The sequence below is a fragment of the Mesocricetus auratus genome, unplaced genomic scaffold (assembly GCF_017639785.1).
Source record: "Mesocricetus auratus isolate SY011 unplaced genomic scaffold, BCM_Maur_2.0 Super-Scaffold_100054, whole genome shotgun sequence".
In the NCBI taxonomy this organism is placed as follows: Eukaryota; Metazoa; Chordata; class Mammalia; order Rodentia; family Cricetidae; genus Mesocricetus; species Mesocricetus auratus.
Window position 1 is genome coordinate 425988 of NW_024429231.1, and position 72089 is coordinate 498076.

The window sequence follows — 72089 nt, forward strand, 5'->3', positions numbered from 1 at the left end:
GCTTGAGTTTACCTCATCAGTGAAAACTGCAGAAGTGAGCACTTCAGACAGTGGAGGATGAGCCTCTCCATGGGATAGCCACTTTGTAATGACACTGGTTCCCCTGCAAGGTGAGGATGAAAGGTCCTCTCTGATGGTTCTTGGGACTACACCCAGAATTCTCCATGACACGTTGTCCTCATGTCATTGCCCATGCTGTGAACATACTTCTCAAACACTGAGAGTGATATTTTACACCACTCTAATGTGTGCTGGAGAAGCATCAATCTCCTCCCTGATTCTCAGGTTGTTCTGGATTTTTGGTGTACTAAACATACATTGTAGGCTTCCCAGCTTTCATGAGTAAGTGGTCAGTTCTTTGAATAACATACAATGTCCATTATCAAAACTAAGTGTGTGTGTGTTTATGTTTAGATGTGCATGTCTGTGTACAAACATTTATCAGTTTCTATAAATGTGTGTTTATGGCCGGGAGGCAGAGACAGGCGGTTCTCTGTGAGTTCAAGGCCGGTCTGGACCGATAGCCTCCAAAATAATACGTAGAAGCCCTGTCTTGTAAAAACAAAAAAACAAAAACAAAAAAAAAGGTTATGTTGGTATCTCATAATGTAATAACAAAAGGCTTAAGGAAAAGTGTGGGTAGATAGATACACTGTGGGTCTTTATGGACCTATATGTTTTTATTATTATTTATTTTTAAGTTTAAACTTAGATTAGAAACAAGGTTGCTTCACAAGTAAGTTCCAGGTCCCTCTCCGTTTCCATACACTCCTCACTTGCCCTCCTCCCTACCCCCCCAATATCCCCTCATTTCCCCAGGGAGGGTGAGGCCCTCCATGGAGGTGTGCATAGTCTGCCATTTCATACAGGGCAGGGCCTAGACCCTCCCCCAAGAGTTCAGGGTGAGAGTGCATCTCACATTGTTGGATGGGAGTCCAAAGTCCATGTGTATACTCAGAATGAATACTGATCTACTGCCCAAGGCTCAATAGATTATCTAGGCCTCCTCACTGACACCCCCATTCAGGGGGTCTTGATCAGTCCCATGCTGGATTCCCAGGCATCAGTCTGGGATTCAAGAGTTAACCCTTGTCAGGTCAGCTGTTTCTGGGGGTTAAACCAGCCCAGTCTTAATCCCTTTGGTCATCAGTCCTCCCTCTCTGTTCCTGGCTTTCTTGAGTTCAGCTCAGTGCTTAGCCATGGGAGTCTGCCTCTTATTATCAGCCACTGAATGAAGGTACTGTTTCCCAGACTCTCTGGCCATGGGATTGTATGGTGGCACTCCCCAGATCTATGTCAAAAATCTATAGATGAGAGAGTATATGCCATGTTTCTCTTTTTGTGACTGCGTTACTCAGAATGGTTTCTTCTAGTGTCATCCATTTGCCTGCAAATCTCAGGATTCCATTGTTTTTTTCTGCTGAATAGTACACCATTGTGTAAATGTACCACATTTTCTCTATCCACTCTTCGGGTGAGGGACATCTAGGTTGCTTCCAAGTTCTGGCTATTACAAATAAAGCTGCTATGAACATAGTGGAACAGACATCTTTGTTGTATGAAAGGGCATCTTTTGGATACATGCCTAAGAGTGGAGTTGCTGGGTCTTGTGGTAGGTTTATTCCCATTTTTCTGAGGAATCTCCATACTGATTTCCAAAGTGGGTGTACAAGTTGGCACTCCCACCAGCAATAGAGGAGTGTTCCCCTCTCTCCACATCCTCTCTAGCATAAATTGTTGTGGGTGTTTTTGATTTTAGCCATTCTGACAGGATTGAGATGGTATCTCAGAGTTGTTTTGATTTGCATTTCCCTGATGACTAAGGATGTTGAGCACGTTCTCAAGTTCCTCTCAGCCATTTTAGATTCCTCTATTGAAAATTCTCTATTTAGTTCTGCAGGCCACTTTTTTAATTGGATCCTTTGGTGTTTTGGAGACTTGCTTATTGAGTTAATTTTTAATTTTGGAGATCAACCCTCTGTCAGATGTGGGGTTAGTGAATATTTTTTCCCATTCTGTGGGCTGCCTTTTTGTCTTTCTGACTGTGTCCTTTGCCTTACAGAAGCTTCTCAGTTTCAGGAGGTCCCATTTATGAATTGTTGATCTCACTGCCTGTGCTACTGTTGTTATGTTCAAGAAGCTATCTCCTGTACCAATTCGATCAAGGGAACCACCCACTTTATCTTCTAAGAGGTTCAGTGTGGCGGGATTTATGTTGAGGTCTTTGATCCATTTGGACTTAAGTTTTGTGCATGGCGATAAACATGGATCTATCTCCATTCTTCTACATGCCAGCCTTCAGTTATGCCAGCACCATTTGTTGAAGATGCTTTCTTTATTCCATTGTATATTTTTAGCTTCTTTGTCAAAGATCAGATGTTCGTATGTGTGTGGGTTAGTATCCGGGTTTTCAATTCGATTCCATTGGTCTACCTGTCTATTTTTGTGCCAATACCAAGCTTTTTTCAGGACTATAGCTCTGTAATAGAGCTTGAGGTCAGGGATGGTGATGCCTCTGGACGTTGCCTTGTTGAACAGGGTTGTTTTGGATATCCTGGGTCTCTTGTTTTTCCATACAAAATTGATTATTGTTCCTTCAAGGTCTGTGAAGAATTGTGCTGGGATTTTAATGGGGATTGCATTGAATCTGTAGATTGCTTTTGGCAGGATTGCCATTTTTACTACATTGATTCTACCTATCCAAGAGCATGGGAGATCTTTCCATGTTCTGAGGGCTTCTTTAATTTCTTTCTTTAAAGATTCAAAGTTCTTGTGATACAGGTCTTTCACTTGTTTGGTTAGCATTACCCCTAGGTGTATTATGTTGTTTGTGGCAATTGTAAAGGGTGATGTTTCTCTGATTTCTCTTTCAGCCCTTTTATCATCTGTATATAGTAGGGCTACTGATTTTCTTGAGTTGATCTTGTAGCCTGCCACTTTGCTGAAGGTGTTAATCAGCTGTAAGAGTTCCCGGGTAGAGTTCTTTGGGTCATTGATGTAAACTATCATATCTTCTGCAAAGAGTGAAAGTTTGACCTCTTCCTACCCAATTTGTATCCCCTTCATACCCCTTTGTTGTCATATGGCAATGGCTAGAACTTCAAGTACCATGTTGAAAAGGTATGGAGAGAGTGGACAGCCTTGTTTTGTTCCTGATTTTAGAGGAATTGCATTGAGTTTCTGTCCATTTAGTTTGATGTTGGCTGTTGGTTTACTGTATATAGCTTTTATTATGTTTAACTATGTCCCTGCTATCCCAGATCTCTCCAAGACCTTTATCATGAAGGGGTGTTGGATTTTGTCAAAGGCTTTTTCAGCATCTAGTGAGATGATCATGTGATTTTTTTCAGCTTGTTTATATGGTGGATTACGTTGATGGATTTTTGTATGTTGAACCATCCCTGTATCCCTGGGATGAAACATACTTGATCGTGGTGAATGATTGTTTTGATGTGTTCTTGGATCCGATTTGCCAGTATTTTATTGAGTATTTTTGCATCAATGTTCATGAGGGATATTGGTCTGAAGTTCTCTTTCTTAGTTGTGTCTTTGTGTGGCTTGGGGATCAAGGTTATTGAAGCCTCATAGAAAGAGTTTGGCAAAGACCCTTCTGCTTCTATTGTGTGGAATACTTTGAGAAGAATTGGTATAAGCTGTTCTTTGAATTTCTGGTAGAATTCTGCACTGAGGCCATCTGGACCTGGACTTTTTTTGTTTGGGAGACTTTTGTTGACTGCTTCTATTTCCATAGGGGTTATAGGTCTTTTTAAATTGCTTATCTGTTCTTGATTTAGTTTTGGCAAGTGATAGCTATCCAGGAAGTTGTCCATTTCCTTTAAATTTTTTAATTTTGTGGAGTACAGGTTTTCAAAGTATGACCTGATGATTCTCTGGATTTCCTCAGAATCCATTGTTATGTCCCCCTTTTCATTTCTGATTTTGTTAATTTGCGTGTTCACTCTCTGCTGTTTGGTAAGTTTGGACAAAGGTTTGTCTATCTTGTTGATTTTCTCAGAGAACCAACTCTTCGTTGCATTGATTCTTTGTATTGTTTTCCTGGTTTCTACTTTATTGATTTCAGCCATCAATTTGATTATTTCCTGGTATCTACTCCTCCTGGGGGAGTCTGCCACTTTGTGTTCTAGATCTTTCAGCTCTGCTGTTAATTCTCTAGTATAACTATTCTCCAGTTTCTTCATGTGGGCACTTACTTAGTGCTATGAACTTCCCACGTAGCACTGCTTTCAAAGTGTCCCATAGGTTAGGGTATGTTATGTGTTCATTCTCATTGAATCCTAGGAGTCTTTAATTTCTTTTTTATTTCTTCTTTGACCCAGGAATGGTGAAGTTGTGCATTATTCAATTTCCATGAGCTTGTAGGATTTCTGCAATTTGTGTTGTTGTTGAATTCTAATTTTAAAGCACGTTGGTCTGATAAGATACATGGAGTTATTTCAATTTTTTGAAGCTGCTGAGTTATGATATGTTGCCAAGTATGTGGTCGATTTTTGAGAAGGTTCCATGTGGTGGTGAGAAAAAGGTATATTCTTTTTTAAGTGGATGAAATGTTCTATAGATGTCTGTTAGTCCCAGTTGGGTCATTACTTCTATTAGACCCTTTGCTTCTTTGTTGAGTTTCTGTCTGGCATTCCTGTCTAGTGGTGAGAGTGGTGTGTTGAAATCTCCCACTATAAGTGTGTGGGTTTTATATGTGATTTAAGTTTTAGTAATGTTTCTTTTACGAATGTGGATGCCTTAATATTTGGGGCATAGATGTTCAGGATAGACACTTCACCTTGGTGGGTTTCCCCTGTGATGAGTATGTAATGACCTCCTTCATCTCTTTTGATTGATTTTATTTTAAAGTCTAATTTTTTAGATATTAGGATTGGTACCCCTGCTTGTTACTTGGGTCCATTTGATTGGAAAGTTTTGTCCCAACCTTTGACTCTCAGGTAATGTCTGTCTTTGAGGGTGAGGTGTGTTTCTTGCATGCAGCAGAAGGATGGGTTCTGTCTTCGAATCCATTCTGCTAGCCTGTGTCTTTTTATGGGTGAGTTAAGGGCATTAATGTTGAGGGATATTAATGACCATTGATTGCTCATTCTTGTTTGATTTGCAATGATTGTTGTTGGTGGAATTATGTGTGGAATTTCACCCCCTTTTTTCTTTTGGCTGTTGGTAGAGAGGGATTCTCTAATGCCTATGTTTTTCTGGTTGTAGTTAATTTCCTTGGGTTGGAGTTTTCCTTCCAAAACTTTCTGTAGGGCTGGGTTATTGGATACATATTTCTTGAATCTAGTTTTGTCATGGAATATCTTGTTTTCTCCATCTATAGTGATTGAGAGCTTTGCCAGGTAAAGTAGTCTAGGCTGGCATCCATAGTCTCTTAGTGTTGGTAGAAAATCTATGCAGGACCTTCTGGCTTTCAGAGTTTCCATGGAGAAGTCAGGTATAATTCTGATAGGTTTGCATTTATATGTTACTTGGCCCTTTTCCTTAGCTGCTCTTAATATTCTTTCTTTATTCTGTATATTTGGGGTCTTGATTATTATGTGGCAAGGGAACTTTTTTTGTGATCCACTCTATTTGGTGTTCTGTAAGCTTCTTGTACCTTCATTGGCATGTCTTTCTTAAGGTTGGGAAAGTTTTTTTCTATGATTTTGTTGAATATGTTTTCTGCCCCCCTTGAGGTGGTTTTCTTCTCCTTCTTCTATACCTATTATTCTTAGGTTTGGTCTTTTCATGGTGTCCCATATTTCCTAGATGTTTTGTGCTAAGGATTTGTTGGACTTAAGATTTTCTTTGGTTGATGTATCCATGTCTCCTAGTGTATATTCAAAACCTGAGATTCTCTCTTCCATCTCTTGTATTCTGTTGGTAATGCTTGTATCGGTAGTACCTGACAGTTTGCCCAGCTTTTCTATTTTCTGCCTTTCTTCAGATTGTGTTTTTTTATTGTCTCTATTTCAGTTTTCAACCCTTGCACTGTTTGCATTGTTTCTTTCAATTTTTGGTTTATCTTTTAGTCCATTTGTTGCCTTTTATGAATTTTTTGGTTTGTTCTTTCTTCCATTTCTTGCATTTTTTTGGTTTGCTTTTTCTTCCAGTTCTTGTATTTTTTGGTTTGTTTTTTCTTCCATTTCTTGCATCTTTTGGCTTGTTTTTTCATCCATTTCTTTGAGGGATTTTCCTATATCCTCTTTTAGGGCCTCTATCATTTCCATGAAAGTGGTTTTAAGGTCATTCTCTTCTGCTTCATTTGCATTGGAATGTTGGAGTCTTGCTGATGTGAAGTCTCTAGAATCTGGTGGTGTATTATTTGTTTTTTCTGTTGCTGAGTGTGTTTTTGTATTTTCTCTTTCCAGTCTCTTCTTCTAGTGGATGCAGAAAGAGCCCCCTTACTGGTCTGGTGGTTAGAGGACCAGAGTTCCCTTTTGGTGGGTGCTAGCAAGTCCAATAATCTGGTAGTCCTTCTATTCCTCGTCCTTGTTCTGGTCCCGTGGGTGGAGAAGAAGACCAGGAATCTGGGGTGCTTAGCCTCCCACCTGGTCCCCTGGTCCCTTTGCTGGATCCACTGGTTTCCTGGTCTCGTTTTGGGAGAGAAGACCTGGAGTCTGGGGTGTTTGGCTCCCTCCAGGATTGGAAGCTCTGTGCAGTTCCCTGGCGATCCCCAGTCCCTGGAACACAGGCCCTGATGCAGGGCCTGTTGTACCTGGTTCCGCCGGAACAGCTGGTCCCCTGGACCTATGTCTTAACATCAGAATTTCTCTGCTACATTTGGTCTTCGGTGTCCTTGGGTTCCATGTGTAGATTTATTTAACGACTGACCACAAATACTTTAAACACTTTTGTCTGTACTGAACACATGTAAACCTGTTTTGTATCTGTTCTCCACACATGAAAATAACTAAAGAGCAGTGACGTTCAGTATTGTAAGTAATCTGGAGAGGATCTGTGTGTACAGAAGGATGTGCAGCAGCTGTGTGCAAACTCTTGGCCATTTTCTAGGAGACACTTGACTCAGATTCTGGTATCTAAACCTGCAGTTGTGTATTGTTAAATTGTTAGTAAATTTTAAAAATCGCATCTCAGGGGTTCTTCAGTGTGCCATCACTATCTGTTTTATATATTGAAAACCGTCTCAGGCAACTACTAGTATAAAAGGTTTATATTTGTGTGTTCATGACTCTTCCAGAATACCAGTTTCTTTAAATGTGTTTTTCTACCACACCCCAAACATGCAAGCAGACAGATTTGTTCCTGGTATGTCAGTAACTTGAACTAAGGTAGGAAGGCTTCCCTGATGCCCATTGGGAGCTTGCTAGCCCTTTGTACTAGTGTTACATTAGTTGTGGTTTTGAAAGTTGTGGCCAGTTTAACCCACTTCCTAGCAAGCATTTCTCATGAAGTCATTCAGAAGTGAAGAAACAGGAGTACTCATCCCTGATAGTAAAAAATCACAGTCATCCTATCATAACCCTGTACCTAACACGGCTCAGAGTGCAAATATAAGGATGGATATATACTTAAAGGTTATAAAGGTGAATAAGAAAAGATAATAGGAGGAAGGATAGAGAGTGCTGGGAAAGATCACATGAGCCATTGCAGGATATTAAGCTGTTTTTCTAGTTTTAACCCTGTCTTGAATCCCCACCCCTACAATCTCTCTCTCTCTCTCTCTCTCTCTCTCTCTCTCTCACACACACACACACACACACACACACACTGGATAAATGTATAAAATGTAATTGATAGTACACATATAAAATGTAAAGCAAAACTCCACAGCTTCAGATTGGCTGTTGTAACTGTATAGAATTTCATTGAAATATATGAACTTTAGATCTGAGTAAGTGCTTGCTTGTGTGGCTGCATTAATCTAGCTAGCTCCCTGGTATATTTAATGATTTAGAACTAGTACCCTTGCCTCCCACATAAGTCACCCCACATCCCTCTTGCCTAGGCTGCTTTTAGGTTTTCAAAGAAGACTGCTGAACTGGGGGATGGGAGGGAGATCTCTTTAGTCCCAGTATGCTGTGGTTTAGTAGTGGCTAACACTTGTCATTCAGATGTCTCTCTAAATACATGGAAAGAGAAAACCACGTTTTTCATGTCTACACATGAAAGAAGTTAGATGAAATTATGTTATTACAAGAGGGAGTAGGGCCAGTATACAAGCCCAGGTATCCTTTGGCATGAACATGAACATGGAGATCAATAGGACCATGTATAAGAAAAGTTTGTTTTCTGCTTCTCCCATGTCAGTATCAAGCTTGGAGACAAGCACTTTTTCCTACTGAGCCATCTTGCATGCCCTGAAGTTTTGTTTATTAACAAACACCAAAAAAAACTGATGTATACTAGACTTTTCCATGAAGTCATTCTGTGACTAAGAATGCCCCTTCCTTCCTTCCTAAGTACAATAGGGTTTCGCCATCAAGATCAGGGTAACCAAGAGCAGTGGCAATTACCTATAATATTGAGAGGTCTATGGGACCCAACTGGCAAACAGTTCAAAATGGGTTTTTAATTGCTGTCATGAGGTATCTAGTGGTCTTTATTGTTGAGGTGTTGTCTCTCCCATCCTGTTATTGGATGAGTCCATTTGAACTCTTATACGTGTGCTTATTCCACAGTGTTAGGTTTCCATGTAACTTCTTCAAGAGGCCTTTAGTGTTAGTTACCCCTCCACAATTCCCCTCTTTATCCTACTTTCCACTCCTACACCATTTAATTCTTCTTGTCCCATCATTTCCTATTTTCTCTTTATACCACCTGTGTTCTGTCTCCCTGATCTTTTTTTTTGAACTTACAGGAAGTTTTATTAGGGGAAGGTCCTCTAGTCCTTGATGCATACACAGTGCCAGTGGGGATCACATATAAGAATTATTCATAATTTCATAGCAATTTTCAACTTTGGACCACAACAAGAAAAGGAGAAAGCATACAATATACATTCAAAATAATAATAAATAAATGCAGGAAATAAATTTCAGGTACAAAAATATACAATTATTAAACAAAATGGCTATAACAATATAGATGACAGAATATTTATATTTTCTCCATGTTTTGTATATGCCAAGTTGAAAACACATCTATAAATAAAAGGAAATATTAATCAATCTCAAACAAAAATGTTGTTAAGGGCTGTCTCCCTGATCTTAAAGCATCCTCCACTCCCATGACCCTTTACTACTTTCCTGACCTCTATGGGCATTGAAATTTCAACACACTTGTGTAATAACTTAAAACTAGAATCCACATATTAGAGTATTCAGCGTTTGTCTTTCTGGGTCTAGGTTACCTCTGTCAAACTGATTCCAGGTGCATCTATTTACCTGAAAATTGTGTAATTTTATTTTTCTTATTAGAAAAATATTACTAATGATAACTCACTATAAAATATAGTGCTTTATTGGGTCTTGAACATCTAGATTGTTTATATTTCCTGGCTATTGTGAATAAAGCCTCAGTGAGCACGGATAATCAGATATCTACATAGTAGTTTTAGAGTCCTTTGGACTTGTATGGGGGTAGAAAGAGAGACAGAGTGTATAGCTGGATTGGGTGGTAGATCTCTCTAGCTTTTTGAGGAACCTCCACACTGATTTCCATAGTGGCTACACTGGTTTGCACTCCCACCAACAGTGACCGTTCCCATTTCCCATATTCAAACCAACACCTATTGTCATTTGTTCTTTTGGTCTTAGCTACTCTTACCAGGGTAAAGAGAAATTTCAAATCAATTTTAATTTGTATTTCCTTTATGGACAAGGGGGTTGAACATTTGAAAAAATATTTCTCCGTGTTTTGTATTTCATTTGTTGAAAATTCTAATTAGTTCCAAACCCCACTTTTAAATTGGGTTCCTTTGTTGACATTTAGGGTTTTTTTTTCTTTTTTTAGTTCTTTGCATATTTTGGAAATCAATCTCCTTTTAGTTGTACAGCTGGTATTTTTTCCCCATTTATAGGTTGCATTTTCTCCTGCATTAGAATGTACTTTGTGGTACAGGAGTTCTTTAGCTTGTGAGATCTCATTTATCAGTTGTTGGTCTTGAAGCCTGTATTACTAGAGTACTGTTAGAGTGTCTTTTTCTAGTCCTGTAAGTCGAAGAATATCCCCTATTTTCTCCTCTCACAGATTCAGGGTATCAATTCTTATGTCCAGGTCCTTGATCTCATTGAAGTTGAGTTCTATGCAAGGTGTGAGATAAGTATCTAATTTCACTCTGCAGATATCTAAACAGGTCAACCAGCACCATTTGTTGAGGATGCTGTCTTTTTTCCAATGTATAGTTTTGGCCTGTTTATCAAAAATCAGGTGGCTATATGAGTGTGGGCTTCTATATGGGTGTCCAGTTCTATTCTATTGATTGTTGTATCTGTTTTTATGCCAGTACCATGCTGGTTTTGTTACTAGGGCACTGTAATATGACTTGAAATCTGGGATGGTGATACCTCTAACAGTGTTTTCACATTTCAGGGTCCTTTGGGGTTTTTGAGTCTTTTGTGTTTTCATATTAATTTTAAGGTTCCTTTTTGAATTTCTGGTTCCTCAATATGGTGTGGTTCCCCCAGAGTGGAGCTGGGGTGAGAACTTACCCTATTCAGGTATTGGCCAGTCAACTTCTTTATTAAACCAATCACAGTGACATGTTCACAGTGTCAAGGATTATGCTACAGACTCCTGTGAAATGTGCCTTGGTTAAGGGGTTACCTCCATGATCTCCACTAGCCTAACAACTTTTCATCAAGGATCCAAGGCTTGCTGAAGTAGGGCTACTCATGAACCTGAAAATGCTACAAAGTTGAATTTCAGGTGTTATTGTGCAGACAGAAGTCATCTTTGCAAACCTCCTTAAAGTGAAAAATGTGAGTGATTTTTTTCTTTTTTATTCTAGAAATGTATGGTTTTTTGGAACTGGGCATTTCCCTACTTCTGGGTTCTATTCAGAAGGTTCATAGTTCGAAATCTATAAGCTAGCCATCTGACTTATACCAACCCCTCAGCTGCTGGTGAAGATGCAGCTTCTTGCTCCATGTGACCAACACCAGGATGACAGTAGCTGAATCTGAAAGATAAATGACTGGAACCTTAGTTAACTACCCAGAAAAATTCTCTACTAACTAAACTTAAAATAGCCGTATAATGAATTTAAACTTCAAATCAAACAAAATGTAAACTACAGTTGACATCTGCAATTTGGATTTGGTAATTACATGCAGTTAAACACCCACAGGACAGTGATGATATAGAAGCTTCCTTAAATTCAAAGTTTCTGCATAGCAATTTGCTTTTGGTCTCTCCCTGAGCCTTGACCTCAGTCATGGATCTACAGTTTTTAATTTGCGCAAATATTATCACAGCATATGCAGCCTACCCATTTGGTTTCTTCGTTTACCAGTTTTAGCACAGTTTTGAGGCCTTTCCTACAGTGATGCATGTGTACTAAACAGATTATTTCTTTTTGCAGCAGTGACTGTCTATATTTTACTCATCTATTCGACAATGAAGGAATAACTGTTTCCTGTTCAGAACTATGTCGACATAGGACTCTGATGTTAGCCCATGAAAATATGACTTCCCAGGGCCAGGTAATTATTGAGAAGTGGGACTGAGCATTGTGTAAGAATATTTAGCTTTATGGGATATCCCCATCTTGATTTACTGGCTCTCATGTTCTCTTGGGCCTCTCATTGTGTGGTGCTTTCTGCCATGTCATGACACAGGAAGATGGTCCTCAGTTAGTAGAGACTTTCCAGCCTCCAGGAATGAAGGAAATTAATCTCTTTGCATTGTGGATTAAGCAGTCTATGACAGTCTTTAATAGCAGTACAAAGAGACTAAGAAAAAGGGGGAACTGACATCAAATATCTATTTACTGAAGCTACTTCATAGAGCTGATGTAATCTGTGTCATTATTAAAGGCAGGTGGTCTTTGAGACCCCAGCCATTTAATTACTCTGTTTTCTATTTTTCCTTGTGATCTCTGGATTGGTTGGATTTTTCTTCAAGTTTTAAGTTTCCTGCTTCAAACTTAGTGTCTCACAGCAACAAGTGTTTACTCAGTTCAAAGTTCTGCAAGCAAATAGTTTGGAATTGGCCCTGCTGGCCTGTTTCTCTACTCTCATCTGGCATGGGAAGGTGTTGGTTGAGACATGATATTTCTGCTACCTGTGGTCTTATCACCCCTGCTCCAGAAGTCTAGCTTCAACTGATTTACATGGTGTTTGGACAAAAAGTAGTCTAGACATTTTCAAGCCTTAGCTCCAATTGATACACCATCATTTCTGCTCAATTGTGCACATCCACTGAACCAAATCATACATCTGATTTGTTTTTGCTTTTGATGGGAAGATCTGCATAGTTACAGTTGCCAGCATATGACTGTAGGGAGAAGGGAGGGTCATGGCTGGCCACCTTATACTATCCCATGTTTACTTTCCTTTCACTAAGAGTCTGAAGGATGTTCCTTGTAGTTTTGAGTCATACAATTTCTGAGACCACCATTAACTAGGATCCTAATTTGGGCTTAGGAGTCCTTCAAGCATCTCAACCTCACAGCTTTTCAGGTCTCACCAGAGCTCTTCTTTGTGCACCCTATTGGCACTTGCTGCTTCACCATTCCCCTGACTCTGTCCGCCATGTTGAGCATTGACCTAGGAAACAGTAGACGCAGACATTCTGTAGTCCTCCCTAATCTCAGTCGTTCTTGTCTAATTGCCTCATTATTAGGGACTCCCGTTTTTCAGTGTCACTCATCTTTAGGTTGATTGCTCCTGCTTCCTATTCATGGTTTGCTGCTTATTTCCAGCCTGTATTGCTTATGGATGCCGTCATTTGAATCATTCTCCTGACTCTATCCCCAACAGTTTTCAAAACAAAGTATCTATAATTTTATATTTCAGGCCATATTCCTTAAAGAGTAGCACTTCCCATCCCCCAGCACACAAGTCTACATTGAATCTCTTGGTGCCTGGGATGGATTAGACAAAATCAAATGGGAAGATTAAACACTTTTGCTGCCAAGATTCCATACCGAACCATGGCCATTACCAAGCCTAGTTCCTGGCAGAGCATTGGAGATGAGCTGAGGCTGCAGAGCTTCCATTGAGGTGGGCTGCACAGGTGGAGCCCTGACTGGCTGTGCTCTTGTCATCTGAGCCCCTCTGCCTCAGAGGTTGCTATTGTTTTTTATTTAAATTAGAAACAAGCTTGCTTCACGTGTCAATGCCAGATACCTCTCCCTCCCCTCCTCCACAGCCCCGCACCCAATCCCTACTCCATTCCCCAGAGAGTGTGAGGCCCTCCATAGGGAGTCTCCAGAGTCTGTCATTTCATTCAGGGCAGGGCCCAGGCCCTCCCCCAAGAGTCCAGGCATAGAGAGCATCCCTCATTGTGGGATGGGCACCCAAAGTCCATTTGTGTGCCAGGGATAAATTCTGATCTACTGCCCAAGGCCACATAGATTGCCTAGGCCTCCTCACTGACATCAGTCTGGGGTCTATGAGCTCCCCCTTGTTCAGGTCAGCTGTTTCTATGGGTTAATCCAGCCCAGTCTTGACATCTTAGCTCATTAGTCCTCGCTCTCTGTCACTGGATTCCAGGAGTTCAGTTCAGTGTTTAGCTGTAGGTGTCTGGGTCTGCTTCCATCACATCCTGGATGAAGGTTCTGTTTCCCAGACTCTCTGGCAGTGGGATTGTAGGCTGGCATTCCCCTGATCCTTGTCTAAAATTTATATATGAGTGAGTACATACCATGTTTGTCTTTTTGTGACTGAGTTACCTCCCTCAGGATGGTTTCTTCTAGTGCCATCCATTTGCCTGCAAATTTCAAGCTTCCATTTTTTTTTTCTGCTGAGTACTACTCCATTGTGTAAATGTACCACATTTTCTCTATCAACTTTTCAGATGAGGGGCATCTAGCTTGCTTCCAGGTTCTGGCTATTACAAATAGTGCTGCTATGAATAAAATGGAACAGATATCTTTGTTGAATGAATGTGCATCTTTTGGGTATATGCCTCAGAGTGGAATTGCAGGGTCTTGTGGGAGGCTGATTCCCATTTTCCTGAGGAATCTCTATACTGATTTCCAAAGTGGGTGTACAAGTTGGCACTCCCACCAGCAGTATAGGAGTGTTCCCCTTTCTCCACAACCTATCCAGCATAAACTGTCATTGGTGTTTTTCATTTTAGCCATTCTGACAGGACTAAGATGGTATCTCAGAGTTGTTTTGATTTTCATTTCCCTGATTGTTAAGGTTGTTGAGCACTTTCTTAAGTGCTTCTTGGCCATTTTAGACTCATCTATTGAGAATTCTCTATTTAGTTCTGTACCCAACTTTTTAATTGGATCGTTTGCTGTTTTGGAGACTTGCTTCTTGCGTTTTTGTAAATTTTGGAGATCAGCCCTCTGTCAGATGTGGGGTTAGTGAATATTTTTTCCCATTATGTGGGCTGCCTTTTTGTCTTGCTGACTGTGTCCTTTGCATTACAGAAGCTTCTCAGTTTCAGGAGATCCCATTTATTAATTATTAATCTCAGTGTCTGTGTTACTGGAATTATATTCAGGAAGCAGTCTCCTGTACCAATTCATTCAAGGGTACCTCCCACTTCCTCTTCTAAGAGGTTCAGTGTGGCTGGTTTTATGTTGAGGTCTTTGATCCATTTGGACTTAAGTTTTGTGCATGGCAATACATATGTATCTATCTGCAGTCTTCTACTTACCAGGATCCAGCTCTGCCAGCACCATTTGTTGAAGATGCTTTCTTTTTTTCATTGCATACTTTTAGCTTCTTTGTCAAAGATCAGGTGTTCATACGTGTATGTGTTAATATTGGGGTGTTAAATTCAATTCCATTGGTCTACCAGTCTACTTTTTACACTAATACCAAGCTGTGTTCAGAACTATAGCTCTGTAATAGAGGTTGAAGTCAGGGATGTTGATGCCTCAAGACATTGCTTGTTGAATAGGGTTGTTTTGGCTATACGGGGTCTTTCGTTTTTCTATATAAAGTTGAATATTGTTCTTTCAAGGTCTGTGAAGAATAGTGCTGGGATTTGGGATTTTAATGGGGATTGCATTGAATCTGTAGATTGCTTTTGGCAAGACTGCCATTTTCACTATGTTGATACTACCTATCCAAGAGCATGGGAGATCTTTCCTTCTCCTGGTGTCATCTTTAATTTCTTTCTTTAAAGATTCAAAGTTCTTGAGATACAGGTCTTTCACTTGCTTGGTTAGCATTACCCCAAGGTATTTTATGTTGTTTGTGGCAATTGTAAAGGGTAATGTTTCTCTGCCTTTTTTCTCAGCCCTACTGCCGTCTGTATGTAGTAGGGCTACTGATTTTCTTGAGTTGACCTTGTATTCTGCCACTTTGCTGAAGGTATTTATCAGCTGTAGGAGTTCTCTGGTAGAATTTTTTGGATCACTTATGTAAACTATCATATCATCTGCAAACAGTGAAAGTTTGACTTCTTCCTTTCCAATTTGTAACCGCTTGATCTCCATTTGTTGTCTTATTGCTCTAGCTAGAATTTCACGTACAATATAGAAGAGATATGAAGAGAGTGGACAGCCTTGTCTTACTCCTAATTTTAGAGGAATCGCCTTGAGTTTCTGTCTATTTAGTTTGATGTCAGCTGTTGGTTTGATGTATATAGCTTTTATTATGTTTAGGTATGATCCTGTTATTCTGAATCTCTCCAAGACCTTTATCATGAAGGGGTGTTGGATTTTGTCAAAGGCTTTTTCATGTGATTTTTGTTTCTCATCTTGTTTATATGGTGGATTACATTGATGGTTTTTCGTATGTTGAACCATCCCTGCATCCCTGGGATGAAACCTACTTGATCATGGTGGATGGGTTTTCTGATGTGTTCTTGGATCTGATTTGCAAGTATTTTATTGAGTATTTTTGCATCAACGTTCATGAGGGATATTGGTCTGAAGTTCTCTTTCTTAGTTGTGTCTTTGTGTGGCTTGGGTATCAAGGCTATTGAAGTCTCGTAAAAAGAGTTTGAAAAGACCCTTCTGTGTCTATTGCATGGAATACTTTGAGGAGAATTGGTATAAGCTGTTCTTTGAATTTCTGGTAGAATTCTGCACCGAGGGCATCTGGACCTGAACTTTTTTTGGTTGGGAGACTTTTGATGACAGCTTCTATTTCCATAGGGGTTATAGGTCTATTTAAATTGCTTATCTGTTCTTGATTTAATTTTGGCAAGTTATAGGTATCCAGGAAGTCGTCCATTTCCTTTAAATTTTTTAATTTTGTGGAGTACAGGTTTTCAAAGTATGACCTGATGATTCTCTGGATTTCCTCAGTGTCTGTTGTTATGTCCCCTTTTCATTTCTGATTTTGTTAATTTGCATGTTCACACTCTGTCGTTTGGTAAGTTTGGATAAAGGTTTGTCTATCTTGTTGATTTTCTCAGAGAACCAACTCTTCGTTGCATTGATTCTTTGTATTGTTTTCCTAGTTTCTACTTTATTGATTTCATCCCTCAATTTGATTATTTCCTGGGGTCTACTCCTCCTAGGTGAGTTTGCTTCTTTGTGTTCTATAGCTTTCAGTTGTGCTGTTAATTCTCTAGTGTAACTATTCTCCACTTTCTTAATGATATGAACTTTCCTCTTAACACTGCTTTCAAAGTGTCCCATAAGTTTGGGTATGTTGTGTCTTCATTCTCAATTCTAGGAAGTCTTTAATTTCTGTTTTTATTTCTTCTTTGACCTAGGAATGGTGCAATTACGCATTATTAAATTTTCCATGAGTTTGTAGGGTTTCTGCAATTTGTGTTGTTGTTTAATTCTAATTTTAACACATGGTGATCTGATAAGATACATGGAGTTATTCCAATTTTTTGTACCTGTTGAAGTTTGATATGTTGCTGAGTATGTTCCTGAGTATGTGGTCGATTTTTGAGAAGGTTACATGTGGCGCTGAGAAAAAGGTATATTCTTTTGTGTTTGGATGGAATGTTCTATAGATGTCTCTTAAACCCAATTGGGTCATAACTTCTATTAGTTACTTTGTTTCTTTGTTAAGTTTCTGTCTGATGGTCCTGTCTTGTGGTAAGAGTGGAGTCTTGAAGTCTCCCACTATAAGTGTGTTAGGTTTTATGTGTGATTTGAGTTTTAGTAATGTTTCTTTTACGAACGTGGATGCCTTTGTATTTGGGGAATAGATGTTCAGAATCGAGACTTCATCTTGGTGGATTTCTCCTGTGATGAGTATGAAATGACCTTCTTCATCTGTTTTGACTGATTTGAGTTTAAAAGGCTAGTTTTTTAGATATTAGGATTGCTACCCCCGCTTGTTTCTTGGGTCCATTTGATTGGAAAATCATTTCCCAACCCTTAACTCTGAGGTAATTTCTGTCTTTGAAGCTGAGGTGTGTTTCTTGTATGCAGCAGAAGGATGGATTCTGTCTTTGAATCCATCCTGTTAGCCTGTGTCTTTTTATGTATGAATTAAGACCATTAATATTGAGGGATATTAATGCCCATTGATTGCTCATTTTTGTTTGTTCTGGAGTTGTTGATAGTCGTGGAATTGTGTGTGGATTTTTGCCCCTTTTTATTTTGGCTGTTGGTAAAGTGGAATTATCTATTGCCTATGTTTTTCTGGTTGAAGTTAACTTCCTTGGGTTGGAGTTTTTCTTCCAGAACTTCCTATAGGGCTGGATTAGTGGATACGTATTGTTTGAATCTGTTTTTGTCATGGAATGACTTATTTTCTCCATCTATATTGATTGACAGCTTTGCTGGGTATGGTAATATGGGCTGACATCCGTGGCCTCTTAGTGTTGGTAGAATATCTATGCAGGACCTTCTGGCTTTCAGAGTTTCCATGGAGAAGTCATGTGTGATTTTGATAGGTTTGCTTTTGTGTGTTACTTGACCTTTTTCCTTAGCTGCTCTTAATATTATTTCTGTATTCTGTATGTTTGGGATCTTGATTATTATGTGACAAGGAGCTTTTTTGTGGTCCACTCTATTTGGTGCTCTGTAAGCTTCTTGTACCTTCATTAGCATGTCTTTCTTTAGGTTGGGAAAGTTTTCTTCTATGATTTTGTTGAATATGTTTTTTGCCCCTTTGAGGTGGTTTTCTTCACCTTCTTCTTCTTCTATACCTTTTATTCTTAGGTTTGGCCTTTTCACAGTGTCCCATATTTGCTGGATATTTTGTGTTAGGGATTTGTTGGACTTAAGATTTTCTTTGGTTGATGAATCTATTTCCCCTAGTGTATTTTCAACACCTGAGATTCTCTCTTCCATCTCTTGTATTCTATTGGTTATGCTTGCATCTGTACTACCTGACTGTTTGCCCAGATTTTCTATTTCCAGCATTCCTTGAGACTGTGTTTTTTTATTGTCTATATTTCAGCTTTCAACCCTTTCATGGTTTGAATTGTTTCTTGCAATTTTTTGCTTTGCCTTTTCCTCCCTTTGTTGCATTTGTTGGATTTTTTTATTTGTTCTTTCTTCCATTTCTTGCATTTTTTGGTTTGTTTTTTTTTCCATTTCTTGGCTTTTTGTGGTTTGTTTTTTCTTCCATTTTTTAAGCGATTTCCTCATAACCTCTTTGAGGGTCTCTATCGTTTTCATGAAGTTGTTTTAAAGGTCTTTCTCATCTGCTCCATCTGCATTGGAGTGTTCATGTCTTGCTGCTGTAGAGTCTCTAGACTCTGGTGGTGTCATAATGGTTTTTCTGTTGCTGAGTGTGTTTTCAATTTGTCTCCTTCATGTCTTCCAGTGGGTGCAGAAAGAGTCTCTTCCTTTCCTTGTGGGTACATGATCACTGTTCCTTTCCAGTGGCTGCAAGCAGGTCCAATACTCTGGTGGCTCTCCTCTTGGTGGATGGAAGCGGTCCTAGTACCAGGGCCTTGAGAGTCTTTGGGTAGGCTGGATCCTGTCAGGATGGGATCCACAGTGCACAGTTCCCAGGTCTCCCATGGTTCTGCACCAGAAAGCAGGCCAGAAACAGGCCCACACTTACCTCACCTGTCCTGTGGATGGAGAAAGGGACCAGGATCCTGGCAGTCTTTGGGTGGGTTGGCTCCTGCCATGATGGGAGCTACAGTGTGCAGTCCCCTGGCCTCAGCCAGTTGTGCACATAGCACTGGAAGGAGGGCCAGAGGTTGCTATTGTTTAAGGACTATGGAGCCCTTACAAGTGCTCTTTATTTATTGTGGTATTCTAGCTCAGGCTAGGACATTAGTAGCAAAGCTAGGAAAGGCTAAACATACTTACAAAGGGAATACTTTTTAAAGGAACTTTTAAAATTAGTTTTCACAAATCAACTTGAAACTATTCTAAGAAAATTTGAGAGTTACCACTTCACCCTCCCTTCTAAGCCCCTGCCATATTGTTCACATTTCACCTATCTGAAATGGGCTAGGAGATCAAGGGAAATCCTTAACATAGCTCTTTTGCCAACAGCCACATTCAGCTTCTTAGAGACATGAACAATATGCTAACAAGCCATAAGAAGCTATAAGCATGAGTGCATTTCCTTTCATTGAGTCCAGGTTGTAAAGTTCATCAATTGTCTAGAGGGACATAATAAATATCCATATTATGTTAGTTCAGTCATAACTGAGTGTGTTGACATCTTCCTACTGGTAAAACTATCTAATTTTATACTTGTAAAACCCTGTAGGGAACACTCTTCTTTGTTCCCTTTCTGATCATGCTACTTTGGAAAACAAGTTTGCTGTGTCCTTTATCATAAAGTTCATAATTTTAATATTTCTATGAATAAACCAATCTCCTAAAATACAGGAGAACTATCAGCTGGCAAATGTGAGTCCTGTGTGGGTCACAGAACTAATAAACTCTGTTCACAATCTGAACTCAAACCGTCCAGCTCCTTCTTCACTGTCTTCTCTCCCTTCCAGCACAGTGATCAGTTAGCGGAAGGATTTCTTCAGAACCTGGACTCCTTGCCTCCAACCCATTGTCTTTATATTCTGATAGTTCTGAGACACAGGTTCAAAAGAGACACTAAGATGGAAGGTGGTGGGTAAGAAGTTTATTAAACCTTATTCATGCCACAGACCAGCCCAAAGGCAGTGGAATGGTGGCAGCTGTGAGGAGAGTTTAGGCACCTGCACCAAAGATACATAGCATAATAGGATTCTAAAGAGAGGAAATCAGCGCCACACTGCGCTGTGTGGGGGCCTCATCCTCTATCGTTCTGAGGATGGGGGAGATTTGAAAGCACAAGCTTGCAGTCAGACTCTCTAAGGTGATTCCCAGGCAGGAGGCAGAGGAAGGGGTAAGGACCAGTATGTATGGCCACCAACATCCCATTTGATGTAAACTCACTTTTCCAGGTGAGACATTCTGGCACTCTGAAGTTCATGAGCCACAGATGCACAGGCAGTGTCTCGGTAGGGTGCCTGCTGGTATCTGAGGGAGGGGCTGCAGGTACCATGTCCTGAGCAGCAGCTGAGTTCTAACCCCCTCACACTCCTTTAAAAACATGGTTGTGTTCAGTCATGGGAAGGTGATTCTTTTGTGCTCAATTATTATCTCTGTTGGAATATGAAGAAAGAGCACAGTGCACTGCTGCATAACTAGGAGGTCAGCAAGTCAAGAGTATGGCAGGAAGATGACTTGTGTCTCAGGGTACAGTTCCGGTCACTTGAGAGTGAAAAGAATATTAATCCAAATACGCTTATCAAGTATTCACCTAATGACTCCAAACCCGGATTTTTGTCATGCCATACTACATCCAAAAACCCATTTCAGAAATTATTTTATATCTAAATGTAGACTATATGTGCATATTGGAGCAAAAATTAAGCCTAGTACTTTGATTAAAAATAATAAATGGGCCGGGCGGTGGTGGCGCACGCCTTTAATCCCAGCACTCGGGAGGCAGAGGCAGGCGGATCTCTGTGAGTTCGAGGCCAGGCTGGACCGACAGCCTCCAAAACAATACAGAGAAACCCTGTCTCGTAAAAACCAAATAATAATAATAATAATAATAAATGGAAACCAGGCCGTGGTGCCACACACCTTTAATCCCAGCACTCGGGAGGCAGAGGCAGGTGGATCTCTGTGAGTTCGAGGCCAAACTTTTCTGCAGAGCGAGTTCCAGGACAGCCTCCAAAACAATACAGAGAAAACCTGTCTCAAAAAACCCAAAATAATAATAATAATAATAATAATAATAATAATAATAATAATAATAATAATAAATGGAAACATGGACACAGTTTTCCTCACTTTGACCACTGAGGTTTGATTTATGATAGGTGGATCCCAAGAGAAAAAACCATAGTTGTAAATGGAACAAGCTCAAGGGCCAGTTCCCAAATAAGGTGATGGAAGGTAGGAAGCTGAGAGGCAGACAGTGTCCCAGTTATGCAGACCTCCAAAATGCTAGGTGATATATGTAACAGTCCAGGTTTGGGTAAGTTTTGGAAAGTTTGGAAACCTGACAGGATAGACCAATGGTTGGTATGTATGCAGTGCCCATTATTATACTGCTTTTTCAAGATTTAATGATATTGAAGTTGCTATTTGATGTCACTTAAAATGTTAAAATGTGCCAAAGCCAATATATTCTCTCTCTCTCTCTCTCTCTCTCTCTCTCTCTCTCTCTCTCTCTCTCTCTCTCTCTCTCTCTCTCTCTCTCTCTCTCTCTCTCTCTCTCTGTCTCTCTCTCTCCTTCTCTCCCTCCCTCCTTCCCTCCCTTCTCTCTTCCTCTTTCTGTCCTTCTCTACCTCCTGCCTTCCTTACTCTGTTCTTACGTTCTTAATTTTAAAATCCTTAAAGTGGATTAAGGTGGAATACTGGATCTTAGTTGGCTTGAATCATCACTTGGCTTCTACTCCCACCAAGCGTCAAGACGTAATCATGCCTCTAAGGGAAACAAATGACCACCACTGAAGCACATATTCATGGAAGAGTTGTTTGTGATGAGTTTTATAGTTTTTGAACAAAGAAGCCTCACACCAAATATCACTCATTCATACTCTTTGTAGGACCTGGGACTAGTATAGATATTGTGTACCTGTAGTATTAGAGAGACAGTTTAAGGTCAGCTAGCTTTTACATATGTTCCTACTTTAATTTTGAACAGTATTTCAGGAGGGCTGAGGGGACACCAACCACATTGCCCTTTGTCAATACCCTGCATCCCACTGTTGGAACTGTCAGGGCCTAGTGTTGAATTAAATAGGGTTTACCATGAAGCTCCAGATTTGGAACCCAGGAGACATTAATGTGGTGTTAGCACTTGTAGGCTTTGAATTCTAAGATATCTTGAAGAAATGTTTCTGTCCTGTAACACAAATACCATGACACCTTCATCAGAATTGTTTCTTCAGACTCGGAAGGCAGAGGCAGGCGGATCTCTGTGAGTTCGAGGCCAGCCTGGTCTACAAAGTGAGTTCCAGGACAGCCTCCAAAACCACAGAGAAACCCTGTCTCGAAAAACCAAAAAAAAAAAAAAAAAAAAAAAAAAAAAAGAATTGTTTCTTCAGTTCTCCACACAGAAAAGTACCTCCCTTCTTTGACAATTGTGCTCCTGCTCAATACCAGATTCAAAAATTCCCTCTCACCTCTTTTTAAAAGCATGTATTTATACATCCACACTTAGATTATCTTTAGTGCATTTGTCCCACAGTGTATTTCCTACTTGACCACATGTGTCAGCTTGGTCATGTCCACAAGGTTCTTACTATCTAGATGACAGTTTTCTTCTGTTTGTGTTCTGTTCTCTCAGATTATATTGACTTGGAATTATCTGAAAATTAAATGAATCAGAACTAAAAGAATAGTTTTAGAAATATTTTTGGCAATTACCATAATATTTTTATTACATTTTACAAAAGTGAATAATCAATCATTATGACTAGTATGGAAAACACTAAATTATCTAAGCTATGTTTGGTGGCACCTGTCTCTAATCCCAACACTAGGTAAGCTGATGAAGAAACATGTATTCATACCATACCAACCTTCATATAGGATCATGTCCCCATCCATCCACCAAATATTTATGTTATACTGAAGACAGTAAATAAATATGAAGACAGTGTAGAAATATTTGAGTGTAGAAAACAAGTTTTGTGAAACAATATTAGAAATGTCCCATGATTCAAGGAATTATGTGGGTAGGCTTGTAGAGAAGACTTATAGAATCACAACAGTCATGTCTGGGAAAGAATCTCTCTCCTTTTATAATCAAAAGAGCCCACCCCAGACAACACTTTTTCTTTTTGAAGCAAGGTTTCCACATGGAGCTCTGGCTGACCTGGACCTCATTATGTAGGCCAGACTGGATGTGACCTTGAACTCACAAAAGATCTACGTGTCTGTGTCTCCTGCTCAGTGCAGGGATTAAAGGTGTACTACCACACCTGACCACACAGTAAATAAAACTTTAATGTCTTTCACTATGGTGAAAATGCCAAGAATATAGAACCCAAAGCACCTTAGAGAGAAGTTTCAAGTGAGAAGTACTGGCTCTCATGCTTCCATCCATCCCTGTAGCAGACCACTTGCAGGACCTGTCTTCCCTGTCTGCCTTCATTCCCTTGAGACTGTGCAGATCTTCTTAGCAGACCTAGGCCTCCTCCCTCATCTCATCCCTTGGTGTCAGCACGAATACCTGGAAGCTCTCTCTCTGCTTGGGAAACTCCTGGCCACACCAACTGGATCATCAGGTAAGCAATCTTATCTCTCCCTCTCATCCTCCATTTCCAGTTCCCCAGTCTCATCCCCCAGCCCCAAAGGAGACCATCTGTAGAAGCCTGTCTCCTCTTGTGACTTCCACTTCCTGGGGACTCCATAGATCCTCATGGTAGGACCAGCTTTCCTCCCTCCCGTGGACCATCTTATCTCCCCCAACCTATACTCGTTCATTTTTGTTAGCCCCAATGCCTAGAAAGATATTCTACACAGCAACTCCAGTGATTATTCCTGGCAGGAACTCAGACACACTTCTTACTACACAAACCACAGCCACCACATACTGCTAAGGTTCAAAGAGTGCAGCAGAAACCGAGAAATGGGGCACCCACCCAACAAAGTCAAGGCCAGAAAATAATCACCTAAAATTACAACTATCCCAAACCCAGATGCTTGGATACCAGTGCAAAATCACAATCAGATATAGACAGATATTTCTCCACTGAAACCCATCAACTCTACTACAGTAGAGAAATGCAATGTAGCTGAAGCACAAGACAAAGTCTTCAAATAGCTAGTATGAATAAGTTCAAGTCCTTAATACAGAGGATATGAGAACACAAACAAATGAAAAAAAGAATGTTCAAGATATGGAAGTAGAAATAGAACCACTAAAGAAAACTCAAACTGAGGTAAAACTCTCAGGAAGTTTAATAAAATCCTCAGAGGTAAGCCTCACCAACAGAGTAAAAAAGATGGAAGAGAGTCTCAGGCATTGAAGGCAAGATTGGAAAAGTGGATACCCCAAAGAAAATGTTAGATTAAAAAAATCACTCAGGCACAAAACATCAAGGAAATCTGGGACACTGTAAAAAGACAAAATCTGAGAATAATGGGAATAGAGGAAGGAGGAAAAACTGGGGGTAAACTCATGGAAAACACTTCTAACAAAACCACTGAAGAAATTTCCATAACCTAATAAGGAAGTGCCTATCAAGATATACAGAACACCAAATAGACTGTACTAAAAAAGAAATTCCCCACAACAATTAATAATGAAAATACTAAGTCTACCAAACAATGTATATTAAAGTCTGTAAGGGAAAACAACCAAATAAAATAGAAAGGCAGACCTACTGTAATAACACCTCAGTGGAGCTGCTAAAAGCCAGAAGGGCCTGGATGGATACTCTATAAACTCTGAGACTATAGTTGCCAGCCCAGACTAGTGTACCCAACAAAATTTCAATCACAATAGATGTAGAAAGACATTCTACAATAGAACCAAATTTCAACACTATTTAGCTACAAACCCAGGTTTACAGAAGGTATTAAAAGAAAAATATCAACCTGAACTGGTGTTCCACACCCAAAAAATACAAAGAATAAATAATCTCAAATCACCAAATCAAAGGAAGGGAAGAAAAAAATCCCACACCAGCACAAAATAAAGGGAATCAACATTGGTCATTTATAACTTTCAACATCAGTGGTCATTATTCCCCACTCCATGGTCAGCAGTAGAGGCCCCACAGCCCCATGCTCAGCAGTAGATGGCCAACAAAAAGTGAACTAAATGGTATTTTGGAGTGCTTTTGTCTCATTATGCTTTATATGGTCTTTATTTTTATCCTTCCAATGTTTTGCTTATATATCATGGTTTTCAATTTTGTGTGTTATTGGGTTTCTCTGTGTGTTGATTCTGTCTCCCTGGCTGTATTTGTTTCTTGTGCTTTATCTTTGACCTGTTTTTTGCTGTGCTGGTTTGCATGTTTCATTTCATCTTGTTGTTATTCCTATTATATTGTCATTATATCTCTTTTTCCAGTGAGAGAGAGTGTTGATTTGGGTGGGTGAGGTGGTGCAGAGTATGTGGTAGTAGTAGAGGGATCCATAATCAGAATATATTGTATAGTTTAATACTCCATTTTTAACAGGAAGGGTGGGGCTCCTTCTTTCTACAAAGACACCTCATATAAACAGCATGACCTTACAGTGAAAACCTCAAGACAAAATTTTAGAAAGACGAATTCAACCCCATGAAACAAAGAAACTGCTAAGTAAGATAATTACTGCAGGGAGTAAAGATATCCTTTAAATTTGAAGAAAAACCTTGCAAGGTAAGTAAGGCCAAGCAAGCGCACGAGACCCACACTGCACATGTGCACTGAGACCATTTTCTACAGGGGCTGTGACCCACGATGAAAAATGGGCATGCTTGTTTTTCCAGTGTTGCTTAGCAACGATTGTTTACTAGCAATCCTGGAGTTGCTTCTTGGACCTGGTGTTTGGTCTGTAGATTATGTTCATGATCATGAAAATGAACTATATTTAAACAGTTTATCCTCCTGATAGGTGAACAAAGAGATGTTGTCCACCTTAAGGACTCTCTCATGTGTTAATAATGATTATCAAAGAAATGCCCTGGGGCTTTCGGAGTGCAGAAAGAATGAGCAAAACAACTCCTCTTGTTTTAGGCACCCAACTGATGAGGAGAGACAGAAAGCACTATGTGCCCCCATAAAAATTGCATACAGCTGTACGTGAACAGAATATGAGTGCCGTATTACGACTCCCTGGCAAGAAGAAGTTAAAGACCAGAAGTTAAGGATGGGGGTTGGGGAATGAAGAATTGGATGATGGGACATGGAGAAACCTACCTTTCCTGGATCCATTGAATACAATAGGAGTGGGAGAGCCCAGCTATGCTTTCTACACCACAGGCTTCTAGGTTTCTGAGATCTTCAAGGGGCCCAGTGTCCAGGTCATATTCTTGAGCATAAGTACAAGACCAAAGCTCCAGCAGGTTTCCTGTCACCATGTAATCCTCACATAGTCATTTTATTGTCTATATTACCGTGTTACCTAAGAACAGGTAAAGAAATGGAAATTCACTATAATGTATGCAATAATTAGTTGAAAACATGTAGAAAGTGCAGAGTCCAAGCACAATTTCTTATACTATATCATCTCACAAATTAAAATTATTCATATGTAATTTAATATGTATACATAGATCTCCTGAAGAATCATGCAAAGAATCTGAACTTGAGAGATAGCTGTGTGCTCCTCCTCTCCCTTCACTTTCTTACTATTTCTTACTAGTGTCCTAGGATGTCTTTCTCGAGTCTTCATAGATTTCTCATTTCCCTTAAGTACCTTCCCTCGTTACTTCATGTCATTCTGAAGGGTTAACTTCAGTACTGGCTTAGTCAGCCAGTTTTCATAGCACCATTTTCTGACAAGCTCCAGGTTATCTGCAAGTTATTTCTGACAACTTTAGTTATTCTTGGTAGAGTTGAACAAAGCTTACTGGAAGTTTCATAACTTACAAAGCATCCAACTCATCTTGCTTTTTCAGTTTGGGCCCAGCTCAAGGCGACCCACAGTATCCTAAACCTCCCATGTGAAATTAGATACTGTCATTAAGCATAGCAAATATCTGATTTGTATATATTCTATGAATTTATTATTGTCCAGAATGAGCCACACTTACTTATTTGGACACCAAGTTTCCTTTGGCTTAAACTTTTGTTTAAAAAACAAAGATTCCTGCGCTTTTCCATTTATATTTTTCATGGCTCTGATCTATAATACATTCAGAACTAGTATTTATTAAAATCCAGCTGTAAAACCTAAGAATGTCGTGAATATATGTCACATCTCACCTAGTACAAGGCACCATGGTTTGCGTGATAACATTCTACCTGTGTACTAAGAATAGCTGTTAAGTGTTAGCAGTCATTGTTGTAAATTATGAATTGTCAATGACATTCCAGTCAAAATGTGAGTTAAAATGTGAGCCAAGGAGAATCTTAAGTTGAGCACCGTGTCATGTTAAGAGCATTAATTAAGGTAATTTTCTTAACAAAGCAGACCCTTTGTTAAGAAATTAAATAATAACACAAATTAAATAATAACAAACAAACAGCATTTTAGGCTCTCTGAAGTGTATGAATAACTTTGAAAATCTTTGCAAAGTCAATAATGGATTGTCATTTACTTGAAATGTTCATTACACTGTAATATTAGTAATTTAAATGTCAACCATGGGGAGCTATTTGCAAAAATCCCATCCAGAGTGGTTGTAAAGATTCTCACTGACATATCATAATACGCTGGGAGAGGAGTTGTTCTGATCCCCATTTCAAGGATGAGGGAATCACTGCACTGAAGGACTAAGGGATAGCTGGTGATCATGCAGCTTAGTGCAGGATGCAAAGTCAGTAGGAGTTCCACTGATAAGCCACTCACTCTCTTTCAAAAAGGCCACTTTGGGTCAGAGCCTTGGCACTAGATAGAACTCATTTAGCCTGTAGCAGCCATGGGTTCTCTTCCCATTGCCACAAGAGTTTTGGATAGTGAGGTTTTCTAATACAGTAAATAATGAGGCCAAATGAATATAATGTTTAGAAGAAAGTTAAATATTGTTTTTGTGGGGAGTCAGAGGAAGTCAATGTTGTGTAATGGTTGCAAAAAATGTGAGTGATTATACATGCTGGCACAGTAGCCTACAATTACAACAAAATATGCCTCTTGTTCCCACAGAATGGCTCTCCACTTTGCGGCATTCAGCAGACATAACACACGAGTTTGCTGTTTTGTGTTATCAGGGTGTCACATAAATGCAGTGGACAACAAGGAGATGACCCCGCTAATTAAGGTAGTTCAAATATATCATAGTGAAAGCTGTGAAAGGCCTATGTAGAATTCTTTGAATTGACCATGTCTTTCTTTTGTACAATAACCACAGGAAGTTCAGAGAGGAGAGAGAGAGGGAAAAGACATTGTCTCATTTCTCCTTCAACATCACGCCAATCCTATTTTAAGGACCAAAATGGGGAAACAGCCCTTCACCACTCTGTAAAACTGATACACCTGAGATAACAGCCACCCTCCTGGAATTTGGGGTGGAGACCTCAAAGGTAAATATTATCTAAATTAAATTCTAAAGTATTTGAAAACCTGTGCTTTCACAAGTTTGTCTATAGGGCCACAATTTTCTGTGTTCAGAAGCTCAAGTATTCCCTGACTGACACTTGGAAATCATTTGATTGGTATTCATGTAAACATTGGTTCATTGTTGTAGTTTTTAATGCAACAAGTAAGTCTAATTTGCACAGTCTATATACTCGTGTGTATGACCATTCACTGGACTTTGGTCAGCCTACTAGGGGCCACATCCATAAATAAAACTGACTCTCCCTCTCTTATAGCTTATACTTGCCAGTAGCTCTGCAGCTAGAGGTAGGACTTCATCCTAACTTCCTGTCTCCATACTGAGAGTTTGGCTGGCTTGAGTTTGCATGGGTCGATCCTGTGAGTGCTGTCACAATGGCTGTGAGTTCATATGTATATTTGCCCCGTTATGTCCAGAAGGCAGTTTCTTTGTGGTCAACCCAATTTCTTTGGCTCTTAGAGTCTTTTGTAATGATTCCCTGAGACTCGTGGGGAGGGTTCTATCAGTCAGGACAGAAAGTTGCATGGGTGGAAAAGGTGGGTCGATCAGTGAAGGAATAAAGAGAGAAGGTGGATGTAGTCAAAATAATTGTATGGAACTTTCAAAAAACTGATTTTAAAATACAGTAGAAAATCATGTTGTTTTAATGAAAGAAGATTTCTTGTTTGTAGGCATAGAAAATATTCATGAGAACACTTGAGGTATTAAAAATTGTTTTCTTTATCAGTGTTTTTCACCATTCTTTACTAACCAGTGTAAAATAATAAAAGACAACCAAATGTGCCTTGGAAATAATCTTTATCTAGGAACTCAAACAAAACAACACTTGTTGAAAACTGAATTCCTAGTGTGGGAATAGTTATGTGTGCATGTTCATTTCCCCAGAATAAGTTTGAAAGTTTGAAGCAACAAAAATAGGAGGGTAAAATCATCAGTAACAAGACAAGGCTGTCTACTCTCTCTATTTCTCTTCAGTATTGTACTTGAAGTTCTAGCTATAGCAATAAGACAACAAAAGGAGATCAAGGGGATACAAATTGGATAAGAAGAAGTCAAACTTCTACTATTTGCAGATGATATGGTAGTTTATATAAGGGACCCGAAATTCTACCAGGGAACTCCTACAGCTCATAAACACCTACAGCAAAGTGTCAGGATACAAGATTAACTAAAAAAAATCAGTAGCCCTACTATATACAGATGATAAATGGGCTGACAAAGAAATCAGGGAAACATCACCCTTTACAAAATATCTTGGGGTAACACTAACCAAACAAGTGAAAGATCTGTACAGTAAGAACTTTGGGTCTTCAAAGAAATAAATTGAACAAGATACCAGAAAATGGAAAGATCTCCTATGCTCTTGGATAAGTAGGATCAACATAGTAAAAATGGCAATCTTGCCAAAAGCAATCTACAGATTCAATGCAATCCCCATCAAAATCCCAGCACAATTCTTCACAGACCTTGAAAGAACAATACTCAACTTTACATGGAAAAATAAAAGACCCAGGATATCCAAAACAACCCTGTACAACAAAGGAACTTCCAGAGGCATCACCATCCCTGACTTCAAGCTCTATTACAGCGCTATATGTCCTTAAACCAGCTTGGTATTGGCACAAAAAGAGACTGGTAGACCAATGGAATCGAATTTAACACCCTGATATTAACCCACACACGTATGAACACCTGATTTTTGATAAAGAAGCTAAAAGTATACACTGGAAGAAAGAAATCATCTTCAACAACTGTTTCTGGCATAACTGGATGCTGGCCTGTAAAGACTGCAGATAGATCCATATCTATTGCCATGCACAAAACTTAAGTCTAAAAGGATCAAAGACTTCAACATAAATCCAGCCACAATGAACCTCTTAGAAGAGAAAGTGGAAGGAACCCTTGAATGAAATGGTACAGGAGACCACATCCCGAACATAACACCAGTAGCACAGACACTGACATCGGCAATTAATAAATAGGACCTCCTGAAACTGAGAAGCTTCTGCAAGGCAAAGGACACAGTCAACAAGACAAAACAACAGCCCACGGAATGGGAAAAGATCTTCACCAACCCCACATCTGACAGAGGGCTGATCTCCAAAATTTATAAAGAACTCAAGAAACAGGTCTCCAAAACACCAAAGGATCCAATTAAAAAGTGGGGTAAAGAACTAAATAGAGAATTCTCAATAGAAGAGTCTAAAATGGCTGATAGACACTTAAAGTGCTCAACATCCTTAGCAATTAGGGAAATGCAAATCAAAACAACTCTGAGATACCATCTCACTCCTGTCAGAATGGCTAAAATCAAAAACACCAATGACAATCTGTGATGGATAAGATGTGGAGAATGGGGAGCATTCCTCCACTGCTGGTAGGAGTGCAAACTCATACAGCCACTTTGGAAATCAGTATGGTGGTTCCTCAGGAAAATGGAAATCAGTCTACCTCAAGATCCAGCAATTCCACTCTTAGGCATATACCCAAAGGATGCACAGTCATACAACAAGGACATCTGTTCCACTATGTTTATAGCAGCAGTATTTGTAATAGCCAGAACCTGGAAGCAAGCTAGATGCCCCTCAACTGAAGAGTGGATAGAGAAAATGTGGTAGATTTACACAATGGAATATTACTCAGCAGGAAAAAAGACAATGGGATCTTGAAATTTGCAGGCAAATGGATGGCACTAGAAGAAACCATCCTGAGTGAGGTAACCCAATCACAGAAAGACAAACATGGTATGTACTCACTCATATATGGATTTTAGGCATGAAGCAGGGGAGTGTCAGCCTACAATCCCACCGCCAGAGAATATGGGAAACAGGGAGGACCCTAAGAGAGATATGCATGGTACCCGAGAGAAGGGGATGGAACAGGATCTCCTGAGTGGACTGGGAGCATGAGGGGAGGGGACAGGGAGATGGGGAAAATGAGGGGGAGAAAAGAAGGGAAGAGGAGGACATGAGGGAGCAGGAAGTTTGAGTTGGGGAAGAATAGAGGAGGGCAAGAAAAGAGATACTGTAATAGAGGGAGCCATTATAGGTTTAAAGAGAAATATGGCACTCCCATGTCCAGAGATTCACAAGGATGACCCCAGCTAACAATCTAAGCAATAGTTGAGAGGCTACCTTAAATGCCCTTCCCTGATAATGAGATTGATGACTACCTTATATGCCATCCTATAGCTTTCATCGAGTGGCTGATGGAAGCAGAGGCAGACACCCACAGCTAAACACTGAACCGAACTCCTGGAAACCAGCTGCAGATAGGGAGGAGTGATGAGCAAAGGGGGTCACGACCAGGCTGGAGAACCCACAGAAATAGCTGACCTGAACAAGAGGGAGCTCATGACCGACCCAGACCCCCTGAATATGGGTGTCAGTTAGGAGGCCTGGGAAATCTATGGGGCCTCTGGTTGTGGATCAGTATTCATCCCTCGTATATGAATGGACTTTGGGAGCCCATTCCACATAGAGCGATAATCTCTCAGCCTAGACCCACAAGAGAGGGCCTAGGCCCTGCTCCAAATGATATGACAGACTTTGAAGATCCCCCCATAGAAGGCCTCACCCTCCCTGGGGAGCAAAAAGGGGGCAGTGGAGGTGCAGCAGGGGAGGGAGAGGGAGAGGGAACTGGGATTGACATGTAAAATAAGCTTGTTTCTAATTTAAATTTTAAAAAAAGAAAAGATAAACATAACAACAGGCACTGAGAAAATCCAGAGAAACATCAGATCATACTTCAAAAACCTATACTCCATGAAATTAGAGAATTTAAAAGAAACAGACCAGTCTTCTGAATAGGTTCTACATACCAAAATTAAATCAAGACAAAACCGACAATTTAAATAGACCTATAACCTCTATGGAAATAGAAGCAGTCATCAAAAGTCTCTCAACCAAATAAAGCCCAGGACCAGATGGCTTCAGCACAGGATTCTGTCAGAATTTCAAAGGAGCTCATTTCAATATTTCTCAAATTGTTCCACACAAGAGGAACAGAAGGAATATTGCCAAACTCTTTTTATAAGGCTACAGTTAACATTGATACCCAAACCACACAAAGACACAACAAAGCAAGAAAACTATAGACCAATCTCCCTCATGAATATTGATGGAAAAATACTCAATAAAATGCTGGCAAACTGAATCCAAGAACACATCAACAAAATCATCCACCATGACCAAGTAGGCTTCATCCCAGAGATGCAGGGTCGGTTCAACATACAGAAATCTGTCGATGTAATCTACCATATAAACAAGCTGAAAGCAAAAAACAAACAAAAACCATGACCATCTCATTAGATGCTGAAAAATCCTGGGACAAAATCCAACATCCCTTCATGATAAAGGTCTTGGAGAGATCAGGGATACAAGGAATATATCTAAACATAATAAAAAAATATACAGCAAGCCGACAGTCAACATCAAATTAAGTGGAGAGAAACTTAAAGCAGTTCTACTAAAATCAGGAACAAGACAAGGCTGTCCACTCTCTCCATATCTCTTCAATATAGTACTTGAAGTTTTGGCTAGGCCAATAAGACAAAAGGAGATCAAGGGAATACAATTTGAGAAGAAAGAAGTCAAACTTTCACTACTCACAGATGGTATGATAGTATACATAAGCAACCCTAAAAACTCTACCTGGGAATTCCGACAGTGATAAACACCTTCAACAAAGTGGCAGGATACAAGATTAACTCTTAAAAAAAATCGTAGCCCTCCTATTTACAAATGATAAATGGGCTGAAAGAGAAACAAGAGAAATATCGCCCTTTACAATAGCCACAAACAACATAAAATATCTTGGGGTAACTCTAACCAGACTGCTGGGCGGTGGTGGCACACACCTTTAATTCCAGCACTGGAGAGGCAGAGGCAGGTGGATCTACAGAGACCAGCCTGGTCTATAAGAGCTAGTTTAAGGACAACCTCAAAACCACAGAGAAACTTTGTCTCAAAAAAAGCCAAAAAATAAATAAGTGAAAGACCTGTATGACAAGAACTTTAAGTCCCTAAGGACAATGTACACCAGGATACAATGCTTGCCTGCATGTATAAGGCTCTGGGTTTAAAGTCTAGCACAAAACAAAAGTACTCAACAATAGTAAACCGTACAACAGAAACATTTCACCCTCAGTTTGGGAAGTGCAGGCAAGAGGATCATCCTTTCCTACATAGTGATTTTGAGGTTGGTCTAGGCTGTGAGATCACTTCTCAGAAATAAACCACAGAGAAATCAAATTTCAGAGGCAGACAGTCTCTGTGAATTGAAGGCCAGACTGCTCCTCATAGCCAGTTCCAGGCAAGCCAATGTATCACAGTAAGACCCTGTTTCAAAACTAATGAAATAAACCAAACCCCACAGCAAACAAACAAACAAACAAACAAAACAAATAAGCACATTTCTGCTCCAGTTGAAAATGAAAAATCTGAGGTTGGTCACTGTGGTACATGGTCAGAGTCCCAGACTTAGATAGCTATTTTTTGGAGGACTCCTTTTTAAATGTTATGTGCCTGAGTGTTTTGTCTGAAGGATGCCTGCCCACCACGTGCCTGCTAGTTAGTTCCTGAGGAAGCCAGAAAAGAAAGGCCAGATTCCCTGAGCTGGAGTTATAGATGATTATGAGCCCCCATATGTGAATGTCTGGGACCCATGTGCATGCAGCAGCCAGAAGAGAGTGTCAGAGCCTGCAGTCCTGTGGCAGCTCATGGGTGTTTCTAATCGCAGTTCCAGGGGTCGTTGGACCTGGTCCTCTGAAAAGGCACAGCCAGTGTTCTTAACTGATGAGTCATCACTCCAGTCCCATTTCAGGTTAGCTTTAGCTCCTGGAATAGCCATTTCTTGCTCACCTGTCAGAATTAACATCCGGTGGCTAATAAGATAAAAAGCTTTGGAACCTATTAATTCAGCAGACCACTAGCTTCCACCAAATAGAAGAGCCTCCTCCATCTTGCTGTGACCACCTTTCTGGTGTACCCACAAATATGTTTTAAATTTGTCTTGATAATGACTTTCTTTGCTCTAAAACTAATTTCATGAAACTTGTTTCCACAGTGGAACAGGAATTTGGATTAACCTAAATCTGTGTTCCCAGGCCATGGTCACTCAAATTTGGCTCAAATTGAACTATTTCTTATTCTCTTTAACATGAGAGATATGGGGTGTTTTGTTGTTTTGTTTTTTAGGGGTGTTTGTTTTTTCCCCCCGCATCAACACTGGAAATCCCAGCCAGGGTGCCATCTGAATACCTCATGCTTCCAATTCTCTCTGCTTTTCTAGGGTGTCCCACCAGGGTTATCTTGGAAGGGTGTTTGTCTGCACCCCATTTAGCAACTGAAGACCATTTCCAATGCATACTGGGACTGAGACCATGCCATTACTGCATTGTGCTTAATTCTTAGCACTATCAAAGGGCGTGCCAGGTTGGTTTGGGGAACATGAGGGCTACTTAGTGTTTTTAGATAAAATCCGATGGCATTCTCTATTTATCATGGTGTTCACTACAAGTGGCCACGTCAGAGGAGCAGCAAGTGGCAAGAGCTTCAGAAGTTTGGCTCACTAGAATGCAAGCTCTAATGGATCAAATATCTGATAGGCAAGGCACTGAGGGCTTCGGCTCCATGTCTCTTGCTACCACTGTGCCATTACATGTTTGCCACTGCTATTTTTCTCTGGAAATGGCATGGGATGAATGGGTGTGGGGGGATCCCCCACTGCCTTTAATGTAGTGTGGTTATCTCATGGAAATATCCCCTTCTGCTGGGCATTTTTGGCTGTGGGTTAGTATGAAGATGATTTCCTCTTAAGCTGTACTGTTTAACTGAAGTAATGATTTCATACAATAATGGTGTTCAATAGAGTTTTGATGATTACAGGTTTTAAACAGATGTAGTAAGGGATTGTGATAGAGGCTAGGTAGGATATAGTGTTGTCCCTGCCCTTGATAAAGCAGGGGCTCAGAGGTTAGAAAATAGGAACAAGGAAGTGCCACACAGCTAGGACTTCTGAGCTTCCCTTGCATTATATAGATTGTAGCTTAAGCTAATGATTAAGGTAAACAATCCAGTCCCAGGAGTCAGGCTGACTCAAGTTCTTTTTGATGTTGGGAAATGTGTTCATGGGTTTCAGTGTGCATCACAGCTAAAACAGATCTTTAAATAATGGCTTCATGTAACTAAAAAACAAAGAATTGGATGGTTAGTTAAGATAACTGAGCAAGACTCTAAAATATAAAACACAAAACTGGTAAGCTGTTTTTCCGGCGGTTATAAATACTGCCTGTGTAAACAGTTGTGTCTGGAAGGCCCTGATCTGAGAAGTCTGAAAGAAGAATGTGTGACTGAGTATGGGTTGGCCCAAGGATGTGCTTAAGGAAGGTAATGGGGTGGACCCGCTCCAGAAAGACATGTTTGTGTTTCGTTTTGTTTTGAGACAGGGTTTCTCTGTGTAACAGTTCTGGCTGTCCTGGAACTAGCTTTGTGGACCAGCTTAGCCTCAAAAACTTGTCTATGCCTCCCAAGTGCTGAGACTATAGGCTTGCACCACCAAGGCCAAGCTGGAAAAAAAAGCTTTTATGGTGATTATATAGTAACTATGTAACTTTTGGTTATGGAAAAATTCCTCTTGTAATGGACTTGATGTGGGGAATATGAAAAGAGTGAAAAATAAAGACGAAACTTTTACTCCTCAGAAGTCTGTATTTTCCCCCATCAACTCTGCATCTCCTGCCCAGGCTCTCTGACATGCAGAAGGCTGGACCCTCTGCAGTTCACTTCACAGAAGAAAAAAGGTTGTGGGAAAATAGGGAACACAATGCTGGAGTTGAGATTTACAACATCAGGATTCAACCCAATTTTGCACAATTATAATAGGAGCAGTTCCCCTGGACACTCAGTTACATTCATGACCCCTCAGTGTGACTTCAAGGGCCTCATACTAGACAAGCTGCTCACCTCTGGGCTGTAAAGCTAAGATACATTTTTACAAGTCTATGAACATGCCCCAAGAAACCCTGCTTTTTCCTCAGGCCCATTAATTCCAAAGCTACTGTCCCATCCACCCTCCAGATTCTTCAGTCTATAACTAAACACAAAAAAGAAGCAAATGACTGGATTCCTGTTGGGGGGGAAGAAGGAAGAAATGAAAGCAAGAACCAAAAGGGAGATAAGGGCTTGAAGGAAAAGAACGAGGGAGTTACAGAACCACACCTGAAGAAGGTATGCAGGCAGAGGCGATAATCACTAGGAAGATGCAGCTTTCTAAAAGAAGATCGCCTTCTGGTGTTTCTGGAGGGCCATAGAGGAAACAAGCATCTGCCTGAACCTGAAGTCAGGAGTACACCCCACATGACAGCTGGAGACAGAAAAATCCAAGGACTCTGCAATCTTAGAAAGCCATGGTCTGTGGATCTCCACTGAACTAGATGAGGACTGTCCCCTGCCCTCTCTCAAAATTCCCTGAAAAAAAAAAAAACACATAAAATAAATGCACGCAATACTTTCTTTTCAAATTAAATACAAATGAATGTAACTATTTCAAACAAACTAATTTATGACTTTTTTGGTGTGGTTGTCTGTGCTCATGTGTACACATGTATGTGGAGGCTACAGGCCAACAACCGTGTCTTCCTTATTGACTCTTCAACCTATTTAAAAAGATTTAATTTTTTACTTATGTATATGTGTCTCTGTGTGGAATGTATGCTACATGTGTGCAGGTGCTTGTGAAGACCAGAAGAGGGCTCCATTCCCTGGAGATGGAGTTGTAGGTGGCATTGGGACTGAGAACTGAACTCATGCCCTCTGAAGACCAGCAAGGACGCCTAACTGCTGAGCCATCTCTCCAGCTCTACAATCCTAGTTTCTACCAAGGCTGCAACAAACCAATCCTACAGGCTGGGTGAAGGGGAGGGTTAGGGTCGCGCTGTCTCCAGCCCCCCAGTCCACTCCAAACACTGAGATTACAGGCACACATCATTCTGCTCATCCCCTCTGTGTTGGGAATGCAAATTGAGCCATTTGTCTAGCTCCCAAATTTTACTTTTAAAAAAGTTCACAGGCCACATGAGTTCAATAGCCATGATCTGCTGACTCCTGGTATAGACCCTATATGAACATATAGGAAGGATTAGTAAGATGGCTCAGTGGGGAAAAGCATTTGAAATACAAACCTTAAACCCTAAATTCAAGCAGAGGCATGGTGTGGCACACACCTTTACTCTCAGCATTCAGGAGACAGAGGCAGGCAGATCTCTGTGAGTTCCAAGCAAGCCTGGCCTACAGGCTGAGTTTCAGGACAGCCAGGTTGTTACACAGAGAAACTCTGTCTTGAAAAATAAATAAATAAATAAAATAAATCAATCCCCAAAACCCATTCTAAAAGCCAGATACAGTGGTGCACTTCTCTAACAAGACGGATGAATGGTGGAGAAAGAATTATCTCCTGGAAGCTCACAAAACAGCTAGGCTGGATCATGCAATGCAGTGGCAGAAACCAGAGAGATTCTGTACCCAGAGGTAGGAGAAAACGGACTCCTGGAAGTTGTCCTCTGACCTCTATATGTGTGCAAAGCTCACAAATATCAGCATTCACACCCAAATAACTTTTAAAAATAAGAAATACAGACTAAATGGTTGGTTCCAGTATCACCACACATGTTACACATAGAAAAAGCTGAATAAACTTGAGCTAACCGCAAAAGAGAAAAGCAACATGAACAGTGAATGCCCTAGATCTCATTTATTCAAGTACATCCATATAATAAAAAAGCATTAATTACTGATGGTACAAGATAGAAACTGTCAACAGAAAATAAAAATAATAGCTACAGGGCAAGCAAGATGGCTCAATGGGTAAAGGTGATGGTCACCAAGCCTGACAATCCAAGTTCAATCCCCAGGGTCCACATGGTGTGAGATCACTGACTCACACAAATTCAATGATGACAGCCACATATACCTAGTAGCACATGTACATAAATATATACGAAATAAATGAATGTATTTTTAATAATAAACTACCATCATCTAGTATGCAGTTAATTCTATAGAAAACCAACCCCACAAAATTGTGGGAATACATACAAGTCCATACAGGCACTGACCAAATACAGGCACATGTGTACATATACATACATACACACACACACATTTTTTTCCCATAAACATGACCATTTATAAAATCACCCGATTCCCATGGCTGGAACTTAAGTGTTTTACTGAATTCCCACAATAAATGGGAATATAACTGACTTAATTTCCCATAAATTTTCTTATAGTTTGGTAAAAATGTATCTTTGATCCATTCTACAAAACATTTCTGAAATTAGTCAAGGTCAACCTGAAATGAAATTCATGTTTAACAAGACAAACATAAATATGTGTGCTTATCATTATTAGATAATAATGACTAACTTTCCTCATGCATAATGTTTGTAATGTGTAAATCATGTCTAATTAGATCGCACATAAAATAAACTTCAAGTAGATAAATTTCATTTTGCAATATACTAGTAAGCTAGGAACTCATTTCTCAGTAAACCCTGTTACATAAAACTGCACCTTTAAAACTGACTGTGGTATGAATCATGTGATCTATGTTGAATTCTGTCCTGTTAAGACCTTCCTTCATTCAGAACACACATAGGGCATCCCCACGCATGAAATGATGATGGGACTGATCTGTGATATAGTAATGAACGATTTCCCAATCATGACATTCAAAAAGCTTCTCTTCAATGTGAGTTCTTTCACAAGATACAAAATCTGACCTACATTGTGAGAGACAAAGGCCTCACCCTAGTATAAGACATGTGATGTATATAAAGTTAGCCTGCTACTGAAGACTTTTCCACATTCAGAGTACAAAGAAGGTCTCCCTCATGGGTGAATTCGTTTGTCCATGCTGTCAGAGTTGGGCATTAGAAGCCAAGACTTTCCCACAGCTGCTACATTTGGAAGCCTTCTTCACCATGTGAATTTGATGGTATACCCTCAGTTGGTGATCTGACTAAATGATTTTCCAGTCTTGACATTCCTAAGGATTGTCCTCAGTGTGAGTTTGTTGATGAGATGTCAATTCTGACTTCTGTAAGAACACTTGCCCACATCTCTCACAGACAAAAGGTGTTTCCTTCCTGTGAATCAACTTATGTTTAGAGAAAACTGACCTGCTTCTAAAGGTTTTCCCACAATGAGTACACACATAAGGTCTCTCTCCTGTATGAATTCGCTCATGTTCTTGGAGTTGGACCTTAGTACAAAAGGCTTTCCAACAGTTGTTGCATTTGTAAGGTCTCTCTCCTGTGTGAATTAGAAGATGCACCTTCAGTTCAGATGGAGAACAAAATGATTTCCCACAGAAACTGCATTTGTAAGGCTTCTCAACCATGTGAATTTTTTCATGTCTGCTCAATGTTGACAATTGCTTGAAGGCCTTTCCACACACAGAACACACATAAGGCCTTTCCCCTGTGTGAATTCGAGAATGTGCCTTCAGTTGAGATGTTTTACTAAATGATTTCCCACAGTCAAGACATTTACAAGGCTTCTCTCCTGTGTGGATTTGATAGTGTGACTTCAGTTGGGATGGATAATTAAACAACTTCCCACAGTCAGGGCATTTGTAAGGCTTCTCACCAATAAGAAGCTGCCGATGGGGTGTCAAAGTAGACTCCTGGAGGCCTGTCTCACATTTCTGAGAGACAACAGGTTTCTCTTTAGTGTGAATTAGCTGATGCTTACGAAAAGATGACCTGCTACTGAAGGCTTTCCCACATTCAGTGCACACAAAGGGTTTCTCTCCTGTGTGGATTCGCTCATGCTCTTGGACTTGCTCCTTAGTAGAGAAGGCTTTTCCACAGTGGCTGCATTTGTAAGGTCTCTCTCCTGTGTGAACTCGATAATGTGCCTTCAGTTGGGACATTTTACTGAACAGTTTCCAACATTCACTGCATTTGTAAGGCTTCTCCCCTGTGTGATTCTGATAATGCACCTTCAGCTCACATGGAAAATTAAAGGATTTCCCACACTCGTGGCATTTGTAAGGCTTCTCCCCTGTGTGACTATGGCAATGCACCTTCAGTTGGGATGGATAATTAAATGACTTCCCACAGTCACTGCACTTATAAGGCTTCTCCCCAGGGTGAAGCTTTTCATGCCTGTCTAGTATTGACTTCTGGTTGAAGGCCTTTCCACACTGAGAACACACATAAGGTTTCTCCCCTGTGTGAATCCGCTGATGTACCTTGAGTTTGGCTGTTTTACTGAATGACTTTCCACACTCACGGCATTCATAAGGCTTCTCACCCGTGTGACTTTGGTGATGCACCTTCAGCTGGGATGGAAATTTAAAAGATTTTCCACAGTCATTGCATTTGTAAGGCTTCTCTCCATTGTGACTTTGTTTATGAGATGTCAACTCTGACTTACGTAAGAAGGCCTTCCCACACTTGTCACAGATAAAAGGTGTGTGATTCTTGTGAAGCAATTCATGTTCATAGAAAGCTGACCTATCTCTGAAGGCTTTTCCACACAGTGTACACACATATGGTTTCTCTTCTGTGTGAACTTGCTCATGCTCTTGGAGTACAGCCTCAGTACAAAAGGATTTCTCACAGCTGCTGCATTTGTAAGGGTCCTCTTCAGTGTGAACTAGATGATCCACCTTCAGCTGGAATGGATAACTCGATGAATCCGACACGTAAAGGAAGGCCTTCCCACCACTGTAAGAAACAATAGGTCTGTCCAGAGCGAGAGTGATCTCAGGTTTGTGCAAAGATATGGCATAAAGTACCTCCCCACGCTGAGAACCTTGATCTGCTTTCTCCTGAGAAATGTTTTCATGTTGTTTATGGCTGACAGCTTCTCCATTCCCAGTACTTCTGCATGACTCTTCTCCGTGAGCAACCACACAGTTAGCATTGTAAGAGCCTTGTATCAGGAGCTGACTGGAAGCAACAATGTTAATAAGCTGCTCTGTGACACAGCTTTCATTCTGACCATTTGCTCCTAGATTTAGCTCCAAATTTTTTGGAAGTAAGCAATATCGTGGAAGATCCTCTTGTGTAGAAATGAGGTAGGGTCCTAAAGGAACGGTTTTCCCGGGCTTTTGATATTCATGACCACTATTTGTGCTCAGAGTTTTCTTGAGGAAAGCACCAGGAGGCAAGGTTAGAACATGGTTTTGTCTCTCTTTCTTAGCAATAGCAGCGTCCTGCCGTAGCTCTTGTAAAGGGGAACACCATGAACCGTTTCTTTCGACCTCACTTGTCACATGACTGTGAACTGAAGCTTTCTCAGATACTTCCTGTGGTGAGGTGTCAATTCCTGATTTTTCTAGGAACAAAAAGAGATAAAAGAACAAACAGTGAATAGGATGAAGGATGAATCATACAGAGGAACTGAGTCTGAACATAAATGCCTAAATCAGATACTAATGATGCTCATGATGAGGCTAACAATTAGTAGAAACAAGCTAATCAATTGTATACATCGGGGATCACCTACATAGCAGACATTAATATAATTATGGCAACAATGGATCAGAGGATGAGGCATATAAACTACTCAGCTGTATTTCTATGATACAAGTATATAAAAATGATAAAAACATCAGAAAGTTTCTGAATCCTATATTAGAAATTAATTGTATATTTGCATCAAAATGTATCAAAAAGCAAAATAACATTTGTTGCAATAAAATCCATCAGTAACATTTTGATTAATCACATGTCTTAAGTGGAATCCATAAATCACATAAAAAAAACTTAACCTAAATAAGAAAGACCCACACATGGTAGCACAGTCATTTAATCCCAGCACTCAAGAGGCAGAAGTAGGTGGATCTCTGTGAGTATAAGACAGCCTGATCTACAAAGCCAGACACAGAGAACTGCCTAAAATAAATGAATGAATGAATGAATGAATAAATAAATGCCACAGAAATAAACACATAACAAAAGGAGATGGTCTGCAGTGATGCCAATGGGGATTCCAAAATAATAAAATAAAGCACCAAGAGAAATGGTTCAGAAGCCTAGAAGAGAAAGATGATTAGCCAGACAAAAAAAAGACTTTCTGACTTGAATGAGGTAGATCCCAATTTCTGATCTCCCAAAATGAAGGAAGAGATCCATCTTATAGGAATAGGAATGTTCTCATATATCTAAACAAGGCAGGAGAGACTATAAGGTCAGGGACTAAGAAATTCATCACAATACAACAAATGAAAACTGCATATTCAGAATGAATAGGGCCTTTAAGGCAAATCTATCACAGAATGAAAAGAGGAACATACAGAACACTAAGCTTAAGGTGCTACAACTAAGCGGAAAAGATGAACCAGCACAGGAAAGAAAACAGAGACAGATAGGAAAAGCAAAAACATAGACACAACATAAACAATAATAAGAACCCAAAGACAATATACTAAAAGGGCTAGAACACACAAATTATAACCAGTCCTTTCCCCATTACTTGGGCACTATATTAACCAAGTTGGCTAATGTCAGATGTTCACAAACAAGATGTACAAATAAAAATTCTTGTGCATTTACACATGGGAGTGTAACTGGTCATCATTATTAGAAAATGGCTGAGTTAGTCCACTTAGGTTCCTTCATACCCATGGTCAGACAAGGTTGTCCCACAAACTCACCTTTCAGAAAGTCTCACATTGCCTCCCATCAATAATAAATGAGCTGCAGAATTAACCATACAAACTCCAAGGAGAGAACAACCTAAAAGTGACCATCACTGGGTACTTATGAGACAAACTGACAATGGCCACCTGGGAAGCAATGACTCACCTTGACTCTGCTGGCCTGGGAACTCAACCTTCCCTGCCTGTGCCTCCTTTCCTTTTTCCAGCCTAAAGACGACTCCAGGGCTGGGAATGGGAAACCCTGTTAATCAGAAGGATATTGGATTTTTGGGTGGTTCCTTGTTTTTTAGGGATGATACAATGAAGCTTTGCACTGCCTCATTGGTAAAACCAAGTCAACATGTTCTATTTTGGATAACTAATACTTGTAGGTACACACAAGAAAGAATGCATCAGGGCAAACAAAGTAAACACACACACACACACACACACACACACACACACACACACACACACACGCTCGCAGAGGGAAAGGAAGAGGAAGAGGGAGAGGAGAAGGAGAGGGAGAGACTGCTAATACCCCACCATGCTTTGTAAAGAGAAAGAAGGCAATCTCCTCAATGGAGTTCATCCTGGATCCCCGGACCAGCTGTGCTCACCCACTGCCAAGAGGTGGCTGTAGATCTCCAGCATCACGTCCTGGTACAGGCGTCTCTGGGCAGAGTCCAGTTGCTGCCACTCCTCCTCGCTGAAGGTCACAGTCACATCCTCAAAGGACATCCACCTCTGTAACAATGCACCACAGTTCACTGTGAATGATTCATCATTGAAAATAGAAAAGCTATATATAAGGTTAGGTTTTTAATGATGTTTCATTGCATTTCCCACAAAAGATATACTTACCATTAGTTTGGGGGGCTAGAGAACACGTATAAAGCAATCAATCCTGCCATCCCTCACACAATCACTTTTTTTTTTTTTTTTTTTTTTGGTTTTTCGAGACAGAGTTTCTCTGTATTGTTTTAGAGGCTGTCCAGGAACTCCCTCTGTAAAGCAGGTTGGCCTTGAACTCACAGAGATCCACCCACCTCTGTCTCCCGAGTGCTGGGATTAAAGGCTTATGCCACCAACGCCCAGCTACAATCACATTTTTAAGTACATTAGAAAAGGATTCTTTTTAATGCTCTAAGAAAGAGTACACAGCACAGAACTGATTAAGCAATGATATTCCAGATTAGAGTTATGCTGGACCCATTGGATTCAACATTACAAAACAGGCATTTAGAAGATGCTTTGCTAAAAGTATTAACTCCTCACCTGGGAACTAAATGCCAGATAAAAGCCTGGCATCTGACTTCATTCTGTGTCTATCTCCTTGACTTTGGGTCACCTACTTACCTCTGCATATGAGCACATATTACTCAAGGAGCACCAGTCTAAACTACCCCAACTCCCTTCAAAGATAAAGGTAAAAAGACTGGTCATTGTCCTTGTTCTTAATTCTTCCTCTTAAAGCTGTACCCTAAAGCAGAAGTAATGACCTCACAAGAACCCTTCTTGGAATAGGGACTTCTTAGTTATACATGTGGCTGCTTACTGATCAGCTATGGAAACAAATCCCCTAGCACCTGGTTCCTGGGGAAAAACAAAAACAAAACCTAATGCTCTTTCTTCCTCTCCCTCTCTTCAAACAGCCTCATTCTATGGCCTGACTGACCTGGAACTCACTGGCTTAGAACTTGCTATGTAAATCAGGATCGCCTAGGACTGCAGTTATCCTCCTGCCTCTGTGTAATATCTCATTAAGTATTTTGTCCAGGTGAGGAGAAAAGTAAGGAATACATCTGCATTTTACCTTATTGGCACTTCTTTTTCTCTGTACACCTGTACAGTGTACCTTCATAAAACTCCTGATACCATGTAGGAAGAGAATCCTCACACAAAACTATTTTAATACACCAACCATAGACACAGATGACATCATTTGAACAAGGTAATAAAAAAAAGACACAAAACCTTACAAACAGCTAGCTACTAATAATAAATGTAAGCTTCACTCCCTCTCCCTCTTAAAAAGCTCCCACATGCTTTAGGTGTCTCTATGGCCCTTGGCTTCAGAAAACTCCAACTTCAGCTTATATGGATACCTTTTGAAGCCATTTCTACAACTCAGAATCCTTGGGCCACCTGAGTAGAGCTTGTAAGAGTCATTGTTAATTGTTAGTTAATGTAAGACCTGTCATAATTATATACAAGGCCATTCTGGGCATGAGATACTGGACTATATAAGGTGGGGGAAATGGAATTATAGAGATTATGACAGCAGTTTAGAACATCTGTTCCTTTTGCAGAATACCTGGGTCCAATTCCCAGCACCTACAAGGTGGCTCACAACCAGCTATAACTCCAGTTCCAGAGGATCTGATGCTTCTTCTAGTCTCCAAAGCACCAGCACGCACACTGTACACATACATGCAATCAAAATATTCAACATACATATAAAATTTAATAATCCCATGATACAGACTCTTCAAATTACACAGCCCGAAATGTTGCTCTGAGTATTCCTTGGCTACAAGCCACGTGTTACCATCATACTAGACCTAGTTTAGACTTAAACACCAGCTTACCAGAGATATGAGACCAGGAGCTCATGTTAAATAACAGCATCAAAAAGCAACTTAGCCAAATCTAGAGTTTGTCACAATCTAAAGGATAACCCAAAGTTCTTCAAGAAATGATTAACATGGCAAAGAAAATTTAAGAGATTAAAAAGAGACTAAAATACTTTTTAGTTTGGCTAGATATGTGGGCACTGGTTGGACCTTGAGAGAAAGACTCTACATATGGAAGTATGACCAGGAACAGATGATTTTAAGAACCATTTATGTTATGTGAAAAGGATATCGTCTCAGAGATAAATACCAACACAGAGAGAAAAGTGTAACTTCTAATATTTTGTTTTTAAATAACCTAGCAATGGGAAAGGGAATGAAACAGGATGAGGCCTATGCTGATAATTACTCAAAGAAAGGGTTAGGGACACAATTCATTCTACTTTTACTTATGTATGAAAATTCTAATAATACAACACTGAAAACTTACAGGCTCCCCACATGTGTAACTGGCACATGACTATTTCTTTCTAGATCTGCAAGTACTTTTGATAGATCTTCTTCCAGGCTAACACTAGTGACACCAGCAAACAGGCAAAACAGTACCACTCACTCACCCACTGCTCTTCTGTGTGAAAAATACTTTGTATTAAAATTCTTAACATTAATATGTCAGACATATTACTGTAATTATAATGGATAATTACAGAAATACTTGGCTGAAATGTCTAATGGAGAAAATATCAATTGATAATATTACTATGAGACATTTCCTTTGGAACATTCAACAACTTATTAAAAATTGTTGCCTCTTGTGGATAGAATGCCTGCACAACCAGGCTTAGTGACACCAACTTTTAATTTCAGCACTCTGAAGGAAGCTGGCAGGTGAATCTCTAAGAGTTAGAGGCCAGCTAAGTCTACATAGTAAGTTTCAGGACAGCCAAGGCAACATAAGAGAAACCCTGCCTAAAAGCCAAAACAAGCCCCCCAGAATGCATGTACCCCAAAATTCACATCTACCTTTGATAAATAAACGCTTCATGAGAGTGGAGCCTTCATAAATGGTACTTTAAGAATATGTGACAACATACTGAGAAGATGAACCTGAGCAACTAGGTGGCAGAGCCTCCCCAGATACAAATCTGCTAGCACTCCAAAGCCTTCATAACTGAGTAACTGAAAAAAAAAAAAAATGGGGCGACCTTGACTCAACAAAACAAAGGAGTTACGAGCCAGCCTCAGTTACATAGCTAGTCTGAGACTACCTGGAACAACTAAGACCCTTTCTTAAAAAAAAAGTTTAAAATAATATTTACCAGTGCAAAAAAATTCAGAAGGAACAAAACATAACTACAAGAATAAAAATAAGCAGCAAAATAGTGTAAACAATAAAATATAAGTAAAAAAGATATCTACAACATAAAGGAAATTCAGAATTGAAGTTCCTAAAATACTAAAACATAACCAAACAGCAACAGCAACAAAAAGCAAATAAAGAAAAGAAACCATGTGTGATAGTAAATGCTTGCAATCCCAGCCCTTAGAAGGTGGAGGCAGGAGGATTAGGGGTTCAAAAGAAGTCTTAACTACACAGGGAGTTTGAGGTTAGTTTGGGTTATACAAAACCCTATCAAGAAACACAGACAACTGGGAGTAAGGAAGAGAAAAAAAACAATGACCAAATAAGTAGATGCTCAAAAAGTAAATGGATACCAATATGCAATCTCAGCCAAATATTTATAAATATATAAATTAAATCTGCAAGTAAATGCCAGCTTCCAATGAGCTGATTGTCGATGATCAATACAATTATTGAACCTGCACAGTTCTACCTTGTTGCATTTACCCTGAGCAGGGGAAATGCTGGGTGCACCTGCTAGGTGTCAGACAACATGCACTTCACAAAAAGACTGCACTTTTCCCAACTGGCTAAACTAATTGATTCTCTCGGCAGTGGCACCAACAGTGTCCTTCTGCTTCCCTGGGACACAAGCACATGTATACTTGGTATTTTTGGTGTGGCTAATTTTAGACATTCCACTGGAGGGAGCCATGGCAAGTATACATGCATTTCCCACTCAACTGAGGAAGCTTAGCTTTCCTGTTTCCTTTAATGTCCAAGCAAGTCTGTTGTCATTCAATTTTATGTGGAAGAAGCTTTTACAGGAAGTTAGTCCAGGCACTCAGGAGATAGAGATAGTCAGAGGTAGTCAGATTTCTGTAAGTTCAAGGCCAACCTAATCTACAGAGCAAGTCCCAGCCCAGCATGAGTTACTGAGACCTTGTCTCAAAAAGAGAAACTTTTCTCATTCTGTGACTTGTCTCTCTCAGGTGTAGGGAACTTACACTGAGGAGAGTAGAAGGCTTGGAGCCTGGGGAAGGGGACTGAGGAAGGGGCACAAAGTGGCTAAGGCTCATGGCATGCTGATGAGATCCAGACAACAGAGGAATGGAAGACACTGGCAGACTGCACAGGATAAAACAAAACCACACACAAAGCTTAATTTCCTTAAACGCGTAATATCCGTCCAGAAAAGTCACTTTTCAAAATATCACAACTGCAAGAACAGAACTAAATGCCACTACTCAAACATCAAAAGGGTCATAAAATTCTCTTTTTTTTTTTAAGATAATTTTTGCTGGGCAGTGGTGCATACCGTTAGTCCCAGCACTTGGGGAGGCAGAGGGAGGCAGATCTCTGTGAGTTTGGTCTACAAGAGCTAGTTCCAGGACAGGCTCCAAAGCACAGAGAAACTCTGCCTCAAAAATTAAAAATAATAAAAAAAGATCTTTTTTTAATTTTATGTAATGAGTGTTGTGTGTCTGCAGGCTTATGAAGTCATTGAATGTCCTGGAACTGGAGGTATAGACAGCTGTGAACTGTCTACGAACCAAACCTGGCTCCTCTGCTAAAGCAGCCAATGTTCTTAACTGCTGACTCTCTAGGAACATAAAATTCCTTTTAAAAACAACAGTACCTGAGCTCAAAGATGGCTGCGCAGACAAAGGCATCTCCATCAAGACTGATGGTGGAGATTTGATCCCCAGGACCCACAGAATAGAACTGATTTGCACAAGTTCGCCTCTGACATCTACACTTTGTGACACATGCACATATAAATGATGTACTTAAAAATTAACAAAAAAGGAGGGAAGCAGCACATTAAAAATAAATAGTACTAAGAGATAGCTCAGCAGTTAAGAGCACTGACTGCTTTTGCAAAGGACCCAGTTTCAATTCCCAGCATTCAAATGGTGGTTCACAACTGCCTGTAACTCCAGTTCAAGTGAGATGGCTCAGTGGGCAAAGGTGCTTGCCTAGCAAACCTGCTCACCTGTGTTTCATCACTGGAACCCACATAGGTGGAAAGAGACACCTAACTCTACAGTGTCCTCTGACCTCAATGCCCACATAAAGGCAATCACACAATCATTACCACATACACACACCACACACAAATAAAAAATAAAATGTTTTAAAATGGAAAACTAGTCAGACATGGTGGCACACACCTTAATCCCAGCACTTGAGAGGTAGAGGCAGGTGAACCTCTATGAGTTCAAGGCTAACCTAGACAACATAATGAGCTCCAGCCCAGCCAGGGGTATACAGTGAGACCTTGTCTCAAAAATATAACATGTAGGAAAAGCATATTTGGGGTAAGAATAAGCACTAGAAGGTTTTAGCAAGAGCAAAGAGACTCATGTACCCTGTTAGGTCCAAAGCAGTAACCCCCAAAATGGCAGTCCCAGGGACAATGGCTGGGTTAGCAGCCGTCAAAAGGTGGGTCTCTGTTTATTGGAACCATCTGTAATTTTCCCTCAGGTCAACTATCTTAGGCTCCTAGTCAATTCCTGTACCAGCTCAAAGACCCCACCCTGCTGACATAAAATCTGTTTGATCTTTTTTGTCATACACACACACACACACACACACACACACACACACACCTTCAGTTTGATCCCCAATAAACCTTTCTACCCATGGAAGACTCTATTGGTAGTTTCACTTCAACTTTGCTGACACACCATGCCAGGAACTCTTGCAAGTTACACCACAAAAAATCGGAGCAGCTATGAACTGGAAGAGAAACCCCCAGGATTTGGGGACTGAGGGACCTGGACACATGAGAGGAAAAGAATTCCCAGATGACAGTGTAGGGAGCTAACAGGACAGTGCAGAGTATGGAGTGCCAAGACAGCAGCCGGGCCATGAAGTTAGAAAATCACCAGAAGTTTCCTCAGGGGGAGCAGTGGATGGGACTGACGGGCAGACCCTGGAACACCCTGCCAGACTTGAATCCCAGGCTGGCAGCTGCTTCAATGTATGAGTTCAGCTGGGGTGTTATCTGTGCCTCAGTTTCTCTTCTTTAGGTTGAGACAACAGCATCAGCTCAGGAGCCTCCTGTGAGGACTAGCACTGTGCCTGGGACACAGGAAGCTGCAAATGAATCAGTCATTGATGCTCCTGCTGCTGTCAGCTGATAATTTCATGAACAGGACACAGAAATACCCGGAGAAAATATTAGCACAATGATTATCTAACCTGTAACATGTTACTCGTCAGAAAGAAAAACAAACCGCTGTGCATCAGACGAAAACATATGTACAAACAGGCAGCTGAGGCTGAACTGTGCACAGCTATGCAAGTGCAGGGAGATGGATCTGGTGATTCTGCACCCACAGTTAGGTATTGCGATCAGCACCCCATGAAGCTGGAAAGTGACCCTTTCCTTCAAGGTCAAGGTAAACTCCTAGCTTCCCCTGTAACACTAGGAGACAGAGCAACACAACTGCCCCTCCTTAGGACTTCAAATACCATACAAAAAGGTAGCAGAGCTTTGGTGAGGCCCATTAAGGGAAAGCTATTTCCTCCTGCTCAAAAGAACAGATTCTCAATTTTACCTCTAGCCCAAGATGGAAACAGGACATTCCAATCTGCTCCACAGACTGGAACTTTACAAACTATCATCCCCTCCTGAAAGAGTTAATCCAGCTTCTGACTAACATCACTTGGGCAGGAGATGCCAGCCAGGAAAGGAGACTCACCTGAAGAAATGCAGAAGAGTTGGGAGGGATAATTATGACCCTAATCAGTCTCTTCCCTCATAACAGTGCTTACAGATCTTCACTGTAAACACAGAAGCTAACTTTTTCTTCTCTTTTTCAGATCCTGGTCAAAAGCCTATTGAGCACGCTTTCATACTAAAATACTAGGCTTCCTGAGTATCTCTGAAAATCCAACCAGCCACAGCTGCCCCTTCCTACCGCCACTTGCTGGCCTCTGGGGCTTCTTTCTGAGTCTTAAAATTCCTTTACCCATGAGACTGACAAAACCCTGATGCACCATTTCTTACAGGGATGGGCATAGCAGGCAACCTTTAAGAACTGAGGACGGCAAGATGAGAAAAAGGAGCAAATTAAAAAAGAGAACTCAAGAGGGAGCAGGAGCTTGTCATTAAAAAATAGTCATTACGAAAACAGTGATGTGGTGATGTAGGCCTATAGTGCCAGCACTAGAGAGGCTGAGGCAAAAAAAAAAAGGCGTTGAGTTTGATGAGAGCCTGGACTATACAGAAAGTTCCAGGCCAGCCTCACATACACAGTAAGAACCTGTATCCAAAGAAAGGTCAAGGGGGGTGAGGGGTCATTAGTTGGTGTGGGATATATATAGTCTACCCTTAACTAGATTAAAGATCATCTCAGGAATAGGTAACAGAGTCTGCGGTTTCTTATGTCTGCCCTCAAGCCCTGAAGAACCAAGTATGAAGTCACTCCGCTTACCTCACATGACCCTGGAGTCACTCCTGCTTACCTCACGTGACCCACGCTGCTCCTCTGCTCCCATTAGTTGGATCTTTTGCTGGAAATTCATATCAGCAGCCATGTCCCCTCTGATCTTCTATTCTTGATGTTTCTTGGTAGCAAATCCAAATTCCTCAAGAGTCAAGGATGCTGAAACAAGGCTAGCTGTGGCACAGCAGGAAATCCTGGGACCTGAATGATCCCGGAGGTCCCAGGAGCTCTGAGACACTGGAAATCCCTAAAAGACCAAGACCCAACATCAGAGCATGAACTGAAGGCCCACGTGGAAGACGGCAAGTAGGCACTGCAGAGGGCGCATAAAAGCCCTGCTTGTTAGAAAACAAAACAACTTAACCGTCAGTTTGGAAGGAAGGACACACTTGCAGCGCTTACTTTTCAACTAGGAGAAAAACAATATGCTAGCCTAGTTGTTTACAAAATGAGGACACGGGTGTTTATTATAGGGATCCAGAATGCCATGCCAGAAGGATCAGTAAACCTTAAGCACCTGCCTGGAAGGTAGAAAATACTAACAAAAACTTAGTAAGTTGCTGACTGAATTTTGATTTCATTTCAAACAACCCTTCCAGCTACACATAGTAAGCATTAGTATTCTGTTTAATTTGCTCACAGGTCACTAAAGAACAGGGGCATGGATTCAAGCTGTTTTCATTCCAAGGAACACAGTGGCCACCATATTCCACGTGGTCCTCCTGCTGTCAGCATCTAAAAACAGCATTTCTGTTTCCTGTTGCCCAGAGATCTCAGATGGCAGCCAATTCTGATTCTAGACTGAGTTTCTAGACATTTCCTTGTCCACACACAGCCATGTCATGAAAACTTCATTCACCCAACCCTCACACCCCAAAACACACACACACCACACACACCACACCACACACACCACACACACCACACCACACACACCACACCACACCACGCCACACCACACACACCACACCACGCCACGCCACGCCACGCCACGCCACGCCACGCCACACCGGCCCAGAAAAACTAAGAAAATGCACCAGGACCTCTCCTCACTGAACACTTGTAGCCTATTCATGAGACGTCCCCTCTCCACCAGAATGAAACCACTGACACTGGTAAGTTCCAGTAACCTCCAACCAGCGGGGCACAGGACCACCAGGTTATAAACTGCCTCCTAGTCACTGACATGCACCTTAAATCATTATTGCCCTACTACCCCTCCCCAAAAAAATGCTTCCAAGAGGACATAATATACTTTTGTTTTGTGTGTCTGTGTGTGTAGTTGTTAGTTTCTTTTTTGAGACAGGGTCTATTATGTAGCTTTGTCTGTCCTGGAACTTGCTATATAGGCCAGGCTGGCCTTGAACTCGCAACGCCTCAGCCTTACCAGTGCTGAGATTAAAGGCATGTGCCACAACACCCAGCCTAATACACTATTTTTAAGGACTCTAAATCAGCACAAATGTTGAGGTACAAATAATATGATCCAATTGGAAGGCACACCTCATTTTAGTCAACTTCCAATCACTGATCCCAAAGACAGCCAAGCAATGATGCACATAATCTCCAAAGAATCCCCAAATGTGACCCTAAAGTGGCCCAAAGAATGAGAATTGGGGGGCACTCTGTGTGCGTGTGTGCGTGCGTGCGTGCGTGCGTGCGTGTGTGTGTGTGTGTGTGTGTGTGTGTGTGTGTGTGTGTGTGTGTTGGTTTGGGTTTTTTTGGTTTTATTTTTTTGTTTTTTTTGAGACAGGGTTTCTCTGTGTGGCTGACTGTCTTGGAACTCACTATGTAGACAAGGCTGGCCTGGAACTCACAAGAGTTTCCCCTGCCTCTGTTTCCTGAGTTCTGGAATTAAAGGAGTATGCCAACACCAGAGGTGGTGGGCAAGAATTTGTTTTTAATATTCCTGTTTATTTCCTTCAATAATGCTAGCCACCCACAGGGGTTGGGACTGGTAAAGGAGTTCCAACAGCAGCCCACAAAATAAAGGAAATTCCTTACTTTTACAGACCTTAGAGAGCAGTCTCTGAGCTCAGCAGCTTATATACTAAGCAGGATGCTAAGTGTGGGACCGCCCCCTTACTCCCACCCTCGCGCAAGACAGACAGACACAAGAGGGGAGGGAGAGAGGGAGAAAGGGAGAGAGAGCCCGAGACATCTGTGGTCTGACACTTTCTATTTTGGTATACCTGATGGCGTTTCTCTTCACGCAGTGCGACGTGGATCAAACCTTACAGTCACCGGCTACGCAAACTCTACCGAACCAGAGTCGCCCTCACAAGCACGCTGCAACCGCCCCGGGCTACATCGCTGCCCGAGGGGGCTTCTTCGCCAATCTCCGCCTGAGTGGGGCACAAGCCACGAGGTCCTCGTCCTGCAGCTCCCGGCTCCCACCCGGGACGGGCTCCCGCAGCGCCCGCTCTCTGAGTCCTGCCCCGAACGTCCTGACAGGACAACCTTCACAGAGGAGCACGCTGGGAAGTGACAACACACAAAAGACGCGGAAACCCCGCAAGAACGGAAAGCCAAGGGCTCGAGCGACCCCCGCCTTATCCACGGCATCCCCCTGCAGTCGCTCGCTCGGCGCAAACCAGCGCTCGGCAGCACAGCGTCCGCCCGGCGCCGCCGCCACTCACCTCGCCCTGCACGGGTCTCCCGGACGCGACTTCCGCCCACGGAGGCCAAAGAGTCCCGGATGGAAAAGTTCCAAACCACCTCCCGGGCCGCCAGCAAAGTAACACTAGAATGACTAGAACACTTAACATTTCATGGCCACTCCATTTCCGGTATCTTTTAGATTTCCGGCAAGATTTGTGCACGCCCCGTAGAATGATGCGCATGCCCACTAACACTTTTGAAGCTGAGTGCTTGCCAGCAGTCATCATGGCGGACCAGATAGTTCCAGTTTCTTTGGAAACCGCCGTGTTGGTGTCCTTGTGCTCAGGACGTTGGAGGCCATCATCCAGGAACTTCGATTCCGTACAGGACATTTATGCCCCCTTCCTTTATAGACTGTTGAGACAATGGATCCCAGAAATAGAAATCTCATGATGGGGAAAAGGATATGCTGAAACCAGAAGGCAGTCAGAACAGGAAAATAGACTTCACATAGTTCTGACAACTTCTTAGACCACTTTGCATAACAGACTGGAGCCAGAGACAATGATGGGGGCGGAGAAGGGGGCCGGGGAACACTGAGATTGCTTAGTTACCTTGCCTTCCATTTAAGCCTAATTCTGCAGGCTTGGGGATGGAGAGGGAGCTCAGCAGTTAAGAACACAAACTACTTGCTAGTGCAGGGGAACCAGGTTCAATTCCAGCACCCACGTTGTCAGCTGACAACCTTCTCTAACTGCAGTTCCAGGGGAATCTGATGCCCTCTTCTGACCTCCAAAGGCACCAGGCACGCAAGTGGTGCATAGACACACATGCAGATAAAGCACCCACAAATATAAAATAAAAATAAAAATCTTGTTGGGCAGTGGTGGCACATGCTTTTAATCCTAGCACTTAGAAGGCAGAGGGAGGTGAATCTCTGTGTTCGAGGCCAGCCTGGTCTACATAGTGATTTCCAGGTTAGCCAGAGTTACACGGTGAGACTCTGTCTTAAAAGCAAAAGAATAAAACAAACTAATAGAATGTGTAGCCATGCTTTTCCAAGATAGGGCACATATGGAAATATCTAAGGACCTTTTTTTTTAATGTCTTAATCTTGGTATGTTCATATACGACTGTTTTTGTTCTTTGACTATAAAGTTTGGTATGTCCATTACCACATCAGGTATGTTATTCAGACATACTTGGCTCATCTTTTTTCCCTGTGAGGTCAAAGCTGAGTTTTGACGAGCATTTGTTGACTCTCAAGACAGTAATAACTTGAGGTATCTGGGGAATGTTGGTGCTGAATGTAGGCATTTCAGTCAGATTGGGATGGGTCAGGTATTCTGGCACTCGGGAGTCACAGAATACTGAGTGTTACACAGCTCAGATGGAAAGGTATCCTGGAGCTGGAGAGCCAAGGACCACCACAGGTTGTAGTAAGCTTAGCAGCTTACAGCTCTGCCTCAGAGAAAGGCTTCCCCAGTGTATAGGCTCTGCTCCAGCAGGATAGGGTCTTCCAGCTGGGGATGTTCGCCCAGTGTAGCAGTTTTGCTCAGCAGGAGGTGTCTCAGGCAAAGTCACTACAGAGCGAGGAGCAGGGAGCAGAGTGTAACAACTCTGCTCTGCCAAGGGAAGGTTTCCCGGGCAAAAGTGTTACAGCCCTGCTAGCTCTGCTCTGTCTGCTTGCTCTGCTCTGCCCAGGGTCGCCTCTGCTCTACCACCACTCCAAAAGAAGATCTTCACCCAAAGCTCATTGAAGGGGTTTATTGAGATGGAAGAATCCAGGAGAGTGGCTTCCCTCTGCCAGAGTGGCAGCAGAGTGGCTAAGGACAGCCTGGTAGTGCAAACAGACACAAGCTGAACAGACACAGGGTTTATATTGGACTTCCAGGATGGGGATTGGTCAGATTTTAGTGCTGAGCTCAGATTGGCTAGAGCTCTGCTCGAGGATTGGTTAGTTTTCTGCACAGGATTAGGGTCAGATTTGGCTCTGGTTTCAGAGCCAAAGTGTGTTTCTTTCTTTGGTCCTTTTTAGCCTTTTGGCTCTAATTTTAGGGCCAGGGTGCATTTCTTTCACTGACTCTGATTCCAGGGACAAAGTGTGTTTCTTTGGCACTGGTTTCAGGGTCAGGGTACATTTCTTTAGTTCTGGTTGCAGGGCCAAAGTGTGTTTCTTTGGCTCTGCTCAGGGTGTGTTTCTTTGACTGGCCCCTTTTTCCTACACTGAAGCTATGATTTATCACCATGAAGTCATTTGGTCTACTGCTGGAGGTTACTAGAAATCCTTGGTGAAATGACCCCATTTAGATGCATTGTGACAGCTCCCTATGGGCAGTCAGGAGGTCAAGAAGTAGATGGCCTGGTGAGTCTGTATGGGTTTCCTGACTGAGCAACAGAACTGTGTCATGAATTTAACTGATTTGTTAAGAAAAAAATAGGATTCACATATGCCAGGAATGGACAAAGAATTTCCAGAAACTCAGAGTAGGAATGAGAGGCAACGAGAAATGGAAGAATTGTTACTGTATTTTTGCCAGAGGTGTTGGTTTGTTTTGAGCCAGGGTCGCATGTAGCTCAGGCTGGTCCCTTTCATTTAGCTGAGTATGCATCTGAGTTGACCGTTCTGCCGCCACCTCCCAAGTGCTAGAATTATAGGTGTATGCCTATAGGATTATAGAAACATGCCCTACTTGTTTCTGGGTTGTTAGCATAGAGTACCACAAGAGATAGTGGGGATCATGTATCCTTTAGAATGAAACAGGCTTCAGACTGGTCCTCTTTTCTTCCCACTTTTGACTTCAGGGCAAACTGTGGAACTCATTCAGCCCATTTGCCTCGTGTAAAACAAACAAAAACACAAGAAAACAACAAAACGTGGGGTATTCTTTAAATTTTTTAAAGACTTGCTTATTTTATGTATGTTTTGCCAGCATGTACGTATGCCTGTGCACCACACGTGTATCTATGTTCCCAATTCCTGTAGAAGTCAAAATAAAGCATCAGATTGACTGCATCTGGAATTATGGACAGTTGTGAGCTACCATATGAGTGGTAGGTCTCCAAACACAGTCCAAGAATGGAGTTGTGAGAGGGGAATTCTGAGTGCTTGTGAGAAAATAAGGCAAGAGTTTTGTGGCCTTAGTTTCTCCAAAAACATGGAATAGTTCTCAGAATGTGCTTTTGTGCCCCTCCCAGGTATGGCAAATAGGACTGAGTTTAATTTAGATTATTCATTACAATTGGCTATTGTTATTGGTTTATATGTCTCTGGGGAAAACTGTTTTTGCCAACTGCAGCTTACCCTTTGGATTGTACACTTTACTCATGTGACTCCTAACCCTTAGAGTATAAATTGCCTGGTGGTCTGAATAAAACTGGCTATTGCATGAGAGAAACACAAGAGCATAAAGCCCAGAGACAACACACCTCTGATATGAATTCATCCCCAAGACTCCAAACACTGAACGCAGAGCAGCAAGATTCATCTTGTGTGGGGTTAAGCCAGAGATGCCCAAGATCTGGTTCTCTGGATCTCCAGGAAAAACAATGAACGTGGCAGGTGCCCAGTTCCTAGGTCCTGAGATGATCTCATTCATCCACCTAGGAGTGGAGTATAAGGTTGAATGGAGGCAAATGCCCTGCATCTAAACCTCCTTATTTATTTACTCTTTGTGTGTGTGTGTGTGTGTGTGTGTGTGTGTGTCTGTGTGTCTGTGTGTCTGTGTGTGTGCATGTGTGTGCACATGCATGTAGGACCAGAGGTTGATGCTGGGTGTCTTCCTCAGTCACTTTCTACTTTAATTTTGGATAATGGACCTTTAACTGATCCATCTGCATAGACCAGCTGGCCAATGGGCCTCAGGGCTCTCCCTGTCTCTGTCTCCCCACCACTGGGATTGTAAGAGTGCACTGTTGCACTTAGCCTTTTACCTGGGTGCTGGCTATGCAAACTCAGGGCCTCACGCTCTTAGGGTGGGTACTTTACCAAATGAACCGTCCGTCTAGCTCCTTCTGTGGTTTTACTGGTTTTGTGTCTTTTAAAAAAAAGTCTACATAGGTGAGGAAGGCCTAGAATTCTGAACTATTGTTATTAATTATCATTATTATTTTTATTTAATATTAGTGAGATACTGGGGGCTAAAAAGAACTCTAGTTCCAAGGTTCCACATAAAATAAAAGTAAATAAGTCAGGTGATGGTGCTATACACCTCTAATCCCTGCACTCAGGAAGCAGAGGCAAGAGAATCTCTGTGAGTTTGAGGCCAACCTAGTCTACAGAGTGAGTTCCAGGACAGCCAGAGCAACACAAAGAAATCCTATCTCAAAAAAAAGAGAAAGAAAAAGTTATTAAAATATTGGTGCAAGAAAAAATGGAATCTTGAAATTTGCAGGCAAATGGATGGCATTAGAAGAAACCATCCTGAGTGAGATAACCCAGTCACAAAAAAACAAACATGATATGTACTCACTCATATATGGATTTTAGACATGGAACAGGACCTAGGCCCTGCCTAGGATTATATGACAGACTCTGAAAATCCCTCATGGAAGGCCTTACCCTCCCTGGGAGATGGAGTTACAGGCAACTATGAGGAATTTAATGTGGGTCTTAGGAATTAAACAACAGATCTGGAAGAACAGTAAATGTTTTTAGCCATGTCTTGCCCCTCAAAAAACAATTTTCTTTTAAATTTATGAGATGCAACTAAGGATCACATCTTTTTATTATTATTTTCAATCCTCCTGCTTCAGCATCTGGAATGAAGGTATTGCAGGCAGGGGTCATGATATCTACTCTGTAATCTATTAATGACATGATTTTTGTGCTGCTTCTTGGATTCTCTTGATTAGATCAATCCTTCTTCCACACACTAGCATCCTCAGCATGCAAATATGTGCTTTCTGTAAGTACCCCTCTAAGAGACAGGTCCAGTTCTGGCCAGATCCACCCATCTTCAGCAGCCTATCTGTGAGTTCTTTTTCTCCTGAATAATTGCAGTTGGCTTGGAATGTGTAGTTACTTACCGGATTTTCTCTAGGTGTGTGAATATCCCCTTCTCTTGGTAGGGGACACTTGCAGGTTATAGAACCCAGGATCTTGCCCATGTGAGGCAAGCACTCTGCTACTGGCCTTATCTCTAGCTGTGTGCATTTATTCCTAACAGCAGCCATCATTGCATGCACTCATTTGGTGCTTAGTGTGGCCCAGACAAACGATAACCCTCACAGACAGACTGTGCTATTGCAGATGTCTTTCTTTTTAGAGCACAGAAGAAGATTTTTAAAAAAACAGGTTAGCGGTTAGTAACACTGGCTGTTCTTCCAGAGGACTGGGGTTCGATTCTCAGCACCCACATGCCATGGCAGCTCACACCTGTTTGTAGCATTGGGTTCACTGAGTCTAATGGCCCTTTCTGGGCCTTTGTGGGCACCAAGCACAAGCACTTGATGCTAAGATGTACATGCAGGCAAAAGTTTAAATTAATTAATTAATCAACTAATTAAGGGGCTGGAGAGATGGCTCAGTAGATACCAGCACTGGCCGCTCTTGCAAAGAACGGGATTGTCAACTCCCAGCACTCACACACCGGCTTACAAACACCTGCACACTCCTGTCCCAGGGGGTCTGATGCCCTCTTCTGACCTCAGTGGGTACCAGACACACACATGTGGTGCATATACACGCAAATAAACACTTATACACATAAAACAAATAACTGATTAATTAAATAAAAGTAATTAATTATGTCAGCAAACGAGCCTGACATACAGAGAGACATAATTGACTGGGGTTCATATGATCAATAGGCAGCCAGCCTGGGCTTAAAGCTTGGCAGCTGGAGGGAGAGAGAGTGGGAGGGGAGAGGGGAGGAAGGAAGGGGAGTCCAGAGGTGAGCATGAAGGGATAGTATGGTCCAGTTGGAGGAAGGACAGAGAGGGAGAGCAAGGAAATTAAGGGCTGGAGCCCATGTGTTCCCATAGCCTTGGACACTCAGTGTGATCTTGGTGGATCCCTTTACCGTCACTTCAGAGTATTTTTTTATGTGTCCCTTGGTCCTGAATCCCTTACCTTTCTTTTCCACCCATGGCTATTCTTTAGTTTAATGTGAGAACATCCCGAATGAATTCTAGGTAAGTGTGCTGCAGGTAAATCCTGGAGGCGCGAGGATGCAGTGCTTCTGTAGGCCAGAAGATGGCGCTGGAACCCCTGGAACTGCACAGAACAGCAATTACAGTGCCCAACGTGGAGGTTCTGGAAACCCAATTTGGGTCTGCAGGAAAAGCAGCCAGTACTCTTGATAGTTGAGCCATCTCTTCAGGCCCTTTTTTCGGTTTCTTTTTATTCTTTTCTGAGAGACCTTTGTTTTCTAATCTTTCTAATCACTGTTAATTGTTTTTAGAAGGAACTTGAGGATTAAAAAATATATATTAATTTACTTTATACCACTTATTTAATAGAATTTTATATTAATTAACGAATTTTAAAAATTTCATTTATTTGTTATCACGCACACACACACACTGCAGCCTTCATGTGGAAATCTTCAGTCGGTTTTCTCCTTCTACCACGTGGGTCCTGGGATCCACATCAGGAGTGATGCCCAGTGCCTTTGGCTGCTGAACGACCCCAGCAGCCCCTGTTATAGTGTTTTTGATGTGTAGATGTTTGAGATATTTTCAAAGTGTAATTTTCAGAATGTATACCATACAAATTTTAAGAATTAAGATGAAACAGCAGCAAACTCATTTCGTGTAAAACCTACACCTCTCCTGCTGCTTCCTTGGTTTGGTCCCTTCAGCTAATGTGATTCAAAGCCAGTCGGTCACTCTCCATACCTTTAATAGCGAGAATAGCGGGGTACAAATGATCTGACAAGGGAAGTGGGAAGGGGAGCCCCGCCCCAATTAGGGACAGAGAGGGAGGTAAATGAGAAGGAGGTAAAATAACAATAGGGATGTCTGAAAAAGTCATAATGGGTCATACTATTAGCTACCTAAAAAGCTCTATAATACATATCTGTGTAATTAGACATATATGTAGTTTAAATGAAATTTTCTCATCTGGGTTGACCATGCCCCCTCCAAGGGCCAAAGACCTTCTAACAAAAATACCAACACTGGACATGATAGGCCATCTTTTGAGTTGTTGGTCAGGGTTCTTCAAGAGACTCCCAAAACATTAAGAGCTATTACATCCCTTAATCCACATAGGTGAGAGCCCGTTGGGTATTCTAACAGAGGAGACACTTTCACCCAGAATGCACATCTCAATATACGTCTGGAAATTGATACAAGAAAAACATCATGTATGCCATTAATACGGCAGTGTCCTCAGTGTGGAACCAGTGCTCAACAGGCACCAAAGAATTCACATGGGAGACAAGCCTTAAAATGCAGCAACTGGGAAGACTTGTTTCTAGGGTCCAACTCCAAGAACAAATGGAAATTTACACAGGAGAGAAATTATGTGTGCAGTGGCTGTTAGAAGGCCTCTAATGGTAGGTTGGATTTCTATCGGCATAGATAAGTCACATTAATTAGGGAAGGACCTTTTGTCTGCCAAAAATGTGGGAAAGTCTTCCTCCAGAAGTCAAAGCTGTCAACTCACTGGAAAGAAGCCTTATGAATGCCGAGAAGGAGATACTACTTTACAGGTCTGCTGAAGGCACATCACAGAATCCATGCAGGGAGAGATCTTTTGTGCCTTCAAGATACGGTATTTTACTTCCAACAGCACATTTTAATAGATAGTACATACCAACTCATACCAGGGACCATTCTTACAGTGCAATCACGCGCCATTATCACATGAAAGGCTTTACCAGGAAATCAATTCTCAGTCTGTTAGCATAGTCCCAAATAAATTATCCCCCTTGAGTTACTTGGAAAGACGCTTTTACCAGCGATCTCTAATTGCAGATGACACAGTCACCTGAGAACATCATTCCATGCACTTCTAGTTGCAGCATGCAAATGCGCATGAGAATAATTACTTGCACTGGCATCTATCCCTATTTGTAGCAGCATTTTAGATGATTGTGATTTCATTTCAGGGCGAAATGATTTGAGCAAAAACTAAGGAAAATGATACAATACAAACTGTTGAACTGTTTACAAGAGAGTGTGTAGGGAATTGTGTCAGAGCTATTCCTTTTTGCTGTGGGCTGCCAGTGTCTCTAAAGGACGAGCAAAATTAACTACAGAACAGTGTTGTGTATGAACATATATTTGTGTCTATAAGGTATGTACACCTAGAGTTCACATGTGTATATTTATTTCTAAGTATATGTGTACTTTACCTTGTCGTTTATACATGTATGCTTATGTATTCATATATGTATTTTCTCAGTTGAGTACGGTTTGCAACAGTACACTGTATGTATATGTGCTCTTTAGTTTTTGTCAGCTTGGCACAAACTAGAGCCACCTGGAACCTAATCTGAGAAATTGCCTCCTTCGTCAGCTTGCTCTGTAGGCATGTCTGTGGGGCGTGTCTTGATTGATGATTGATGTGGGAGGGTGCAGCCCACCGTGGGCACCACCACCTCTGGAAAGGTTGAATAAGACAGTGAGCCATGGGAAGTAAACCAGATCCAAGTGCCTCTCACGGTCTCTGCTTCAGCTCCCGCCTAAAGGTTCCTGCTTGAATTCCCGCCTGGTTTCCCTAACTTACGGACTGTAACCTATACATCAAATAAACCCCTCCCCCCCAGGCTGGTTTTGCAACCAAGTTCTTGTTAAACCTGAGAATTGCTAGGAGAAAAACCAAGTCCATGATTGTCCAATTAAAGCAAGCTGAATTTTCGGGCGCACCTGGGACTGGCCAGTCCCGCTGCCTCTCCCTAAGTCTGGATTTTAGAGAGCAGCCCTTATTGGCGTCTTGAGGTCCCTCTTATGGGGGAGATAAAGTGTTTGTAAGGGTGAGAGAAATTGTTAGAAAACTACAATGAAAGGGAATGAGCCAGGGTATACAGCATGCGAGTGGTGTTGCAAGCTTAGTGCAGTTTGAAAAACAGGTTTTGTAGCTGGAGACTTTTCTCTGTCCCATCTGGTCCTGCTGGACCGGTTTCTCCCCCTCCCACAGGTCCCCACAGCTGCTTATGAAATAATCATTTGGAGGCTTAATATTAATTATAATTGTTTGGCTGATGGCTCAGGCTTCTTACTGGCTAGCTAGCTCTACATATAAATTTACCAATTTTTAATAATCTGCATATCTCCACATGCCTATGGCTTACCGGTAAAGCTCTGGCATTTTACTGCTCCAGCAGCTGCTGGAGTCTCCCGGACTCTACCTGCTTTCTCCCTGACTCTCTGCTTGGATTTTCCGCCTAGCTATATTCTGCTCTGCCATAGGCCAAATCAGCTCCTTTGTTAACCAATGGTAATAAGACATAGTCACAGCATACAGAGGGGCATCAATGCTTTGCAGTTTACATCAGATCTAGGAAACAGGAAATTATTCTTAATTACAAATGGAAACCTTAACTTGCAAGGACTTGACACAGGACAGAACAAGCAGGAACTTGTTCTTAATTGTCTTAACTGCAAACAGAAGCTTGAACTTGTAAGGTGTATTGTCTCTGTTTTGGTCTTACATTCTGTCATAGGAACAGAAAGCAGTATATTACACTTAATTTTTTTTTCTTCAAAGAACATAGTTTATGGTTATCAATGTATTCCATAATGAAAATCTGAGTTTGCATGACAATGATTATGATTATCTTTGTTACATAAATGTGCTTTTGGTAAGCATACAAATGGGATCCTGTGATATGTAATGGTTGTCATAGTGTCACTTTCATTGGCAATTAGTTCAACTCCACGTCCATTTTCCTTTCCACTTATATATTCTCAGAGCTAATCATTCCATCTGGGTTGCCAAGGTCATATCTTTATACAAGTTTCTAATCATATGCACAAGCAGTCAGCAAAACTATGGCCAGTCATTTGTTGAATGTGTTTTGAGGCATTTGCTGGTTTAAAACACACCCAGGGTCATTTGCACACATGTTATGAGGAATACTCTCTCGTGTTCTGTTGACTTGAGTGGCTGTTGCAGAGGTCACATGGCCCCACAGTGGAAATATACTTAATGCTTGGCTTTGTGCATAAGATGCTTGCCAGCCCACGACACATACCAGGTACTATGCTGTTAGTCATGTGCATATCTGGGGATGTAGGGTACCTTTCTGTCTTTGTTTTATAGTAATATAATCACACCTGTGTGCATTATTAGTGTTTTATTTCTAAAACATATCTTTAATGGTTGCATGGTATTTGGTGAAGTTGACAGTCATCATTTATTCAGTTATTGTCACAGTACTGACTAGTCATTATTTTGCTTCCTATTTTTGCTTGTTCTAAATCCTGGAAATAGAAAAACACAGACCTTAAATGATGAGACCTGTTGCAGGGGTGGGAGGGCCATAAAGATGATTCTGCTTCATCTTGGCTCAAGATCAGAGAGTTCAAAACTGTCCTTAGTCTGCCAAGGTTAAAGTCATAAGACCTAAAGGTCTAAGGTGTGGCTACTGTAGGATGTTTGATCTTGGTAGAGGATGTCTTATCAAAATAACAACAGACTTGGTCTGAAGTGTGGCTACTCTTGACCCTCAAGGCTGGATAATGGGAAATTGAGTCTAAGGTGTGATTACCAAATGTTAGTAGAATTAAGGAAAGAAAGTCTGTTTGTTCCTTATACATGATAAAGAAATCTTTTTCCATGTGCCTCCTTTTGGTGGGGTGTTTAAGAATGTTGGAGAATCAACTTGGGGCATCCAGTACTCACTGGATTGCCCTGACTCTATTCTGACTCTTTTTCTTAGTGCCTTTACCTGCTGTTCCTCAATCCACTCTCTCCCTTTCAGGAATGAATCGGGCAAGTCGGCTGGATCCGACTGAAGCCTCACAAGGACGGGTTACAACAAAGACCCAGGAGCGAATTCCTAATATGTGAGTCAATGTCCCATTCCCTAAGCATCCACTAAGCAACTTTAATTTATTTCCCTGAAGAATGTTACTGTACCTCACTCTATGAGCGAGAAGTAAACCAAGGAGGGTGTTAGACATTTGGAACATCATAGAAAACCAGGAGGTATACAAACTGTACCCTGTCTCCCTGGAATTGCCTGGGTCCCTCAAGCCTGAGCATGATACCCAGGGGGGAGTTGTTAGGCCACTAGGAGGCCTTTCCAGATGGACAGGGTTTTCAGAGGAGAAAACAATAACCTAAGTCACAAGACACCACACAGCAGGTCAACAGCTAGGCAGACCAGGGGATGTGTCTGGGTCAGAAGATCCATATGCAGGGCCTGTGCTGGCTTCAGGATGCCCATCTGTGCTGCCTGCCTCATTTGTCTCTGAAGGGCCCAGACCCTCACCCATCCCCCTGCTTTGGCAGCCATGACAGGCTGCAGAAAAGACCCTGCAAGACATAGACCCCTGACTCAGCAGCATGTGCTGAGTCCCCGACCTTGCCTGACCTTGCCCTAATTACTAGGAAACAGCTGCCAGATACCCTCCATGTGGCAAGGAACCAATCAGAAGTTAGTTGACAGGCTCTGGATGTGCTTTACTGATAATAGTGGAATGCAGAGCGTAGCAACCACCCTGGGATGGCATCTAGGCACAGCAACCTTTTCTGCAACTGCAGCTGACCCATCAACTCAGGACAGCATAGAGGTGCACCAATCCTGAGGCTGTTGCTGTGCCACTAGTGGACCCCTAAACACTCCCCTTCTCTACCCAAATATCTGCCCTCCCCTACTGCTGTTCAGGGTCCCTCCCACTCTACTGGCTGGCTGGATGGATGGATGGAGAACTCAAGTTAACTTGTAATTTAAAACACTCTTTGCTTTTGGTGGTTTTGCGGGTTCAGAGTCTGGGCACAAGAGTCTCTTCCTACATAAGAAGTGCTAACACTGATATGGCCCAACTCTGGACAAAAACAAACAAACAAAACAATCTAGGCTTCCCAGTCCAAGGCCTGCTTTCATTCTCACATTGGATAGGAAGTCCTCACAGCTCTCTTCCTGCTGATAAGAGAGCTCTCTATGGTATGAACAGAATAGTGTGCATGTGTTCTATGGGGGTTTGAAAATGGCTGCCATAGGCTAATAAATTCGAATGCTTGGTCCCCAGTTAGTGGAACTGTTTGGGAAGGATTAGGAGGTGTGGCCCTAAAAGAGTGTGTGTGGTCTTATTGGAGGAGGTGTGTCACCCAGAATGGTCTTTGAGATTTTAAAAGCCCACACCAGTTCCAGTCTCACCTTCTCTGCCCACCTGCCTGTGGATTGGGTTGTAAGCTATCAGCCCCACGCCTGCCTGCTGTCATGCTTTCATGGTGATCATGGACTAACCCTCTGAGTGTGTAAGCAAGCCCACAATTAAATGCTAGCTCTCATAAGAGCTACCTTGGTCATGGTAGCTCTTCCTAGCAATAAAACAGTAACTAAGATGTTCCAAGATGTTGTCTCATGCAGTTTCAAGGGAAATGACAAAAGCTCTGGTGATCGGTTTCCTTTACATCTTCAGAGTGCTTCAGACTGATGTGAGCCATTTCCAGGATTGTACAGGGAGGTCCTTCCTCAACAACTTAGCTTCCCTGCCTCTAACCGCCACATGGGCATACAATGAGCCTCAGGTCTGAGGGGTCTTCATCCCGCAGATGGCTCTGCATAATCACTTAGAGTATAGATTCTTCCTCTTCCAGCATGTTGTCTCTTCCTGGTCATCCCAAACCTCTGTCCTCAGATCGCCTCTAAGGCCTGTTGTGTATAAATCCTTTGTCCTCTTTTGCTCTTCCTCGGGCAAAGTCCCACTGTCCAGTGTTCTCACCTCCCTCTCAGTGTTTGACTCATTTCTTGCCCAGTAGCAAACCATGACAACAGCCATTTAGTGCTTGGTGCCTGTTGAATCATAGAGTGAAGACTCTCGAGGGCCAAAAAGTGATAGCTTTGGAGGCAAAGGCTGAAAACTGGTTTCTGGTTCTGTGGTGCCTGTTCAGTTTTTTCGTTTGTTTGCTTGCTTGCTTGTTTGTTTCTTGAAAAGGTTTGTGGCTTTGAGATTTCATAAATGAGTAACTGCAAGGATCCCACATTTAGACTGACAGGTCATGAATTATAATTGTTTCCAGAGCCAGGTGCATGCCTTTAATCCCAGCACTCCAGAAGGAAAAAAGAAAAAGGGAAGGAAGGAAGAAAGGAAGGAACAAAGGAAGGGAAAAGGAAGGGAGAAAGAAAGAAAGAAGAAAGAGAGGGAAAAAGAAAGAAGAGAGAGAGAGAGAGAGAGAGAGAGAGAGAGAGAGAGAGAGAGAGAGAGAGAGAGCCAGGAGGTAGTGGCGCATGCCTTTAATCCCAGCACTCAGGGGGCAGAGGCAGGTGGATCTCTGTGAGTTCAAGGCCAGCCTGGTCTACAGAGTTCCAGGACAACCAGCAGTACACAGAGAAACCCTGTCTTGAAAAGAAAGGAAAGGACAGAAGAAGGGAGGGAGGAAAAAGAAATCCAAATGTAAGTTTAATAAATGTAAATGACACTAGAGGTGGCAACAGTGGCAGCGAAGTCATAAATCCTGAAGTCACTCTAGTGTTACTTAGCTGGCAGGTCCACAAGGTGCTTTGTGACTTTCCCACCATGGACTCTGAGCATCCCTTTGCAGAGCTCTCTGGGGTGCAGTGTGAGAGGAGCAGCAGCTGCCCAGGGTGAATGCTGTGCTGCTAAGCAACGGCCAAGGTGGCTTTGGGGGAGGTGGGGGATGGGAGCTGTCTCTAGTTAAGGTCTGGTCTGGATCTGAGGGTTTGATTTCATTCTGTTCTTTTGTGTCTTACCATGTCCACTGGCCTACTCATATATCTCCAAAGAACCCCAATGTTTATGTGAAGTTTAAATATCAGGAATTAAGATTTCTTAAGAGCCGGGCATGGTGATGTACCTTTAATCCCAGCACTTGGGAGGCAGAGGCAGGCGGATCTCTGTGAGCTCAGGTCCAGCCTGTGTACTTTGTCAGTTTCCACTGTGCTCTCCTGAGGGTTTCACACTGATGTTCTTGAAAGTTGTCACGTGAGAACAGTGAATGGTGCTGGAGACATTCGGGACAGGATTCAGTGAGTGGAATCTGCAGGAGCTGGTCCTGGGTGGGAGCTGGGAGTTTCAGGGTGGGAACTTTGAAGTGGCTTGTGACCAGCTCAGTCCATGATTGGCTCTGCAGTGGTCAGGAAAGTAGGGCTGCCAAGGGCAGCAATGGAGCCAATGTGTTGGAGCCCGGCAGAGGCCAGCACAGTGTTTGTGCGAGTGAGCAACAGCACTGCTTTCTGGACAGGGAGTGTTCACAGAGGACCTGCACTCCAAACTGTGGCTCACATGAAGAGAAAATTAACAAAGTATACAAAAATGGAAAAATTAGTTCTTTACATTTTGGCTCCAAATCAAGGAGACAGGCCCATTCTCAGTTTGTCTGCACTTTTGCCAAAACAGGGATAAATTTATTGAATGGATGGAAGGAACTCAGGAGATGTGCATATGTGAATTCAGATGTGCGTTCTAGTCAGCAGAGTCTTTGTTCCGGGTGTGGGACCAGAGCTTGTGGGGACAGATAATGTCCATCCCCAGAATGGTATTTTCTTGCTGTGGGGACCTAGAACTGCACCTGCTTCTATCTGTCCCCTGAATGCTGGGATTAAAGCTACACCACCATGCCCAGCTCTTAAGAAATCTTCATTCCTGATTATTACTTTGTGTAAATATTGGGGCTCATTGGAGACATATGAGTAGGCCAGTGGGCAGGATAAGGATCAATGACTGACAGTCAGTCAGAGAGGGAGGAGGACATCAGGGGTCAGCCACCCAATCACCCAAACACCCAGCCAGCCAGTTAACCAACCAGCCACACACCCAGCCAGCCATCCAACCACCCAACCACCCAACCACCTAACCAGCCAGTCACCCAGCTACCCAGCTACCCAGTCATCCACCCAGCCAAAAATACACCTCAACATCAAGGACAGACATTACTCCAGGGTAAAAGTTGGAAAAATATATTCCAAGCAAATGGACCTAAGAAGCAAGCTGGTGTAGCCATTTTAATACCCAACAAAATAGTCTTTAAACCAAAACTAATCAAAAGAGATGAGGATGGACATTTCATACTCATCAAAGGAAAAAATTTGAGATGATATTTCAGTTCTTAACATCTATGCCCCAAACACAAGGGCACTCACTTTTATAAAAGAACACTACTTCAGTATAAATCACGTATTGACCCTCACACACTGATAATGGGAGACTTCAATACCCCACTCTTACCAATAGACAGGTCATCCACTCAAACCCCAGATGTTATAAACCAATGGACCTACCATATATTTACAGAATATTTTTCCAAACACAAAAGAATATAACTTCTTCTCTGCACCACATACTTGGACATAAAGGAAATCTCAACAGATAAAAGACAGAGAGCCAGGTGGAAGTGGCACACACCTTTGATCCCAGCACTAGGGAGACAGACGTGGGTCAGTCTCTATGAGTTAAGAGGCCAGCCTGGTCAATAAATTGAGTTCTAGCACAGTCAGAACTGTTACAGAGACCCTGTTCTCCACCTGCCCTATCCTCCAAAAGAAGAGGCTTATACAACATGCCCAAACTTATGGGACACAATGAAGGCTGTTTGGCAAGTTTATAATAATAATACATGACTACATAAAAAAAAATCTGGAGAGATCTCTTATTAGCAACATAATAGCACATCTGAAAGCTCTAGAGCAAAAATAAAAACCAATAAGATCTACAAACACTTATCTAACCTGGGGATCGGAGTGGAGATTGGGTAGGGGACTGGGGGAGGGATGGGGAGGATGGGAGGGAGCTGGGATTGACATGTGAAACAAACTTGTTTCTAATTTAAATAAAAACAAAAACAAACACTTACCTAAACTAACTAAAAGACAGAGATAGAATATACCAATTAACAAAATCAGAAATGAAAGGGGGACATAACAGACACTGAAGAAATCCAGAGAATCTTAAAAACATATTTTAAAAATCTGTACTTCACCAAATTGGAAGATCTAAATGAAATGGATACTTTTCCTGATAGGAACCACTTACTAAAGTCAAATCAATATCAGATAAACAATTTAAATAGACCTATAATCCCTAGTGAAATAGCAGTTATTAAAAGTTCCCCAGTCAAAATAAGCCCAGGGCCAGAATTTTAGCACAGAATTCTACCAAACTTTCAAAAAAGAGTTAACACCAATACTCCTCAAATTATTGCAGAAAATAGAAAAAGAATGAACATTTGTCCAGTTCATTTTATGAGGCCACCGTTACCCAAACCACATAAAGACTCAACACAGAAATTAAAGACCAATTGCCTTTATGAACATAGATGCAAAAAAGGACCCGGCACCTGGGCCTGCTTTGGCTCCTCGTGGAGCGGCCTGTCATGTGAGGATCAATGCTTGTGATTCTCAATGGAGAGTGAGAGCACAGCTTCATGATGAGAAACAGCCCCAGTCTGAAGATGGAGACTGCCCCTTCTATTCAAAATGCCCCAGGTGAAACATCAGAGGAAGATGGCAAAGAGACACCCTGCCCAGCGGGAGCCTACTCAAGAACAGCCCCCCCCCCTGCCGCAGGAGGTGGCAGAGTCCAGTACTTGCAAGTTTCCAGATGGAATCAAGATTATCAACCACCCCACCATGCCCGACACACAAGTGGTGGCCATCCCCAACAGTGCCGACATCCAGAGCATCATCATAGCACTGACGGCCAAAGGGAAAGAGTGGCAGCCGTGGACCCAACACATTCATCCTCATCAGCTCTGGGGGCCTCATCTCACCCTCCTGGTCCCCAGCCTCAAGCCCAAACCAGCAATGATTTCAAGAGGGCAGAAGTGATCACCAAGACATTGGGACCAAAGACAGCAGCCACCTGGAGCTCTTCCAAGGCAAAGACAGGAAAGTTGTGCTGGTGGTGGAGCAGTAGTCTGCATGCTGGACAACAGCTTTACCAATATTCAGTGGCTTGGGAAGATAAGTTCTGACCAGCTGGGCCCCTGCAGCACTAAGCAGGAGATGGAAGAGAAGGAGAATTGTCACCTGGAGCAGAATCAGGTTAAGGTTCAGGAGCCCTCAGGAGTGTCTACATCTTGGCAGGACTTTGTGTCTGAGAGGTCATATACAATTGACAATCAACTGCACTGAGTGAGAGCATATGACCTTGAATCGAGGACCACTTCCCCTATTTTAAGCACATTGCCAAGCCAGTCTGGAAGAACTCTATTTGTCACAACCTTTCCACGACATGTTTGTTCAGGAGACATCTGCCAATGGCAAGTTCTCTTTTTGGACCATTCACCCAAGTGCCAATCACTACTTGACGTTCGACCAAGTGTTTAGGCCACTGGAACCAGGGTCTCCACAATCGAGGAACACTTGGAATCACAGCAGCAGAAACGACCCAGTCCTGAGCTCCATCAAAACTGAACTCCCATTGGGCGCACGGTGAAAGATGAAGCTCCTACCTGGTGCCCATCCAGTTCCCCCTGAACCAGTCTCCGGTGCTACAGCGCTCTGTGAAGGTGCCATTGCCTCTGGCAGCTTCATTTAATGAGCTCAGCCGCCAGTCATAGTAAGAGAGTCCGAATTGCACCCAAGACGGTGCTAGCCAATGAAGGGGTAGCCCTACTTCCTGCTGCCAAACCAGTGAAGGAGGAGAAACTCCTGCTTGAAGAAGGGTTACTACCTTTACTTCCTATTCAGTCCTTTAAGGAGGAAGAAATCCAGCCTGGGGAGAACTTCACATACTTAGAGAGGCCTATTAGCGTGGA

At 41.7% G+C, this 72089-nt stretch overlaps 1 protein-coding gene and 1 pseudogene across 3 annotated transcripts; one reads left to right on the forward strand and one right to left on the reverse strand.

Annotated features, from left to right (window-relative positions):
• Nucleotides 1–38360: 38360 nt before the first annotated feature.
• LOC101843983 (zinc finger protein 569-like) lies at nucleotides 38361–54452 on the reverse strand. Of its 3 annotated transcripts, none has more exons than XM_005084811.4 (5): nucleotides 54292–54452; nucleotides 51672–51899; nucleotides 43898–44024; nucleotides 43444–43539; nucleotides 38361–41971 (listed from the first exon to the last, which is right to left on the reverse strand). In XM_005084811.4, exons 2-5 carry the CDS (start codon nucleotides 51741–51743, stop codon nucleotides 39672–39674), a joined length of 2595 nt encoding a protein of 864 aa, XP_005084868.1. In that variant the 5' UTR covers nucleotides 51744–51899; nucleotides 54292–54452; the 3' UTR covers nucleotides 38361–39671. The 3 variants fall into 3 exon arrangements, with proteins under 3 accessions (XP_005084868.1, XP_012979740.1, XP_012979739.1); XM_013124286.3 differs by having other exon boundaries at nucleotides 51641–51899; XM_013124285.3 differs by lacking the exon at nucleotides 54292–54452 and adding an exon at nucleotides 53845–54282.
• A 16305-nt stretch (nucleotides 54453–70757) lies between these two features.
• Nucleotides 70758–72089, forward strand: part of LOC101833029 — a 2275-nt pseudogene continuing 943 nt past the window's right edge.

What these genes read in the sequence shown, in the direction of transcription:
- LOC101843983 (XM_005084811.4), bottom strand. Translation starts at nt 51,743, where the DNA reads ATGGCTGCTGATATGAATTTCCAGCAAAAGATCCAACTAATGGGAGCA. An exon ending in AGCAGCGTGGGTCACGTGAG is followed by an intron (nt 44,025 to 51,671) that starts GTAAGCAGGAGT and finishes GCATTGTTACAG; the next exon opens with AGGTGGATGTCCTTTGAGGA. An exon ending in CAGCCACCTCTTGGCAGTGG is followed by an intron (nt 43,540 to 43,897) that starts GTGAGCACAGCT and finishes TCTGATTAACAG; the next exon opens with GGTTTCCCATTCCCAGCCCT.